At 47.2% G+C, this 59634-nt stretch overlaps 2 protein-coding genes across 2 annotated transcripts; both read left to right on the top strand.

Moving 5' to 3' along the window:
- The first annotated feature begins 32477 nt into the window (after nucleotides 1–32477).
- Nucleotides 32478–35146, top strand: LOC130465162 (uncharacterized). Its single transcript, XM_056834117.1, has 3 exons — nucleotides 32478–34570; nucleotides 34651–34959; nucleotides 35035–35146. The coding sequence occupies exons 1-3, from the start codon at nucleotides 32478–32480 to the stop codon at nucleotides 35144–35146; spliced, it is 2514 nt and encodes an 837-aa protein (XP_056690095.1).
- A 1388-nt stretch (nucleotides 35147–36534) lies between these two features.
- On the top strand, nucleotides 36535–39491 carry LOC130465163 (uncharacterized). Its single transcript, XM_056834118.1, has 8 exons — nucleotides 36535–36538; nucleotides 36644–36763; nucleotides 36903–37417; nucleotides 37496–37708; nucleotides 37793–37888; nucleotides 37980–38078; nucleotides 38178–38447; nucleotides 39065–39491. Exons 1-8 carry the CDS (start codon nucleotides 36535–36537, stop codon nucleotides 39263–39265), a joined length of 1518 nt encoding a protein of 505 aa, XP_056690096.1. The 3' UTR covers nucleotides 39266–39491.
- The last annotated feature ends 20143 nt before the right edge of the window (nucleotides 39492–59634 follow it).

The raw sequence follows: 59634 nt of genomic DNA, 5'->3' as shown, positions 1-59634 counted from the left end.
AGGCATGACCAAGAAAGGTAAGCAGGGCACGACATGGCCCAAGCAAGGTAAGCAGACCCAAGAAAGGCAAGCAAGGGCACGACTTGGCCCAAGCAAGGGCAAGGCATGACCCAAGAAAGGTAAGCAAGGGCACGACATGGCCCAAGCAAGGCAAGGCATGACCAAAGAAAGGTAAGCAAGGGCACGACATGGCCCAAGCAAGGTAAGCATGACCAAGAAAGGCAAGCAAGGGCACGACATGGCCCAAGCAAGGCAGAGCATGACCCAAGAAAGGTAAGCAAAGGCACGACATGGCCAAGCAAGGCAGGCATGACCCAAGAAAGGTAAGCAAGGGCACGACATGGCCAAGCAAGGGAAGCATGACCAAGAAAGGTAAGCAAGGGCACGACATGGCCCAAGCAAGGCAAGCCATGACCCAAGAAAGGTAAGCAAGGGCACGACATGGCCCAAGCAAGGTAAGCATGACCCAAGAAAGGCAAGCAAGGGCACGACTTGGCTCAAGCAAGGCAAGGCATGACCCAAGAAAGGTAAGAAAGGGCACGACATGGCCCAAGCAAGGCAGGCATGACCCAAGAAAGGTAAGCAAGGGCACGACATGGCCCAAGCAAGGGAAGCATGACCCAAGAAAGGTAAGCAAGGTAGCAAGGCCGACATGGCCCAAGCAAGGCAAGGCATGACCCAGAAAGGCAAGCAAGGGCACGACATGGCCCAAGCAAGGCAAGGCATGACCCAAGAAAGGTAAGCAAGGGCACGCCATGGCCCAAGCAAGGCAAGGCATGACCCTAGATAGGTACAGAAGGGCACGACATGGCCAAGCAAGGCAAGGCATGACCAAGAAAGGTAAGCAAGGGCACGACATGGCCCAAACAAGGTAAGCATGACCCAAGAAAGGTAAGCAGGGCACGACATGGCCCAAGCAAGCAAGGCATGACCCAAGAAAGGTAAGCAAGGGCACGACATGTCCCAAGCAAGGCAAGGCATGACCCAAGAAAGGTAAGCAAGGGCACGACATGGCCCAAGCAAGGCAAGGCATGACCCAAGAAAGGTAAGCAAGGGTACGACATGGCCCAAGCAAGGTAAGCATGACCCAAGAAAGGTAAGCAAGGGCACGACATGGCCCAAGCAAGGCAAGCATGACCTAAGAAAGGTAAGCAACGTCACTACATGGCCCAAGCAAAACAAGGCATGACCAAGAAAGGTAAGCAAGGGCACGACATGGCCCAAACAAGGTAAGCATGACCCAAGAAAGGTAAGCAAGGGCACGACATGGCCCAAGCAAGGCAAGGCATGACCCAAGAAAGGTAAGCAAGGGCACGACATGGCCCAAGCAAGGCAAGGCATGACCTAGAAAGGTAAGCAAGGGCACGACATGGCCCAAACAAGGTAAGCATGACCCAAGAAAGGTAAGCAAGGGCACGACATGGCCCAAGCAAGGCAAGGCATGACCCAAGAAATGTAAGCAAGGGCACGACATGGCCCAAGGAAGGCAAGGCATGACCCAAGATAGGTAAGCAAGGGCACGACATGGCCAAGCAAGGCAAGGCATTACCAAGAAAGGTAAGCAAGGGCACGACATGGCCCAAACAAGGTAAGCATGACCCAAGAAAGGTAAGCAAGGGCACGACATGGCCCAAGCAAGGCAAGGCATGACCCAAGAAAGGTAAGCAAGGGCACGACATGTCCCAAGCAAGGCAAGGCATGACCCAAGAAAGGTAAGCAAGGGCACGACATCGCCCAAGCAAGGCAAGGCATGACCCAAGAAAGGTAAGCAAGGGTACGACATGGCCCAAGCAAGGTAAGCATGACCCAAGAAAGGTAAGCAAGGGCACGACATGGCCAAGCAAGGTAAGCATCACCCAAGAAAGGTAAGCAAGGGCACGACATGGCCCAAGCAAGGTAAGCAAGACCCAAGAAAGGTAAGCAAGGGCACGACATGGCCCAAGCAAGGCAAAGCATGACCCAAGAAAGGTAAGCATGACCCAAGCAAGGTAAGGCATGACCCAAGAAAGGTAAGCAAGGGCACAACATGGCCCAAGCAAGGTAAGCATGACCCAAGAAAGGTAAGCAAGGGCACGACATCGCCCAAGCAAGGCAAGGCATGACCCAAGAAAGGTAAGCAAGGGAACGACATGGCCCAAGCAAGGCAAGGCATGACCCAAGAAGGTAAGCAAGGGCACGACATGGCCCAAGCAAGGTAAGCATGACCCAAGAAAGGTAAGCAAGGGCACGACATGGCCCAAGCAAGGTAAGCATGACCCAAGAAAGGTAAGCAAGGCACGACATGGCCCAAACAAGGAAAGGCATGACCCAAGAAAGGTAAGAAAGGGCACGACATGGCCCAAGCAAGGTATGCATGACCCAAGAAAGGTAAGCAAGGCACGACATGGCCCAAGCAAGGCAAGGCATGACCCAAGAAAGGTAAGCAAGGGCACGACATGGCCCAACAAGGTAAGCATGACCCAAGAAAGGTAAGCAAGGGCACGCCATGCCCAAGCAAGGCAAGCAAGGGCAAGTCGTGGCAAAGAAAGGCATGTAAGGGCAAGTCGTGGCAAGGCATGGCCCAAGCAAGGTAAGCAAGGGAAAGTCGTGGCAAAGAAAGGCAAGAGGAAGGCATGGCAAGGCATATCCCAAGCAAGGTAAGCAAAGAAAGGTGTTACGGTTCGATTGACGGAGTATTTCGGGGGATGACGGTTGTGGAATGGCCTGCGACACGGCCATAGTACCGACTTGACCTTGAGTTTTCGTTGTTCAGAAAAAAAATCCAACGATGCATTGAGGGAATTTTCCGGCTCCGTAAAGTCGGGGGATGACGGTGGTGGATTTGGCCCGCAATACGGCTAACATCCCGACTTGACCTCGTTTTTTCGTATGCCGCAATGGTCCCGCAGTCGTCTCTCGGATGGGTTAGCGGAGGGGAGTTTGGGACTTGTCGACCGGATGCGGTCTGTTCTTGCGGGCAGCGGACCGAGCAGCCCACGAGCGCGGACTAAAATCTAGTTGACGTCGTCCTTCGAACAAACCTCGTAGGTATTGTAGGGGAGCTTGGGAATCCATGATCGGATGCGGTGTGTTCTAGTGTGCGGGCAACGGACCAAGAAGCACACAAGAGCATACTAAATCTCGTCGTCGTTCCTTCGAGCAAACCTGGAACGGGTACTATAGTCGAGGGGAGCTTGGGCCTCGATGACCGGATTCGGACTGTTCTTGTGTGCGGGCAGAGGACCAAGCAGCACACTAGAGAGCGGACTAAATCTCGTCGTCGATCTTTGAACAAACCTCTTGTCCCTTTTGGCTTTAGTGTGCTAATGTTTCCGAAACTCGATGCGGACCGTTCCCGGATGCGGGCGATATCAAGCGGCATGTGGGTGCAGTCCAATTCTAGTTGACGTTGTGTTAGCTAACCTTAGCCAGTGTTGTCCCGCCTCGATTTGTTTGTTTCTTTCACGTCAAACGGTGCTAGTCGGGGGACATCTAGCCCATCCTTGCGGCCACTTTGTGGTCGTGGGATGCAAGCTCGTTGTTTCTTGGCCAAGCGGTACGCTACGCGTGTGAGTGGTGTTTGGTTTTTTTAGCTGGCGGGTTCCGTGAACCGCACGCCGATAAACCTCTTCAGTGTTTGCTCCAAGTGCTATACAGGCCTTGGGCGAGTGATGGTTTTCTGTGTTGCATTCCTAACGATCGCATTGACATGGACCAAGGGCATGGCATCCATAAGCACGCAAGGGAAAGGCATGGCCCAAGGCACAACAATCGGACCCAAGGCATGGCCCAAGGCAAAACGATCGGACCACATGCACAATAATGACCACTATGAATGAATTTTCCCGAAAACTTTCCAAAAATAGCAACCCGGGACCACACGGGCACCCCCCGAGGTCCCAAAATAAAAAATTTCAACACCAATGTTTTCTATATATATTTATATGTCTTTTCCTATTTTTTCGGATTTTTTGGGATTTTTTTGAATTTTTTTGGATTTTCCCCGTTTTTATCTCTAAAATAGCAACCCGGGACCACACGGGCACCCCCCTAGGTCCAAAAATAAAAAATTTCAACACCAATAATTTTTTGAGATTTTTTTGAATTTTTTGGGATTTTTTGGGATTTTTTGGGATTTTTTTGAGATTTTTTTGAATTTTTCCCTTATTTTTCCCGTTTTTACCCCTATTTTCCCTATTTTCGGAAAACAAAAATAATTTTTTTGAAAAAAAAAAAATCATGAAAATTAAGCTTAATGCCCATATAAGGTTTTCCAACAAAAAAAACGGGGCATTATTATGACAAAAACTCAAGTTTTGAGCCATTATTATGTTACTGTCACTTGGGTGTTCACTAGGAAAATTTAGCTAATTCAAAATAAACCTCTATAGGGGAAGGGTGAGAGTGGAAGGATGGATGGTCAAGGTTGGCTTAAAACTCTCTTGTGGGCACCGTTGGGCACCGTTGGGCATGGTCGGCCCCCCTACGACACCAAACATGCCCATGACATTAGACGGATTGAAAATTTTGGATCATTCGACGGATTTGACGCATAATTTTTTGTCCGAGACCCGATTTGACGCGAAAAATTATTTTTTTGAAAAAAAAAAAAAAAATCAAAAAAATTCTAAAAAAATTCAAAAAAAATATTAAAAAATTTTTTTTTTTGAAAAAAAATTTGTTGGCTCTAAACAAGGGCACGACATGGCCCAAGCAAGGCAAGCAAGGGCACGACTTGGCCCAAGCAAGGCAAGGCATGACCCAAGAAAGGTAAGCAAGGGCACGACATGGCCCAAGCAAGGCAAGGCATGGCCCAAGAAAGGTAAGCAAGGGCACGACATGGCCCAAGCAAGGGAAGCATGACCCAAGAAAGGTAAGCAAGGGCACAACATGGCCCAAGCAAGGCAAGGCATGACCCAAGAAAGGCAAGCAAGGGCACGACATGGCCCAAGCAAGGCAAGGCATAACCCTAGAAAGGTAAGCAAGGGCACGACATGGCCCAAGCAAGGGAAGCATGACCCAAGAAAGGTAAGCAAGGGCACGACATGGCCCAAGCAAGGCAAGGCATGACCCAAGAAAGGCAAGCAAGGGCACGACATGGCCCAAGCAAGGCAAGGCATGACCCAAGAAAGGTAAGCAAGGGCACGCCATGGCCCAAGCAAGGCAAGGCATGACCCAAGATAGGTAAGCAAGGGCACGACATGGCCAAGCAAGGCAAGGCATGACCAAGAAAGGTAAGCAAGGGCACGACATGGCCCAAACAAGGTAAGCATGACCCAAGAAAGGTAAGCAAGGGCACGACATGGCCCAAGCAAGGCAAGGCATGACCCAAGAAAGGTAAGCAAGGGCACGACATGTCCCAAGCAAGGCAAGGCAAGACCCAAGAAAGGTAAGCAAGGGCACGACATGGCCCAAGCAAAGCAAGGCATGACCCAAGAAAGGTAAGCAAGGGTACGACATGGCCCAAGCAAGGTAAGCATGACCCAAGAAAGGTAAGCAAGGGCACGACATGGCCCAAGCAAGGCAAGCATGACCCAAGAAAGGTAAGCAAGGTCACTACATGGCCCAAGCAAGGCAAGGCATGACCCAAGAAAGGTAAGCAAGGGCACGACATGGCCCAAGCAAGGGAAGCATGACCCAAGAAAGGTAAGCAAGGGCACGACATGGCCCAAGCAAGGCAAGGCATGACCTAAGAAAGGCAAGCAAGGGCACGACATGACCCAAGCAAGGCAAGGCATGACCCAAGAAAGGCAAGCAAGGGCACGACATGGCCCAAGCAAGGCAAGGCATGACCCAAGAAAGGTAAAGGGCACGACATGGCCCAAGCAAGGGAAGCATGACCCAAGAAAGGTAAGCAAGGGCACGACATGGCCCAAGCAAGGTAAGCATGACCCAAGAAAGGCAAGCAAGGGCACGACTTGGCCCAAGCAAGGCAAGGCATGACCCAAGAAAGGTAAGCAAGGGCACGACATGGCCCAAGCAAGGCAAGGCATGACCCAAGAAAGGTAAGCAAGGGCACGACATGGCCCAAGCAAGGGAAGCATGACCCAAGAAAGGTAAGCAAGGGCACGACATGGCCCAAGCAAGGCAAGGCATGACCCAAGAAAGGCAAGCAAGGCAAGGCATGACCAAGAAAGGTAAGCAAGGGCACGACATGGCCCAAACAAGGTAAGCATGACCCAAGTGAAGGAAATAATGCCCTTGGTCCAAGTATGCATTCTATGTTAAGTCTAATAAATGCGGTTCAGTATTAATTAACAAGTTAATAATTCAGTGAGATCAAGTGAGCTGAATGCCTAGCTAGAGGCCGCTTCAGTTCAAGTGGAATTAATGATATTAATCCACAGCTTACTCTTGACTGAACCCGTAGGGTCACACAAATAGTACGTAAACGGATCAAGTATTTAATGGCATTAGATACTCCATCTATGGATATTCGGAATCGACGGATCTTGGTTTCAGTGGGAGCTAAGATCGTCACAGGCAAGAAATGAATACTCCGGAAACGATGATATTGCCGGAAACGGAAATATGGATCGTATCTGAAATATAAATATTATCCAAGTCGTAGATGTTACCGGAAACGGAAACATGGTACGTATCGGAAAATATTATCGGAAATGGAAATATTGCCAGAATCGGAAATATTGCCGGAAACGGAAATATTGTCAGAATCGGAAATATTATCGGAATCGGAAAATAATTCCGGAAACGGAAATATTAAATATTTGTTCGAAACGGAAATTGATTCCGGAATCGGAAATATTAAATATTGTTCGTATCGGAAATGAATTCCGGAATCGGGTATTTAATCGAAAGCGTATCGTACGAATTAGCATCGGACGAGGCCCGCTAGACGAAGGCCCAGCACGAAGCCAGGCCGTCTCCCAGCGAGCCAACGCACACCAGCGCACGCCAAGCCTCGACCAGGCCCGGCGCAAGGCCAGGCCCAGCCAAGGCCTTGCGCGCGCGCGCGCGGAGCGCAGCAATGGGCCGAGCGCTGTGCGCCTAGCGTGGGCCGCAAGGCTTGCGCGGGTGTACGGTGCTCGTGCATTGCTTGTGCGGGAATCCTGAAGCAATCAGGATTCGAAGTGTGATTAAATCCTAAAACTATTAGATAATGATTATTTAATTAGAGTCCTAGAAGGGTTATAATTAAATAAATTAGTATCCTAATAGGATTCCAAAACCCTTTCCATAACTCTATAAATACGTGCCTAGGGTCACATATTTTAAGAGATTATTCAAGTATTCAAAGTGAGTTTTTGAGAGAAAATTCAGACACATTTCTTATCTAAGAGTGCCGAAAATCTTTAGTACCTTAAGGGCGATTCTAGTTGGTCAATCTTAAGGCGGATCCGGACGTGCTGTGGACTATCTACGGAGGGACGACACTTGGAGTCCTAAAGACTTGTTCTTGTTCGGTTCGGGCGCAGCTAGGGAAGGCACGCAACAAAGAGTATGCATCTAAACTATGCTATATGATTATGTGTAAATAATATGTATTCCTGGCTAAATGGTTTTTCCGCATGATTTATGAATTGTCATATGTATCATAACCTAACAGTGGTATCACGAGCCCCTTATTATTTTCATAATCTAAATTGCATGAACATGGTTAAATATTACAAATTTGCATGAATTAAAAGGGGTGATTAATTTTCGTAATTGTTAATTAATTGCAAATTGCGTTTATTTAATTATACGTACGCAGTTTTTCGGCAGTTTCTTCGTTACTCATCCAAATCGAGTGATTTTTGTGTCAATTCCGCATGTAAAAGGCATTCTAAAATTTTGACAAAAATAGTAATTTTCAGCCGAACCCAGAATTCTCAAATTCGAAGCCTAACTATGACTTTTCGAAGGTTTTAGTTTTTCGAATGCAAAATTTCGTAAATTTAAGATGTTAAATTAAATATTTGCGATTCTTGTTGATAAATCTTGAATTTTTGATTGACCTACTGTATATGTTTAACAAGTTTGAATGCCTAGCCTTGTTAATTATGCAATCTAATTTGTAATTATGATTAATTTGTTGAAAATTAGAATAATTTAGAATTAATTTGATTTTCATAATTAATTATAATTTAATTAGAAACCTATGATTAAAAACCACCATAAAAATTGTAAATTTATGATAAATTTTAAATTTTTATGACCTAGGCTTGAATCCATAATAATCGGAAATCAATTGAATAATAAATTTTCGATTTTTCGCCCTAAAATTATGAAATTAATATTATTTATTAATTTGTCATTAATTTAAAATATAAATTTTAAATTTTTTATGCGATTCGTTCATATAACTTGCACGCACAAAGCAATGGACGCTTCGTGTTACCCTTAAGGGGTGTTGTATAGTGCGGGCATGCGACGACGAGCAAGGGAGCTCGTCGCCCGTGCGGCACGAATGCAATGAGCAGGGGCATGGTGCACGAGCATAAGGCAGTAGCCCTGCCTTGTGTCGTGAGCCACGAGCTATGGACGAATGGGCATGGGCGAAGGCAAGGCACGGCAGTCGCGTGTGGGCAGCAAGCGAGCTGCGCCACAACGCGCGCAGCCTCGCGCGCAGCGAGCGCAAGCTCGCGTGCCACGAGCGCTGCGCCCAGCGTCGATCGCGCGCAGCGAGCAATTGCTCGCGCACAGCGAGCGATGGCTCGCGTGCATCGAGCGCTGGAGCGCGCGCAGCGAGCGCTGGCGAGCGCGCACAGCGAGCGATGGCTCGCGTGCATCGAGCGCTGGCGCGCGCGCAGCGAGCACCACTTGTGCGATGGCTTGCGATGGAAGATGCAGCAGCTATGCGACGAGCGCATGGGCTGCGCGCACATGGCCAGCGATGGCTGTGTGCGTGTGGCCCATGGGCGTGCGATGCGTAGGGTGTTTGCGTTGCGATTAGATCGTTTTGAATGTTTAATTTGAAATTTTTCAGTTTACGTAATTTTAATTAATTTTAAAATTAATAATTTAAATTATTTTCTAGGATTTTAATTTTGAATATTGTAATTATAATAAATTTTATTTATTCTAATTATTTTACTAAAATTAAAATCATGAATTAATTTAAATACGACTGAAATTAAATTAAACTTTTTGGATTCAATTATAAATTCATATGAGCTTTAAATTTTAATTAAATTTGTATGTTTCCGGTTAGACTAGAAATACATTTTTATGTTTAAAATTAGTAAAGTATATAAATTTATTGGTTTAAGTGGGAGCTTTAGTCATAAACTTTTGATTAGGTCTACGAATCCTTAAGGTTAAAACAACTTGATTAGAATTAGTAAGGACTGAATAATTGGTAGATTATTGGTGCCCTTGATTAATTGCTGCAAATGTTTACGTGATGCATAATCTGTTTTACTACCAGCTATGTGGGCCATTCATGATAATGAATGGGTGAATGGTATATATTGTATATGTACTGTTTTGCAGGTTATGAAGTGACTAGTATGGCCCAAATAGGATAGAAAATATGGTCTGCGCACCATTAATTTGAATGTAATTGGTCTAAAGTACCAAAGTTATTTTTCAATTCAAATATGGTTTGCGTACCATCAAATAGTTGTAATTAGTTTTAATTATAGCTTATCCTATTTGAAGAAAATGGTGCCTCCCACGGAGATTTTCAAGACGGACTTTGAAGTCAAAGCTTCAAGATGAAGTCGGGCCATACTAGATCACATTTATCTTATGCATGCTTTAAGTTATTTATTGCTTTAAATATGTCTTAATTATGCATGAGATTGTGGCTTGATTATGTTGCATGATTAAGGATTTTAGTTCACTTAAAATCTAACCAACATAGTAAGAGCCTTAAGTTCCAAACTTAAAAATTGAGTTAAAAGGTGCCATGCCAAAATATACACTTGCTTGGATATCCTTTACATCAATCTAGTAATAGTTTTCGCTCAGCGAGGTGTTACTTATTGGTCCTAAAGGGGCAAGGTACACAAATAATTGTGAGTACATGTTAGTTTTGGTGAAACTCAACGATATAAGTAAGGAGTCCTTTTATGTCGTGGCAAAATCGATAGGTTTACCTAATAAGTTCTTAGACGTACCTATCAACCAAGAATAGTTTCTAGACTATTAGCAAAAGGCTTTTGCTTACCTAAGATGTTTTAGGATTAAGTCGACAAACTGTGCTTAGTTCTTCAATGATTTTAGGATCTTGGAATCATTTTATTCACACCTGCCGGAACACATAACTAGAATAAAATGCTTAATAAACATTGAATTATGCATGTATGCTAGAATTTAAGTTTATTAAGAGAAACTGTGAATGGTTATTTATTTGTTTATTCTTTTCAATTGTAGTTTTTAATATGGCAAACACCAATTCATTCAACATTCGATCAATTCTCGAAAAGGAGAAGTTGAACGGGAAAAACTTCCTTGATTGGCAAAGGAACTTGCAAATAGTTCTTATGCAGGAAGAAAAGGAGTATGTCCTAGATGAGGCGATGCCCGAAGCCGCAGGCGACGGGGTCACTCAGGCAGCCCTCAATCGTTGGATTGATGCCAACAAGGATGTTAAATGTCTAATGCTCGCCACCATGAGTGCGGATCTGCAGAAAACGTTCATCAACTCAGATGCTTTCACAATCATCAGTGAGTTGAAGAACATGTTCCAAGATCTGGCTCGAGTCAAAAGATTCGAGACTCATAGGCAAATTCTTGAGACCAAGCTTAAGAAAGGCGAGCCCGTAAGTCCACATGTTCTCAAAATGATTGGACTCATTGAGAATATGAGTCGGCTGGATCAGCAATTTTCTCAGGAAATGGCTATAGACACCATCCTCCATTCTCTTCATAGCGGGTATGATCAGTTCAAACTGAACTACAGTATGAATAGTCTGGACAAAACGCTCACTGAGCTTCACGGTATGCTGAAGACCGCTGAAAAGACGCTCAAAAGTGATAAGCAGGATGTGCTTATGGTGCGTGGAGGCAAGTTCAAGAAATCTGGAAAGAAGAGGAATGCTAAGAAAGGTGGCAACAAGGCCAGCCCAACTAAGCAAACTGGCGCCAAATCTGTAAAGAGGAAGGTCAGTCAACCCACTTCTGAATCCGAATGCTTCTACTGCAAGAAGAAGGGGCATTGGAAGAGAGATTGCTTGAAGCTAAAGGAAGATCAGAAGAACGGAACAATTGTTCCATCTTCAGGTATTTTCGTTATAGACTGTATACTTGCTAATTCAACTTCTTGGGTATTAGATACAGGTTGTGGCTCACACTTATGTTCCAATCCACAGGGACTAAGAAGAAGTAGAAAGTTAAGCAAGGGTGAAGTCGACCTACGAGTGGGAAATGGAGCACGGATTGCTGCATTAGCTGTAGGAACTTACTATTTGTCGTTGCCCTCCGGGCTAGTTTTGGAACTGGAAGAATGTTTCCATGTTCCAAGTCTTACTAAAAACATCATTTCAGTTTCTTGCTTAGATGCTAAGGGATTTTCCTTTTTAATAAAAGACAATAGTTATTCGTTTTATTTTAAAGAGATGTTTTATGGATCTGCTAGATTAGTCAATGGACTTTATTTATTAGATCACGACAAACAAGTATATAACATAAATACCAAAAAGGCCAAAAAGGATGATTCAGATCTCACCTATCTGTGGCATTGTCGATTAGGCCATATAAACTTGAAACGCTTAGAAAGACTTCAAAAGGAAGGAATTCTAGAACCATTTGACTTAGAGGATTATGGTAAATGCGAATCATGTTTACTTGGCAAAATGACAAAGCAACCTTTCTCTAAAGTAGGAGAAAGAGTAAATGAACTATTGGGTTTAATCCATACAGATGTATGTGGACCAATGAGTACAAATGCTAGAGGTGGTTTCAGCTACTTTATCACTTTCACTGATGACTTCAGTAGGTATGGTTATGTCTACCTAATGAAGCATAAGTCTGAATCCTTTGACAAATTCAAGGAATTTCAGAGTGAAGTAGAGAATCAATTAGGCAAGAAGATTAAGGCACTGCGGTCTGATAGAGGCGGTGAATATCTGAGGTATGAATTTGATGACCATCTGAAAGAATGTGGAATTCTATCAGAATTGACTCCTCCCGGAACACCACAATGGAACGGTGTATCGGAACGGAGGAACAGAACCTTGCTAGACATGGTCAGGTCAATGATGGGTCAGGCCGAACTTCCATTAGAATTTTGGGGACATGCACTAAATACAGCTGCACTCACTATAAATAGAGCTCCGTCTAAAGCTGTCGAAAAGACTCCATACGAATTATGGTTTGGAAAGCCTCCAAATGTGTCTTTTCTTAAGATTTGGGGATGTGAAGTATACGTCAAACGATTAATTTCAGACAAACTTCATCCAAAATCTGACAAATGTATCCTTGTGGGCTATCCAAAGGAAACAAAGGGGTATTACTTCTACAATACATCTGAGAACAAGGTGTTTGTTGCTTGAGATGGTGTCTTTTTGGAGAAAGATCACATTTCCAAAATGACAAGTGGGAGAAAAGTAGACCTCGAAGAAATTCGAGTCGAACAACAAACTCTAGAGAATGCTCAAGATGACATTCAGGATGAAACTCAGAGATCTTTAGAAGAATCTGGTGAGAATCATGGTCAAACTAGAAATGTTACCCCGCGTAGATCGCAAAGATATAGATCTCAACCGGAAAGGTACTTAGGTATTTTGACGAACGAGAGCTATGACGTTCTATTACTTGAAAGTGATGAACCTGCGACTTACAAACAAGCTATGACGAGCCCTAGCTCCAAGCAATGGCAAGAAGCCATGCAATCTGAATTAGACTCCATGTCTGAAAACCAAGTATGGGATTTGGTCGATTTGCCAGATGGCTACCAAGCCATTGGAAGCAAATGGGTTTTCAAACTGAAAAAGGACAAGGATGGGAAACTTGAAGTTTTCAAAGCTAGATTGGTTGCAAAAGGTTACAGGCAAGTCCACGGTGTGGATTATGATGAAACCTTTTCACCAGTTGCAATGCTAAAGTCTATTCGGATAATGTTAGCAATCGCTGCATATTACGATTACGAAATATGGCAGATGGATGTCAAAACTGCTTTCTTAAACGGCGTTTTAACAGAAACTGTGTTTATGACACAGCCTGAAGGTTTTGAGGATCCAAAGAATGCTAAAAAGGTATGCAAGCTAAAGAAGTCAATCTACGGATTGAAGCAGGCATCCAGGAGCTGGAATATACGTTTTGATGAAGCAGTCAGTGACTTTGGTTTCATCAAGAACGCGGACGAATCTTGTGTATACAAGAAGGTCAGTGGGAGCAAAATTGCTTTCCTAGTATTATATGTCGACGACATATTACTTATCGGAAATGACATTCCTATGTTGAACTCTGTCAAGATTTGGCTTGGGAAATGTTTTTCGATGAAAGATCTAGGAGAAGCACAGTACATATTGGGCATCAAGATTTATAGAGATAGATCTAAAAGGATGATTGGACTTAGTCAAAGCACTTATATCAATAAGGTGCTTGATAGGTTCAAGATGGCGGACTCCAAGCGAGGCTACCTACCCATGTCTCATGGAATGACTCTAAGCAAGACTCAGTGCCCAAAAACACTTGATGAGCGTAGACGAATGAATGGGATTCCATATGCATCATTGATTGGTTCAATAATGTATGCTATGATATGTACACGCCTGGATGTTGCGTACGCACTCAGTGCTACGAGCAGATACCAGTCAGACCCAGGAGAGGCGCATTGGACTGCTGCCAAGAATATTCTGAAGTACCTGAAAAGGCACAAAGATGACTTCCTGGTCTATGGTGGAGATGATGAATTAATTGTTAAAGGCTATACGGACGCAAGTTTCCAAACCGACAAAGATGATTTCAGATCACAGTCTGGGTTTGTCTTCTGCCTCAACGGAGGAGCAGTAAGCTGGAAAAGTGCTAAGCAAAGCACCATTGCGGATTCTACAACTGAAGCGGAGTACATTGCTGCACATGAAGCAGCAAAGGAATCTATATGGCTAAGGAAGTTCATAGGTGAACTCGGTGTAGTCCCCTCCATTAAAGGACCAATAGCCCTGTATTGTGATAATAACGGAGCTATTGCACAGGCAAAGGAGCCTAGACACCACCAGAGAGTCAAGCATGTACTTCGTAGATTTCACCTTCTACGAGAGTTCGTTGAAAGAAAAGAAGTCGAGATAAGCAAAATTGGAACTGATGACAACATATCAGATCCATTGACTAAACCTCTGCCGCAGGCGAAGCACAACTAGCACACTGCAGCTATGGGAATCAAGCATATTGGAGAATGGCTTTGATGTCTCCGTTTAATGTTTTAAAGTTTTAGAGTTTAAATCTTTGTAAAACATTATTGGTTAATCATTCACAATAAATGAAAAGAATTCATTTTTCCATTTAATTTGTGGTTTATTAAATGATGAGTCCCTTCAATTTGACGATATATTCAAGATAGACTGTCAGGACCAGTCCTGTGACTAAGAAATGTCTATCAAGTGAACTTGAATGTCAAAGGTTGAAAAAGGTCCCTAGTCGGAGTTTTCTATAAAATTGGACGCATAGAAAACGTTAGACGATTAGAATGCAAGATGACTAGTAGTTCTGTTTCTTGAACTATGTGGACATGGCAATGTCATAATCATTTGCATAGATACTTACTTTGGGAAGACTAGTATCGGACAAGACCTATGAAACTTTACTGTAAGAGATGAAAATCTGTCATAAGTAAATTTCATTAAAATTGTTAGACACTAAATCCTCAATACCTGAGTGATTTGAGATTACTTGTTTGAGAACTGGTTGCTTTGACGTTGACCAACAGTCGCACCGTAAAAGGAGGCTATAAAGGCAACGCTCAGGTAATCACCTATCAAACGAAGTCTAATCTCAAGATCACAAGATTGGGATTGTCCTCCCATAAATCGGGATGAGATGCTTAAAAGTTGTACAAGGCCACTCGGAGAGCTAGAAACTGTGAAATGCATGGCCGTGCTCGGATGAATCATAGGCTATGATTATCTGTTTATTTGATCAGTTGAACTCTGAAACCGAGAAACACCTCTGGACATAATAAGGATGACAACTCTTACCTTATGTTCAAGAGCAAGCATCGAGCGATAAAGGAATTAGGAAATGCACACTTGTCCCTAAGGACAAGTGGGAGACTGAAGGAAATAATGCCCTTGGTCCAAGTATGCATTCTATGTTAAGTCTAATAAATGCGGTTTAGTATTAATTAACAAGTTAATAATTCAGTGAGATCAAGTGAGCTGAATGCCTAGCTAGAGGCCGCTTCAGTTCAAGTGGAATTAATGATATTAATCCACAGCTTACTCTTGACTGAACCCGTAGGGTCACACAAATAGTACGTAAACGGATCAAGTATTTAATGGCATTAGATACTCCATCTATGGATATTCGGAATCGACGGATCTTGGTTTCAGTGGGAGCTAAGATCGTCACAGGCAAGAAATGAATACTCCGGAAACGATGATATTGCCGGAAACGGAAATATGGATCGTATCGGAAATATAAATATTATCCAAGTCGTAGATGTTACCGGAAACGGAAACATGGTACGTATCGGAAAATATTATCGGAAATGGAAATATTGCCAGAATCGGAAATATTGCCGGAAACGGAAATATTGTCAGAATCGGAAATATTATCGGAATCGGAAAATAATTCCAGAAACGGAAATATTAAATATTTGTTCGAAACGGAAATTGATTCCGGAATCGGAAATATTAAATATTGTTCGTATCGGAAATGAATTCCGGAATCGGGAATTTAATCGGAACCGTATCGTACGAATTAGCATCGGACGAGGCCCGCTAGACGAAGGCCCAGCACGAAGCCAGGCCGTCGCCCAGCGAGCCAACGCACACCAGCGCACGCCAAGCCTCGACCAGGCCCAGCGCAAGGCCAGGCCCAGCCAAGGCCTTGGGCGCGCGCGCGCGGAGCGCAGCAATGGGCCGAGCGCTGTGCGCCTAGCGTGGGCCGCAAGGCTTGCGCGGGTGTACGGTGCTCGTGCATTGCTTGTGCGGGAATCCTGAAGCAATCAGGATTCGAAGTGTGATTAAATCCTAAAACTATTAGATATTGATTATTTAATTAGAGTCCTAGAAGGGTTATAATTAAATAAATTAGTATCCTAATAGGATTCCAAAACCCTTTCCATAACTCTATAAATACGTGCCTAGGGTCACATATTTTAAGAGATTATTCAAGTATTCAAAGTGAGTTTTTGAGAGAAAATTCAGACACATTTCTTATCTAAGAGTGCCGAAAATCTTTAGTACCTTAAGGGCGATTCTAGTTGGTCAATCTTAAGGCGGATCCGGACGTGCTGTGGACTATCTACGGAGGGACGACACTTGGAGTCCTAAAGACTTGTTCTTGTTCGGTTCGGGCGCAGCTAGGGAAGGCACGCAACAAAGAGTATGCATCTAAACTATGCTATATGATTATGTGTAAATAATATGTATTCCTGGCTAAATGGTTTTTCCGCATGATTTATGAATTGTCATATGTATCATAACCTAACACCAAGAAAGGTAAGCAAGGGCACGACATGGCCCAAGCAAGGCAAGGCATGACCCAAGAAAGGTAAGCAAGGGCACGACATGGCCCAAGCAAGGCAAGGCATGACCCAAGATAGGTAAGCAAGGGCACGACATGGCCAAGCAAGGCAAGGCATGACCAAGAAAGGTAAGCAAGGGCACGACATGGCCCAAACAAGGTAAGCATGACCCAAGAAAGGTAAGCAAGGGCACGACATGGCCCAAGCAAGGCAAGGCATGACCCAAGAAAGGTAAGCAAGGGCACGACATGTCCCAAGCAAGGCAAGGCATGACCCAAGAAAGGTAAGCAAGGGCACGACATGGCCCAAGCAAGGCAAGGCATGACCCAAGAAAGGTAAGCAAGGGTACGACATGGCCCAACCAAGGTAAGCATGACCCAAGAAAGGTAAGCAAGGGCACGACATGGCCCAAGCAAGGTAAGCATCACCCAAGAAAGGTAAGCAAGGGCACGACATGGCCCAAGCAAGGTAAGCAAGACCCAAGAAAGGTAAGCAAGGGCACGACATGGCCCAAGCAAGGCAAAGCATCAGCCAAGAAAGGTAAGCATGACCCAAGCAAGGTAAGGCATGACCCAAGAAAGGTAAGCAAGGGCACGACATGGCCCAAGCAAGGTAAGCATGACCCAAGAAAGGTAAGCAAGGGCACGACATGGCCCAAGCAAGGCAAGGCATGACCCAATAAAGGTAAGCAAGGGCACGACATGCCCCAAGCAAGGTAAGCATGACCCAAGAAAGGTAAGCAAGGGCACGACATGGCCCAAGCAAGGTAAGCATGACCCAAGAAAGATAAGCAAGGGCACGACATGGCCCAAGCAAGGCAAGGCATGACCCAAGAAAGGTAAGCAAGGGCACGACATGCCCCATACAAGGTAAGCAAGACCCAAGAAAGGTAAGCAAGGGCAGGAGATGGCCCAAGCAAGGCAAGGCATGACCCAAGAAAGGTAAGCAAGGGCACGACATGGCCCAAACAAGGTAAGCATGACCCAAGAAAGGTAAGCAAGGGCACGACATGGCCCAAACAAGGTAAGCAAGACCCAAGAAAGGTAAGCAAGGGCACGACATGGCCCAAGCAAGGCAAGGCATGACCCAAGAAAGGTAAGCAAGGGCACGACATGGCCCAAGCAAAGTAAGCATGACCCAAGAAAGGTAAGCAAGGGCACGACATGGCCCAAACAAGGTAAGCAAGACCCAAGAAAGGTAAGCAAGGGCACGACAAGGCCCAAGCAAGGCAAGGCATGACCCAAGAAAGGTAAGCAAGGGCACGACATGGCCCAAGCAAGGTAAGCATGACCCAAGAAAGGTAAGCAAGGGCACGACATTGCCCAAGCAAGGCAAGGCATGACCCAAGAAAGGTAAGCAAGGGAACGACATGGCCCAAGCAAGGCAAGGCATGACCCAAGAAAGGTTAGCAAGGGCACGACATGGCCCAAGCAAGGTAAGCATGACCCAAGAAAGGTAAGCAAGGGCACGACATGGCCCAAGCAAGGTAAGCATGAACCAAGAAAGGTAAGCAAGGGCACGACATGGCCCAAACAAGGCAAGGCATGACCCAAGAAAGGTAAGAAAGGGCACGACATGGCCCAAGCAAGGTAAGCATGACCCAAGAAAGGTAAGCAAGGCACGACATGGCCCAAGCAAGGCAAGGCATGACCCAAGAAAGGTAAGCAAGGGCACGACATGGCCCAAACAAGGTAAACATGACCCAAGAAAGGTAAGCAAGGGCACGCCGTGCCCAAGCAAGGCAAGCAAGGGCAAGTCGTGGCAAAGAAAGGCATGTAAGGGCAAGTCGTGGCAAGGCATGGCCCAAGCAAGGTAAGCAAGGGAAAGTCGTGGCAAAGAAAGGCAAGAGGAAGGCATGGCAAGGCATATCCCAAGCAAGGTAAGCAAAGAAAGATGTTACGGTTCGATTAACGGAGTATTTCGGGGGATGACGGTTGTGGAATTGGCCTGCGACACGGCCATAGTACCGACTTGACCTTGAGTTTTCGTTGTTCAGAAAAAAAAATCCAACGATGCATTGAGGGAATTTTTCGGCTCCGTAAAGTCGGGGGATGACGGTGGTGGATTTGGCCCGCAATACGGCTAACGTCCTGACTTGACCTCGTTTTTTCGTATGCCGCAATGGTCCCGCGGTCGTCTCTCGGATGGGTTAGCGGAGGGGAGTTTGGGACTTGTCGACCGATGAGGTCTGTTCTTGCGGGCAGCGGACCGAGCAGCCCACGAGCGTGGACTAAAATCTAGTTGACGTCGTCCTTCGAACAAACCTCGTAGGTATTGTAGGGGAGCTTGGGAATCCATGATCGGATGCGGTGTGTTCTAGTGTGCGGGCAACGGACCAAGAAGCACACAAGAGCATACTAAATCTCGTCGTCGTTCCTTCGAGCAAACCTGGAACGGGTACTATAGTCGAGGGGATCTTGGGCCTCGATGACCGGATTCGGACTGTTCTTGTGTGCGGGCAGAGGACCAAGCAGCACACTAGAGAGCGGACTAAATCTCGTCGTCGATCTTTGAACAAACCTCTTGTCCCTTTTGGCTTTAGTGTGCTAATGTTTCCGAAACTCGATGCGGACCGTTCCCGGATGCGGGCGATATCAAGCGGCATGTGGGTGCAGTCCAGTTCTAGTTGACGTTGTGTTAGCTAACCTTAGCCAGTGTTGTCCCGCCTCGATTTGTTTGTTTCTTTCACGTCAAACGGTGCTAGTCGGGGGACATCTAGCCCATCCTTCCGGCCACTTTGTGGTCGTGGGATGCAAGCTCGTTGTTTCTTGGTCAAGCGTTACTCTACGTGTGTGAGTGGTGTTTGGTTTTTTTAGCTGGCGGGCTCCGTGAACCGCACGCCGATAAACCTCTTCAGTGTTTGCTCCAAGTGCTATACAGGCCTTGGGCGAGTAATGATTTTCTGTGTTGCATTCCTAACGATCGCATTGACATGGACCAAGGGCATGGCATCCATAAGCACGCAAGGGAAAGGCATGGCCCAAGGCACAACAATCGGACCCAAGGCATGGCCCAAGGCAAAACGATCGGACCACATGCACAATAATGACCACTATGAATGAATTTTCCCGAAAACTTTCCAAAAATAGCAACCCGGGACCACACGGGCACCCCCCAAGGTCCCAAAATAAAAAGTTTCAACACCAATGTTTTCTATATATATTTATATGTCTTTTCCTATTTTTTCGGATTTTTTGGGATTTTTTTGAATTTTTTGGGATTTTCCCCGTTTTTACCCCTAAAATAGCAACCCGGGACCACACGGGCACCCCCCTAGGTCCAAAAATAAAACATTTCAACACCAATAATTTTTTGGGATTTTTTTGAATTTTTTGGGATTTTTTGGGATTTTTTTGAGATTTTTTTGAATTTTTCCCTTATTTTTCCCGTTTTTACCCCTATTTTCCCTATTTTCGGAAAACAAAAATAATTTTTTTGAAAAAAAAAAATCATGAAAATTAAGCTTAATGCCCATATAAGGTTTTCCAACAAAAAAAACGGGGCATTATTATGACAAAAACTCAAGTTTTGAGCCATTATTATGTTACTGTCACTTGGGTGTTTACTAGGAAAATTTAGCTAATTCAAAATAAACCTCTATAGGGGGAGGGTGAGAGTGGAAGGATGGATGGTCAAGGTTGGCTTAAAACTCTCTTGTGGGCACCGTTGGGCACCGTTGGGCATGGTCGGCCCCCCTACGACACCACACATGCCCATGACATTAGACGGATTAAAAATTTTGGATCATTCGACGGATTTGACGCATAATTTTTTGTCCGAGACCCGATTTGACACGAAAAATTATTTTTTTGAAAAAAAAAAAAAATCAAAAAAATTCTAAAAAAATTCAAAAAAAATATTAAAAAAAAATTTTTTTTGAAAAAAAATTTGTTGGCTCTAAGCGAGGGCATGACATGGCCCAAGCAAGGCAAGGTATGACCCAAGAAAGGCAAGCAAGGGCACGACATGGCCCAAGCAAAGCAATGCATGACCCAAGAAAAGCAAGCAAGGGCACGACATGGCCCAAGCAAGGCAATCCATGACCCAAGAAAGGCAAGCAAGGGCACGACATGGCCCAAGCAAGGCAAGACATGACCCAAGAAAGGCAAGCAAGGGCACGACATGGCCCAAGCAAGGCAAAGCATGACCCAAGAAAGGCAAGCAAGGGCACGACATGGCCCAAGAAAGGCAAGCAAGGGCACGACATGGCCCAAGCAAGGCAAGGCATGACCAAAGAAAGGCAAGCAAGGGCACGACATGGCCTAAGCAAGGCAAGGCATGACCCAAGAAAGGCAAGCAAGGGCACGACATGACCCAAGCAAGGCAAGGCATGACCCAAGAAACCCAAGCAAAGGCACGACATGGCCCAAGCAAGGCAAGGCATGACCCAAGAAAGGTAAGCAAGGGCACGACATGGCCCAAGCAAGGCAAGGCATGACCCAAGAAAGGTAAGCAAGGGCACGACATGGCCCAAGCAAGGTAAGCATGACCCAAGAAAGGCAAGCAAGGGCACGACTTGGCCCAAGCAAGGCAAGGCATGACCCAAGAAAGGTAAGCAAGGGCACGACATGGCCCAAGCAAGGGAAGCATGACCCAAGAAAGGTAAGCAAGGGCACGACATGGCCCAAGCAAGGCAAGGCATGACCCAAGAAAGGCAAGCAAAGGCACGACATGGCCCAAGCAAGGCAAGGCATGACCCAAGAAAGGTAAGCAAGGGCACGACATGGCCTAAGCAAGGGAAGCATGACCCAAGAAAGGTAAGCAAGGGCACGACATGGCCCAAGCAAGGCAAGGCATGACCCAAAAAGGTAAGCAAGGGCACGACATGGCCCAAGCAAGGTAAGCATGACCCAAGAAAGGCAAGCAAGGGCACGACTTGGCCCAAGCAAGGCAAGGCATGACCCAAGAAAGGTAAGCAAGGGCACGACATGGCCCAAGCAAGGCAAGGCATGACCCAAGAAAGGTAAGCAAGGGCACGACATGGCCCAAGCAAGGTAAGCATGACCCAAGAAAGGCAAGCAAGGGCACGACAAGGCCCAAGCAAGGCAAGGCATGACCCAAGAAAGGTAAGCAAGGGCACGACATGGCCCAAGCAAGGCAAGGCATGACCCAAGAAAGGTAAGCAAGGGCACGACATGGCCCAAGCAAGGGAAGCATGACCCAAGAAAGGTAAGCAAGGGCACGACATGGCCCAAGCAAGGCAATGCATGACCCAAGAAAGGTAAACAAGGGCACGACATGGCCCAAGCAAGGTAAGCATGACCCAAGAAAGGCAAGCAAGGGCACGACTTGGCCCAAGCAAGGCAAGGCATGACCCAAGAAAGGTAAGCAAGGGCACGACATGGCCCAAGCAAGGCAAGGCATGACCCAAGAAAGGTAAGCAAGGGCACGACATGGCCCAAGCAAGGTAAGCATGACCCAAGAAAGGCAAGCAAGGGCACGACTTGGCCCAAGCAAGGCAAGGCATGACCCAAGAAAGGTAAGCAAGGGCACGACATGGCCCAAGCAAGGCAAGGCATGACCCAAGAAAGGTAAGCAAGGGCACGACATGGCCCAAGCAAGGGAAGCATGACCCAAGAAAGGTAAGCAAGGGCACGACATGGCCCAAGCAAGGCAAGGCATGACCCAAGAAAGGCAAGCAAGGGCACGACATGGCCCAAGCAAGGCAAGGCATGACCCAAGAAAGGTAAGCAAGGGCACGACATAGCCCAAGCAAGGGAAGCATGACCCAAGAAAGGTAAGCAAGGGCACGACATGGCCCAAGCAAGGCAAGGCATGACCCAAGAAAGGTAAGCAAGGGCACGACATGGCCCAAGCAAGGTAAGCATGACCCAAGAAAGGCAAGCAAGGGCACGACTTGGCCCAAGCAAGGCAAGGCATGACCCAAGAAAGGTAAGCAAGGGCACGACATGGCCCAAGCAAGGCAAGGCATGACCAAAGAAAGGTAAGCAAGGGCACGACATGGCCCAAGCAAGGCAAGGCATGACCCAAGAAAGGCAAGCAAGGGCATGACATGGCCCAAGCAAGGCAAGGCATGACCCAAGAAAGGTAAGCAAGGGCACGACATGGCCCAAGCAAGGCAAGGCATGACCCAAGAAAGGTAAGCAAGGGCACGACATGGCCCAAGCAAGGTAAGCATGACCCAAGAAAGGCAAGCAAGGGCACGACTTGGCCCAAGCAAGGCAAGGCATGACCCAAGAAAGGCAAGCAAGGGCACGACTTGGCCCAAGCAAGGCAAGGCATGACCCAAGAAAGGCAAGCAAAGGCACGACATGGCCCAAGCAAGGCAAGGCATGACCCAAGAAAGGTAAGCAAGGGCACGACATGGCCCAAGCAAGGGAAGCATGACCCAAGAAAGGTAAGCAAGGGCACGACATGGCCCAAGCAAGGCAAGGCATGACCCAAAAAGGTAAGCAAGGGCACGACATGGCCCAAGCAAGGTAAGCATGACCCAAGAAAGGCAAGCAAGGGCACGACTTGGCCCAAGCAAGGCAAGGCATGACCCAAGAAAGGTAAGCAAGGGCACGACATGGCCCAAGCAAGGCAAGGCATGACCCAAGAAAGGTAAGCAAGGGCACGACATGGCCCAAGCAAGGTAAGCATGACCCAAGAAAGGTAAGCAAGGGCACGACATGGCCCAAGCAAGGCAAGGCATGACCCAAGAAAGGTAAGCAAGGGCACGACATGGCCCAAGCAAGGTAAGCATGACCCAAGAAAGGCAAGCAAGGGCACGACAAGGCCCAAGCAAGGCAAGGCATGACCCAAGAAAGGTAAGCAAGGGCACGACATGGCCCAAGCAAGGGAAGCATGACCCAAGAAAGGTAAGCAAGGGCACGACATGGCCCAAGCAAGGCAAGGCATGACCCAAGAAAGGTAAACAAGGGCACGACATGGCCCAAGCAAGGTAAGCATGACCCAAGAAAGGCAAGCAAGGGCACGACTTGGCCCAAGCAAGGCAAGGCATGACCCAAGAAAGGTAAGCAAGGGCACGACATAGCCCAAGCAAGGGAAGCATGACCCAAGAAAGGTAAGCAAGGGCACGACATGGCCCAAGCAAGGCAAGGCATGACCCAAGAAAGGTAAGCAAGGGCACGACATGGCCCAAGCAAGGGAAGCATGACCCAAGAAAGGTAAGCAAGGGCACGACATGGCCCAAGCAAGGCAAGGCATGACCCAAGAAAGGTAAACAAGGGCACGACATGGCCCAAGCAAGGTAAGCATGACCCAAGAAAGGCAAGCAAGGGCACGACTTGGCCCAAGCAAGGCAAGGCATGACCCAAGAAAGGCAAGCAAGGGCACGACTTGGCCCAAGCAAGGCAAGGCATGACCCAAGAAAGGCAAGCAAAGGCACGACATGGCCCAAGCAAGGCAAGGCATGACCCAAGAAAGGTAAGCAAGGGCACGACATGGCCCAAGCAAGGGAAGCATGACCCAAGAAAGGTAAGCAAGGGCACGACATGGCCCAAGCAAGGCAAGGCATGACCCAAAAAGGTAAGCAAGGGCACGACATGGCCCAAGCAAGGTAAGCATGACCCAAGAAAGGCAAGCAAGGGCACGACTTGGCCCAAGCAAGGCAAGGCATGACCCAAGAAAGGTAAGCAAGGGCACGACATGGCCCAAGCAAGGCAAGGCATGACCCAAGAAAGGTAAGCAAGGGCACGACATGGCCCAAGCAAGGTAAGCATGACCCAAGAAAGGTAAGCAAGGGCACGACATGGCCCAAGCAAGGCAAGGCATGACCCAAGAAAGGTAAGCAAGGGCACGACATGGCCCAAGCAAGGTAAGCATGACCCAAGAAAGGCAAGCAAGGGCACGACAAGGCCCAAGCAAGGCAAGGCATGACCCAAGAAAGGTAAGCAAGGGCACGACATGGCCCAAGCAAGGGAAGCATGACCCAAGAAAGGTAAGCAAGGGCACGACATGGCCCAAGCAAGGCAAGGCATGACCCAAGAAAGGTAAACAAGGGCACGACATGGCCCAAGCAAGGTAAGCATGACCCAAGAAAGGCAAGCAAGGGCACGACTTGGCCCAAGCAAGGCAAGGCATGACCCAAGAAAGGTAAGCAAGGGCACGACATGGCCCAAGCAAGGCAAGGCATGACCCAAGAAAGGTAAGCAAGGGCACGACATGGCCCAAGCAAGGTAAGCATGACCCAAGAAAGGCAAGCAAGGGCACGACTTGGCCCAAGCAAGGCAAGGCATGACCCAAGAAAGGTAAGCAAGGGCACGACATGGCCCAAGCAAGGCAAGGCATGACCCAAGAAAGGCAAGCAAGGGCATGACATGGCCCAAGCAAGGCAAGGCATGACCCAAGAAAGGTAAGCAAGGGCACGACATGGCCCAAGCAAGGCAAGGCATGACCCAAGAAAGGTAAGCAAGGGCACGACATGGCCCAAGCAAGGTAAGCATGACCCAAGAAAGGCAAGCAAGGGCACGACTTGGCCCAAGCAAGGCAAGGCATGACCCAAGAAAGGCAAGCAAGGGCACGACTTGGCCCAAGCAAGGCAAGGCATGACCCAAGAAAGGCAAGCAAAGGCACGACATGGCCCAAGCAAGGCAAGGCATGACCCAAGAAAGGTAAGCAAGGGCACGACATGGCCCAAGCAAGGGAAGCATGACCCAAGAAAGGTAAGCAAGGGCACGACATGGCCCAAGCAAGGCAAGGCATGACCCAAAAAGGTAAGCAAGGGCACGACATGGCCCAAGCAAGGTAAGCATGACCCAAGAAAGGCAAGCAAGGGCACGACTTGGCCCAAGCAAGGCAAGGCATGACCCAAGAAAGGTAAGCAAGGGCACGACATGGCCCAAGCAAGGCAAGGCATGACCCAAGAAAGGTAAGCAAGGGCACGACATGGCCCAAGCAAGGTAAGCATGACCCAAGAAAGGCAAGCAAGGGCACGACAAGGCCCAAGCAAGGCAAGGCGTGACCCAAGAAAGGTAAGCAAGGGCACGACATGGCCCAAGCAGGGGAAGCATGACCCAAGAAAGGTAAGCAAGGGCACGACATGGCCCAAGCAAGGCAAGGCATGACCCAAGAAAGGTAAACAAGGGCACGACATGGCCCAAGCAAGGTAAGCATGACCCAAGAAAGGCAAGCAAGGGCACGACTTGGCCCAAGCAAGGCAAGGCATGACCCAAGAAAGGTAAGCAAGGGCACGACATGGCCCAAGCAAGGCAAGGCATGACCCAAGAAAGGTAAGCAAGGGCACGACATGGCCCAAGCAAGGTAAGCATGACCCAAGAAAGGCAAGCAAGGGCACGACTTGGCCCAAGCAAGGCAAGGCATGACCCAAGAAAGGTAAGCAAGGGCACGACATGGCCCAAGCAAGGCAAGGCATGACCCAAGAAAGGCAAGCAAGGGCATGACATGGCCCAAGCAAGGCAAGGCATGACCCAAGAAAGGTAAGCAAGGGCACGACATGGCCCAAGCAAGGCAAGGCATGACCCAAGAAAGGTAAGCAAGGGCACGACATGGCCCAAGCAAGGTAAGCATGACCCAAGAAAGGTAAGCAAGGGCACGACATGGCCCAAGCAAGGCAAGGCATGACCCAAGAAAGGCAAGCAAGGGCATGACATGGCCCAAGCAAGGCAAGGCATGACCCAAGAAAGGTAAGCAAGGGCACGACATGGCCCAAGCAAGGCAAGGCATGACCCAAGAAAGGTAAGCAAGGGCACGACATGGCCCAAGCAAGGTAAGCATGACCCAAGAAAGGCAAGCAAGGGCACGACTTGGCCCAAGCAAGGCAAGGCATGACCCAAGAAAGGCAAGCAAGGGCACGACATGGCCCAAGCAAGGCAAGGCATGACCCAAGAAAGGTAAGCAAGGGCACGACATGGCCCAAGCAAGGTAAGCATGACCCAAGAAAGGTAAGCAAGGGCACGACATGGCCCAAGCAAGGCAAGGCATGACCCAAGAAAGGTAAGCAAGGGCACGACATGGCCCAAGCAAGGCAAGGCATGACCCAAGAAAGGTAAGCAAGGGCACGACATGGCCCAAGCAAGGCAAGGCATGACCCAAGAAAGGTAAGCAAGGGCACGACATGGCCCAAGCAAGGTAAGCATGACCCAAGAAAGGCAAGCAAGGGCACGACTTGGCCCAAGCAAGGCAAGGCATGACCCAAGAAAGGCAAGCAAGGGCACGACTTGGCCCAAGCAAGGCAAGGCATGACCCAAGAAAGGCAAGCAAAGGCACGACATGGCCCAAGCAAGGCAAGGCATGACCCAAGAAAGGTAAGCAAGGGCACGACATGGCCCAAGCAAGGGAAGCATGACCCAAGAAAGGTAAGCAAGGGCACGACATGGCCCAAGCAAGGCAAGGCATGACCCAAAAAGGTAAGCAAGGGCACGACATGGCCCAAGCAAGGTAAGCATGACCCAAGAAAGGCAAGCAAGGGCACGACTTGGCCCAAGCAAGGCAAGGCATGACCCAAGAAAGGTAAGCAAGGGCACGACATGGCCCAAGCAAGGCAAGGCATGACCCAAGAAAGGTAAGCAAGGGCACGACATGGCCCAAGCAAGGTAAGCATGACCCAAGAAAGGTAAGCAAGGGCACGACATGGCCCAAGCAAGGCAAGGCATGACCCAAGAAAGGTAAGCAAGGGCACGACATGGCCCAAGCAAGGTAAGCATGACCCAAGAAAGGCAAGCAAGGGCACGACAAGGCCCAAGCAAGGCAAGGCATGACCCAAGAAATGTAAGCAAGGGCACGACATGGCCCAAGCAAGGGAAGCATGACCCAAGAAAGGTAAGCAAGGGCACGACATGGCCCAAGCAAGGCAAGGCATGACCCAAGAAAGGTAAACAAGGGCACGACATGGCCCAAGCAAGGTAAGCATGACCCAAGAAAGGCAAGCAAGGGCACGACTTGGCCCAAGCAAGGCAAGGCATGACCCAAGAAAGGTAAGCAAGGGCACGACATGGCCCAAGCAAGGCAAGGCATGACCCAAGAAAGGTAAGCAAGGGCACGACATGGCCCAAGCAAGGTAAGCATGACCCAAGAAAGGCAAGCAAGGGCACGACAAGGCCCAAGCAAGGCAAGGCATGACCCAAGAAAGGTAAGCAAGGGCACGACATGGCCCAAGCAAGGCAAGGCATGACCCAAGAAAGGTAAGCAAGGGCACGACATGGCCCAAGCAAGGGAAGCATGACCCAAGAAAGGTAAGCAAGGGCACGACATGGCCCAAGCAAGGCAAGGCATGACCCAAGAAAGGTAAACAAGGGCACGACATGGCCCAAGCAAGGCAAGGCATGACCCAAGAAAGGCAAGCAAAGGCACGACATGGCCCAAGGAAGGCAAGGCATGACCCAAGAAAGGTAAGCAAGGGCACGACATGGCCCAAGCAAGGGAAGCATGACCCAAGAAAGGGAAGCAAGGGCACGACATGGCCCAAGCAAGGCAAGGCATGACCCAAGAAAGGTAAACAAGGGCACGACATGGCCCAAGCAAGGTAAGCATGACCCAAGAAAGGCAAGCAAGGGCACGACTTGGCCCAAGCAAGGCAAGGCATGACCCAAGAAAGGTAAGCAAGGGCACGACATGGCCCAAGCAAGGCAAGGCATATACCAAGAAAGGTAAGCAAGGGCACGACATGGCCCAAGCAAGGGAAGCATGACCCAAGAAAGGTAAGCAAGGGCACGACATGGCCCAAGCAAGGCAAGGCATGACCCAAGAAAGGCAAGCAAGGGCACGACATGGCCCAAGCAAGGCAAGGCATGACCCAAGAAAGGTAAGCAAGGGCACGACATGGCCCAAGCAAGGGAAGCATGACCCAAGAAAGGTAAGCAAGGGCACGACATGGCCCAAGCAAGGCAAGGCATGACCCAAGAAAGGTAAGCAAGGGCACGACATGGCCCAAGCAAGGTAAGCATGACCCAAGAAAGGCAAGCAAGGGCACGACTTGGCCCAAGCAAGGCAAGGCATGACCCAAGAAAGGTAAGCAAGGGCACGACATGGCCCAAGCAAGGCAAGGCATGACCCAAGAAAGGTAAACAAGGGCACGACATGGCCCAAGCAAGGTAAGCATGACCCAAGAAAGGCAAGCAAGGGCACGACTTGGCCCAAGCAAGGCAAGGCATGACCCAAGAAAGGTAAGCAAGGGCACGACATGGCCCAAGCAAGGCAAGGCATGACCCAAGAAAGGTAAGCAAGGGCACGACACTACAAGAAACATGACTTATAACAACAGAAATCTACCAATACTTTATATATTCGTTGGTGTTTGTTGGCATTACCAACAGATATTTTATCTGTTGGCTATAATACACGGGCTCCTAAAACCACAATATTTTGCCAACAAATAGTCTTTAATTTGTTGGTAAAAGTTTTTATTACCAACAAAAATTTCACCAACTATATTAAGTATTGGTAAAATATTTCATTGCCCGCTCATTTTTTCACTCTTCCCGCTTTAACACAATTTCCAAAAGTTGAAAAAGAAAAGTATGTATTTTTAATTAAGGTGCAGCAATATCAAGTACTAGGGTAGGAATTAAAAAATAAATTCATTCATAATTTTTTTTTCAAAACGTGAGATTTAGAAATCTAGAACTATCCTTGTTATTTCCATTTTCATCTTCTATGTCTAGAAATCCAACAAAAAACCTTTCCATCTCCATTTTCACCTAGCAAAAAACCTCTATTCCACAGAGAAGACTATGGATTTTACTTGCTCCCTCTTTTGTTGAAATACGTAAACAAAGCTCACACAAGATTCAATTAGCTGCTTTCCGGTAGAAATTACACAAACGGCGCAACCCGATACCCGCTGCCCACCTCTCTACAGTAGAGATCTCGCTCGTTTTTTCTCCTGATCGGTGCTTGACCTGCTTTATCTTAATTTAAAAGGTAAATTTTTAAAATTTATAGTTTAATTTGTTAATTGAAATTTAGTTTTTTCCGCCGGGTTTCATGATATTTCTTGAAAAATTGAAGGGTTTGTATTGTCAATTTCTTGTTAGTTTTGAGAAAAATATCTGATATTCAAGGTGGATGGTTTATGTTCTATTTTCGATTTTTAGGGTTTGGAAAGTTAGGTTGAGAAAGTTGTGTAATTTAATGTTCTGTCCTTTGGCATCTGCGCAAACTAAATTTTTGTAATAAGTAGGGTGATTGAGAAGAGAATAAGAGTGGAGCACTAGCACTCCCCTGTGACTAGATTGTTGAAAAAAAAATCATACTTCTATTACCAAAAGAAAATTAAAATATATTGTGGACTACTTTTACTTTCTAGGATTTTTCTACTTGTAGCTCTAAAGAGATGGGATTCCTTAGACTAACATCGATAATGCAGTATGTTAAGATGCGGAGACCAGATAAGATTATTTTTACTTTGTATTCAATAGCAGCTATTGTTTTGTATGACCAGAATCTTGCTTGATAAGTCAAACTACAAGTAAATAAGGAAGGGGGTACTTTAATTTATTGAAAGTATGAAGAAATTAAAACGAGTACTTAATTAACATTGGTGCCAAATTTAATCTACCTAAGTTTGGGTAGAATTAAAGGTATGTTATAGGTTGATTATATTAGTTTAAAATATTTAAGGAGAAAAGAAGAAAAAGATATCAGTGGAGTAGATTGTGACATTATATATTCATATGAACCATTATATGGTGCTATACATTGCTGTAATTAAGAGGGACTTCGCAAAAGTAGTATTTTCTAATTCTCCATGCTTTATACTTCTGATAAATTATTCCTTAGAAGTCATATCAATCAGACCCCTCGAGTCTTTACATAATCGTGTTTGTTTTTAAAACGGATTATAGGAATCAAGTGTATAGCTTTTGAAAATCAAGTATTGTGTTATTGCTGGGTCTTAATAGGTTAGCAGGCTCTTCTACTCTTCATTTATTTTGGAGTAAATATAGGCTCGAGTGCTAAGTTTGATCTTCAACCTTTTTACTGTTGGTATTGTTATTGCCGGGACAAATATGTATAACAAACAGAGAGACGTTGGACACCAAAACTAAAAGGGGAGGGGGGAATCCTGCAGATTAGAATAGAGATAGTGGCTACCATCTTGAATTTTTTCAAGCAAACACACGCTTCAGTTGAAATGGCGGAAGGACGCCATTAATAGTGCTGCCAGACTGAAGGACATGGATGCCTTCAAGGTGGCCAGTGGAGACCTCACTCTGGTATCAAACTATCATGTACATCTTTTAAATTGTTCCAATACAAGTAATAGCTTGAAAAGTAAACATTTATGTGAGCTTTTGATTCAATGATATTTCGTCTCAAATTTGGAGTTCTTTGTCCTCTGACTTGGTTGTGTTTTGTGTTCAATTGTGGGTCTTTTAGCAACGTCTTAGCTAGTCTTTGTTCATTAGAGATAAATTTGTTTGTATTTCAACACCTTAACTTTGACCTTCAAGGGAATTAAAATGTGGTTGTAGTTGGCCCTCATCACTGTTGTCTTCTCAGCCTCTCATTGTGATATATTTTTCATTTCAGGAACCAGTGAACCTTGTTGGGGTCATATCAAACTGTGGAACTGATTGAGACCTTCATGAATTACTAGGTAATTTCTTTTGTCTTGTTACTTTGGATAGTTGTCCGGCCTTGTTGTACTAGTATGTTGCAAGCAAGCAATGGAATTTCCCTATTTTGTGAATCATGCTATTGCTTCCTTGAAATCAAGTATGTGCTAAGTGGGCAATAAAATTTCCATTTAATTATAAGTTTTGTACTTTTGTCTTACTATGTTATTGACGTCTTACTAATTTCATTTTTTTTTTGTGGGTTTCATTTTGACGTGTATTCTCTCGATTGTACTCTGGTCTTTTCTAGTTTAATATTACATCAAGTTGAGTACTTTTTCTTCTTTTTTGTACTTCAAATTGTAGCAGGTTTGTAAGTACTAACAAAACACTTTGATGATATTAATTTGTCTTACTAACAAAACATAGATCACTAAATATAATACTGCCTTATTTAACTAGTTTACCCACTTAATGGCTACCAGAGATCTCTGAACTCCAAACTCTTTGTGATTATACTAAGCCATTCATTATACCCTAGAAGAATTCAATTCACTAAGGCCTCAAAGATAAGGGGTTACATAAGGGGTCAAGGTGTTTGATCCATAGAAATGTCTGATTACAACAGACGACTTACTGAATTAAAAGCATACATCATAGTTCTTGTCCTACCAAAATAACTTTCTTGTGACCATCTTTTAGCTAGATAATACGGAGTACTACTACAAATCATTAGATAGGCTTTGATTAACAACTAACTATAGCTAAAGTGTGAAACAACTTCAATTTTCTTGTGACTGACATACTCAACCGAAGAATTATAAGCATAACTCCGTCTTTAACTAGGAATGTAATATGTAATTTTTAGGTGAATTTAGAGGAAGAAGATTTTCACCTAATATGTCATGTAGTTGGCGATTCTAGTAAGATCTAGATTATATTTGTTTTCCTTGAATTTAATTATATATTTACTTACACATTCCCTCCTTTGTTTTAATTAAATTGTAGGGTGATCTTCATAAGGACTTTATTCTTCGTTGCTTTGAAAGATTTGGACATAAAGGTATAATTTCTTCTACCTTAATCTTTTTTAACCATCCTCTACTTATATTATATTCTTATAATTTGACATTTTACGTAACCTCTGTATTAACTTACTATAGTACGCTTTACATGTATTCTAGCTTTTTTTTATATAAACTATGTACTTCATTTGGTGGTGTGTTTAATAACTTAAAAAATTTAAAAATATATGTAGGTTTGTCCTCATGGACGTATTTGTCGACAAAAGTTGGGTAAAATTTAACAGAACACATGATCAGTATCGAAGGTCATTAACATCATTTTTAGATCATGCATTTGCAACCAACGCAAATCAAAACAAGATTGCTTGTCCGTGTGGTATTTGTGCTAATCGTGCTTATCACGAAAGACAAACGGTAATGAAGCACATGATAATTAAAGGAATGGATGTTGATTATCAAAAGTGTATTTGGATTTTTCACGGAGAATCAAACGTTGTTGATAATGATGACATCTTTGAGGATAATTTTGATGATGTCATTGATAATACCAGTGAAGATGGTATTTTTAAGATGGTAGGAGATGCTTTTGACTTTCATGAATCTACAACTAGTCCATCTGCAATAAATATTGAAGCTGAAGCATTTTTTAAGTTACTTGAAGATGCTGGGCAACCTTTATATAGTGGTTGTGAAGAATTTACCAAACTGTCATTCATTGTTGAGATGTACCATTTAAAATGTCTATATGGTGTAAAAGATGTGGCATTTGATGCACTAGTGAAATTATTTAAAAAAGCTCTTCCAAAAGATTCTACATTGCCAAATTCTTTTAAAAAGATAAAAACAATCATTAAAAAACTTGGGTTGGATTATAAAAAGATTGATGTATGTCCAAATGATTGTGTGCTTTTCTGGAAGGATAAAATTAAACTAGATAATTGTCCAATTTGTGATGAATTGAGGTGGAAAACGGCAGATGATGGTACAATCATAGAATTGGTTAATGGTAAAAAAGTCCCAAAAAAAGTATTGCGTCATTTTCCATTGATACCTAGGCTAAAAAGGCTATTTATGTCATCTAAAACATCTCATCTCATGCGTTGGCATGTTGATCAAGAAAAAGATGACAAAATGAGGCACCCTTCTGATTCATGTGCGTGGAAAGAATTTGATGTGAGGTATCCTGATTTCGCTAGGGATCCTCGAAATGTCAGGCTTGGTTTAAGTAGTGATGGTTTCAATCCTTTTGGAATGATGAGTACTCAATATAGTATATGGCCGGTTGTTTTAATGACTTATAATTTACCTCCATGGCTATGTATGAAACAACCGTATTTCATTCTTTCTTTGCTTATACCAGGCCCTAAGGGTCCAGGAAACGATATTGATGTGTTCTTGGAACCTCTAGTTGATGAGTTAGAACTATTGTGGAAGGTAGGTGTAGAAACTTATGATGCCTCAAAATGTGAAACATTCACATTACATGCAGCCTTAATGTACACCATCAACGACTTCCCTGCCTATGGCAATCTCTCTGGTTGGCCAACAAAAGGTAAACGTGCATGCCCGTATTGTAATGTTGATACATGTTGCATGTATCTTAAAGGAAGCAAAAAACAGTGTTACATGAGGTATCGTTGTCTCTTAGAAGAAAATCATGAGTTGCGCCAAAATAAGAAAGCATTTGATGGGAAAGTTGAGTTGGCACCTCCTCCTAGATCTTGGACCGGATCAGAATTGTTAGAGCAAATGAAAGATGTTGATGTCATATTTGGAAAGCATCCTGAGACAAAAAAATTGAACCAGCTAAACAAGCGGAAAAGGGGGGTTGAAAAAGTACCATGGAAGAAGATAAGCTCGTTTTTCAGGTTGGAGTATTGGGAACATCATCCTGTCCGTCATAATTTGGATGTTATGCATATAGAGAAAAATGTTTCGGAGAGCATCATTGGCACACTTTTTGGCATTGAAGGTAAATCAAAAGATACTACTCAATCACGTATTGATCTAGTACATTTGAACATAAGGCAAAATCTTCATCCTCAAGAAGTTAGTGGGAAGAAGACATATTTACCTCCAGCAAGTTTTACATTGAGTAAGAAAGAAAAAGAAGAGATGCTAGGTGTGTTAGCTTCTGTTCGAGTTCCAGATGGGTATGCAGCTAATATTAAAAGGCGGTTTATAGATGGTAAACTTTATGGCTTGAAAAGCCATGACCATCATATACTCATGCAACAGTTGCTTCCATTGGCTTTAAGAAAAATGCAAAATAAAGACGTTAGTCGTGTTTTAATCGACATTTGCAACTTTTTCAAGGAGTTGTGTTCTAAGGCTGCAACACCAGAAGACTTTGAGAAGTTAGAGAAACGCATTGTTGTGATACTTTGCCATATGGAGCGTATCTTTTTACCTGCTTTTTTTGATGTTATGGTACACTTACTTGTGCATTTGCCATATGAGGCAAAGATACTTGGTCCTGTTTTTCAGCGTTGGATGTATCCCATAGAAAGGTATGTAACTTGATATTAAATAATTTATCATACAATTTTTTACAAACTTTAAATATCTTATTTAAATGTTTATTTGTTAGGTATTTGAACACATTGCAGTCATATGTTAGAAATAAAAGTTGTCCAGAAGCATCTATTGCCAATGGAGCCCTTGCTGTAGAGTGTCTTGGTTTTTGTGCTCGGTATTTACAAGATGTGGAAACAAGAGAAAATAGATGTTCGAGGAATGATGAGGGGCATGGCGATGATGTTGTAAAAGGATTGTCTATTTTTTCCTTAAAATGTCGTGCAATGTCCAAAAGAAGAAACTACAAGCCAGATTATTTTGTAATTGAACAGGCCCATAGCTATGTATTAGCTAATTGTGAAGAGGTTCAAGTATATGCAAGGTATGTAAAATGTCAATTTTTTTAAATATTATCAGCCACATTATTCTTTAAACTTATATTTGTTTTGAATCTTAGGGAGTATTATGGCATTATTTGTGATCAATATCAGAATACGCCTGACATCGTTGATGATATATATAGAAAACAATTTTCACAATGGTTTTCAGTTAATGTAAGTTCCAAATAATTTTTATACCATATTCAATTATGATATTGCACTTACATTCAAAGTAATATTCTGGCTAAATCGACCTCATAAATTCTTTCAGGTTTCAATGCATCTACCTAATGACACTTGTGTAGCAGATGATTTAAGACATCTTAGTTGTTTTCCTAGCATGTGGGTTAATACGATGACAAAAGTCACTTGTAGTGGTTATCGGTGGCGTGTGAAGAAAATTGATAAAGGATGTGTCACACAAAATTCTGGGGTAGTCGTGAATGCTGAGACAGATATTGGGAACGTGTCATACTATGGAGTTTTGACTGAAATTTTGGAACTAATTTATCCTCATGGACGATGTGTTTTATTGTTTCGTTGTGATTGGGTAGATCCCATTAAAGGTGTTAAAAAGGATGATGAATTTACCCTTGTTAATCTGAAAAGAATTTGGAAAACAGATGAACCTTTTATTCTTGCTTCACAAGCAATGCAAGTATTCTATGTGCCAGAGTCTAAAGAAAACAATTGGCATGCAGTTGTCGTAACAAAACCTAGAGATTTATATGAAATGGAGGAGGATATTATACCTGAAGTGGATCATATGCATGTAGCTGAAGATATCTCTAATGATATAAATGTAGACACATTCAACGAAATTCGACAAAATGTTGCTGGGGCCACAATTGATGAAATGTTAAGCAGCTTGCTTGAGGATGATGGAATAGGAGAGGATGAATGCAGTAGTGAGAGCGATGAAGAGGACGATACCTTATATGATTATTAATATATTATGAAACAATTTTTTGCATATACTATTTTTGGCTGCCTGTGTATTGGTACTTTTATGATTTTGATATTAGTTATTCATGTTTATGTATTTACGCTATTGTACATAATCTATGTAAATATATTTTTTATTAGCAGGTTATAATGTCGTCTTTGAAGAGAAAGGTGATAACCCGAAATCAATTAGTGGTATGCTTCAAATATTATCTTTTATTGTGTTTAATCATTTTGTATGAGTTCTTACTCTTTGTTTTGTTTGTGCAGCAAATGAGTGCTAAAAATATGAATGGAACTAAATTGTTAAGACGTAGTCCCAGGGGCACTACCTCTACCACACCCACTACATTGCCGCCTCCAAGTGCTCGGCGATCTCTCTTCACAACAAATGCAGGAACCTCTATTCCCTCAAAAGAAAGAACTATTACACAAACATCACTTGATGGTATCTAATTATGCATTGTTTTTGTTGAGTTTATGATATTGAAGAAATAAATGTTAAGCATACATGATGTTTTCCAGTAAGCACAATATATGTTTTGTGTTTAAATGGAGTATGCTAAACTATAAAAATTAACAAAATTTCAGAAAAACTGGCACTCAAGAGGTGGTCCATGCTGCTTAACAGCATGGGTAAGTAAATGATTATCGTGTGTGAAAATATTGGATTTATAAGTAACAATGATCTTTTTTCCATTTGGTATCATGTCATTTAATTAAATTTTCTTATCTTAATAGCTCGACGCCGAGAAGACCAAAATTCACAATGTCGTAATGCTTACAATAATCCACAAAGGGATAATCGTTTGCAGCAAAATGTTAACCAAGATAAAATTGTTCCTTCAAGCGTTCCTTCGGGTAAAGGATATTTTCTCTCCCTCTTTCCCTGTCTATATATATATATATATATACATTTCATCCTTTTTTTTCTTTTCTTTATATATTGTTTGGATATGTATTTTCTTTTAACATTATGTATGCATGTTTTTTGTGTAAGGATTACGACGTAGTCCTAGACACATCAATTCTAGAGGTCTCAACTCAGGTCTTAGTTCAGGAGGTCTCAACTCAGGTCTCAGTTCAGGAGGTCTCAACTCACAGCTCCATTTAGGAGGTTTCAACCCAGGAGATCTGAATTCACGAGGTCTGAATCCAAGAGGTCTAGAATCTGATACATTTGCAAACTTAAGTCAACCAACGCAAGAACATGAAGCAGAGGATATAAGTCACACGATGTCCACACAAGGTGGTTATAATACCACAAACAGAAGGAGAATTCAAGCAACTCAACCAAGGAATGAGAAGGGTCGTGGGGCTAATAAGACCAAGATTTCAAAGCAACGTGTATTTGTTGAGGTAAATGAATATGGACAACCCATTAGTGATAGTGAGAGGCAGCTATCCTCACTACTTGGTTGTCTAGCTAGAGATCCTAGAAGATTGCAACTAGATTGTTGGGACTGGAGGTTTTTAAGTCAAAAGAAAAAAGATGATGTGTGGGAGGAAGCAAAGGTATATGTAAAATGGTAAATCAATATTTTTTATGTCCTTGCACAAAAAATATATCTTAAGTCTTTATTTATTTTACAGCAATCATTTGAGTTTACTGAGGGGCGAGAGCCCTATGATTGGGCAATGAAGACTATGAATGCTGCGTGGAGACTCCAAAAATGTGAGTTAAAGATAAAACATTTTGATGGAAGAACTCATGAAGAAGCTATAGATCAAAGGTTACAAGTACCTCATATACCTGAAGACATGTGGAAGAAATTGGTGGAGTTTTGGGAATCTCCTAAAGGCCAGGTAAACCTTACTGAATAAAAATATAAATATATACAGTTGTTTCCATTTATTTTAAGAATTAATTATATGTTCATTAAAATTTAGGAAAGGAGCAAAAGAAATATTGAAAACAAAAGAAAGTCAATGATGTGTCACTATGCTGGTTCCAAGAGTTTTGCACGTAAACGAGCAGAAATAAAGGTATATCTACTAATTTGGTTTAACTTTTATGTTACTTTATGTGTCTGTGGTTTAATCATATTATCATGAATTTGTATTGGACTTAAATTAGGCAAAAGACGGAAAAGAGCCTGATCCCCTTGATGTATGGCTTGATACCCATGTACCTAAAAGGGGTTCTCGACTTGATGATGCTTCGGCGGCTGCAAAGGTGTATTTCTTCTACATTCATTTTAACTTATTATGACACTGAATTTCAAGCTGGTATAATTTATAATTTGTAGTGTTTGTTCTTTGTCACAATTTATAGAAAGCAATTGAAGAGGATTTGGCTCGCCTGCCTCAAGGTTCTTGTAGTGGTGATGATCGCATATCTATTTTTAAAAAGCATGTTGGGGAAGATAAAAATGGTTATGCAAAAACTTTTGGTCTAGGGGTTAAGGTTCCCCGTTCTCGCACAAAGAGATGTGCTTTGGAGGAGGAGCGTGCCAAAAGAATTAAAGTTGAGACAGAAGCTCAAAATATGGTTAAGAAGTTTGATAAGATGTCTAATTTGGTGATAAAACTCTTGGAGCTCCAGGTAAAACTTTTTTTTTTACACCTTTTCCTTTTGTTAAATTTATTAGTGTTGTGGTTATTGATCTAGTTCTGGTTACCTGTAAAGTGGTAGTGGATTATCTACTGATATTTTTTGTTGTTGAACCCATTGTATTTAGGTCGACAATAGACCAATAGTGGGGTTGTGATTATGGTGATAGTGTTGATTTCACATTTTAATGCTACTGTGGTCATTGATTATTTTACAGTTGGTTGCTCATTGCTAAATTTGGCCTAGTAAACATGATTGTTTTTATTTGTTCCTCTATTTCCAAGTTGCATTCCATTGAGTTTCTGTATTAACTGGTGATGGTTGTCTTTAATTGTATGAAAGTTGGTAGGTTATTTTTGGTTGGTAGTTTGGTTTATATCACTTTCTACAGATGTAGTCTTTAAGATTGGTGCTTGAACTTTCTTTCACAAAGTGCTTAAGCGTTTGGTATAAATATACAACAAGTGTCTTGGGCTTTGATTCTTACTGGTTTTTAAGGATTCCATCATTGTAGGTGGATTTTGTTTACATGGTGGAAAATCTAGTGGAATTTGTTTAAGGGTGGAAAATCTTTTTAGTTTGTTTTATTGATGATTGGATATTTCCAGGGTATGTCCAAAGAAGAAATTCTTACTCTTCTATCAGATAGTGAGGATGTTGATAATAGTGATGGTGAAAACAATGATGCAAATGAGAACGAAAATTTTGAAGAGGCTAACGATGATGTAGGAGAGGAAGATGACTACAGGGCACAAGATGACTACCAAGCACAAGATGAAGAAGGCGAGGAATACTATGATTATGAATAGTAAGCAAAACATATGCATCCCAATCCTAACATTCGTTTTTGGATGGAATGAAAGTTTGTTCCTATCATGTTTTATAATCACGAGAAAATCGTTTTAGACCATGAGGTCTTTTTTGAATCGAACTTACTAGGATGTTGTTTATTGTATTGGATCTTACTATAGTGGATGGGTTCTAGTAACGTATAATGTACAAAGTTTTGCGTGGTTGGTGAGGCCATATGTGTAATGAACAAGTACATATTCTATATATGGAACTTGCTTTCATATATTTTGTGTAAGTAATTTTTAATTTGTGTACACGATTATGAAATATATAATGTAATGCATACATTACCAACAGTTTTAGGTGTGCAAATAAACTAATTTTTTTAAGGTAAAATTTTACCAATAGATTTGGATGTTGGTAAAACTATTACCAATATTTAATAATTTTGTTGGTGAACGTGTTTACAACACTAGAAACCGTTGGCAAAACATAATTACCAACAATAACTTTACCGTTGTTACAAATAATACACGCCAACAGATCATCGTTATCTGTTGGTAATACTTTTAGCAACGGACTTTTTCCCAACAGATGGCCAACAGATGAATATCTGTTGGCAAAAAATTTTACCAACAGAAAAGTGCCCTCTCCCAACAAATAAGGCCATGTTGTTAAAAGTTAGTTTTCTTGTAGTGCGACATGGCCCAAGCAAGGTAAGCATGACCCAAGAAAGGCAAGCAAGGGCACGACTTGGCCCAAGCAAGGCAAGGCATGACCCAAGAAAGGTAAGCAAGGGCACGACATGGCCCAAGCAAGGCAAGGCATGACCCAAGAAAGGTAAGCAAGGGCACGACATGGCCCAAGCAAGGGAAGCATGACCCAAGAAAGGTAAGCAAGGGCACGACATGACCCAAGCAAGGCAAGGCATGACCCAAGAAAGGCAAGCAAGGGCACGACATGGCCCAAGCAAGGCAAGGCATGACCCAAGAAAGGTAAGCAAGGGCACGACATAGCCCAAGCAAGGGAAGCATGACCCAAGAAAGGTAAGCAAGGGCACGACATGGCCCAAGCAAGGCAAGGCATGACCCAAAAAAGGTAAGCAAGGGCACGACATGGCCCAAGCAAGGTAAGCATGACCCAAGAAAGGCAAGCAAGGGCACGACTTGGCCCAAGCAAGGCAAGGCATGACCCAAGAAAGGTAAGCAAGGGCACGACATGGCCCAAGCAAGGCAAGGCATGACCAAAGAAAGGTAAGCAAGGGCACGACATTGCCCAAGCAAGGGAAGCATGACCCAAGAAAGGTAAGCAAGGGCACGACATGGCCCAAGCAAGGCAAGGCATGACCCAAGAAAGGCAAGCAAGGGCATGACATGGCCCAAGCAAGGCAAGGCATGACCCAAGAAAGGTAAGCAAGGGCACGACATGGCCCAAGCAAGGCAAGGCATGACCCAAGAAAGGTAAGCAAGGGCACGACATGGCCCAAGCAAGGTAAGCATGACCCAAGAAAGGCAAGCAAGGGCACGACTTGGCCCAAGCAAGGCAAGGCATGACCCAAGAAAGGCAAGCAAGGGCACGACTTGGCCCAAGCAAGGCAAGGCATGACCCAAGAAAGGCAAGCAAAGGCACGACATGGCCCAAGCAAGGCAAGGCATGACCCAAGAAAGGTAAGCAAGGGCACGACATGGCCCAAGCAAGGGAAGCATGACCCAAGAAAGGTAAGCAAGGGCACGACATGGCCCTAGCAAGGCAAGGCATGACCCAAAAAGGTAAGCAAGGGCACGACATGGCCCAAGCAAGGTAAGCATGACCCAAGAAAGGCAAGCAAGGGCACGACTTGGCCCAAGCAAGGCAAGGCATGACCCAAGAAAGGTAAGCAAGGGCACGACATGGCCCAAGCAAGGCAAGGCATGACCCAAGAAAGGTAAGCAAGGGCACGACATGGCCCAAGCAAGGTAAGCATGACCCAAGAAAGGCAAGCAAGGGCACGACAAGGCCCAAGCAAGGCAAGGCATGACCCAAGAAAGGTAAGCAAGGGCACGACATGGCCCAAGCAAGGCAAGGCATGACCCAAGAAAGGTAAGCAAGGGCACGACATGGCCCAAGCAAGGGAAGCATGACCCAAGAAAGGTAAGCAAGGGCACGACATGGCCCAAGCAAGGCAAGGCATGACCCAAGAAAGGTAAACAAGGGCACGACATGGCCCAAGCAAGGTAAGCATGACCCAAGAAAGGCAAGCAAGGGCACGACTTGGCCCAAGCAAGGCAAGGCATGACCCAAGAAAGGTAAGCAAGGGCACGACATGGCCCAAGCAAGGCAAGGCATGACCCAAGAAAGGTAAGCAAGGGCACGACATGGCCCAAGCAAGGTAAGCATGACCCAAGAAAGGCAAGCAAGGGCACGACTTGGCCCAAGCAAGGCAAGGCATGACCCAAGAAAGGTAAGCAAGGGCACGACATGGCCCAAGCAAGGCAAGGCATGACCCAAGAAAGGTAAGCAAGGGCACGACATGGCCCAAGCAAGGTAAGCATGACCCAAGAAAGGCAAGCAAGGGCACGACTTGGCCCAAGCAAGGCAAGGCATGACCCAAGAAAGGTAAGCAAGGGCACGACATGGCCCAAGCAAGGCAAGGCATGACCCAAGAAAGGTAAGCAAGGGCACGACATGGCCCAAGCAAGGGAAGCATGACCCAAGAAAGGTAAGCAAGGGCACGACATGGCCCAAGCAAGGCAAGGCATGACCCAAGAAAGGCAAGCAAGGGCACGACATGGCCCAAGCAAGGCAAGGCATGACCCAAGAAAGGTAAGCAAGGGCACGACATAGCCCAAGCAAGGGAAGCATGACCCAAGAAAGGTAAGCAAGGGCACGACATGGCCCAAGCAAGGCAAGGCATGACCCAAGAAAGGTAAGCAAGGGCACGACATGGCCCAAGCAAGGTAAGCATGACCCAAGAAAGGCAAGCAAGGGCACGACTTGGCCCAAGCAAGGCAAGGCATGACCCAAGAAAGGTAAGCAAGGGCACGACATGGCCCAAGCAAGGCAAGGCATGACCCAAGAAAGGTAAGCAAGGGCACGACATGGCCCAAGCAAGGTAAGCATGACCCAAGAAAGGCAAGCAAGGGCACGACTTGGCCCAAGCAAGGCAAGGCATGACCCAAGAAAGGTAAGCAAGGGCACGACATGGCCCAAGCAAGGCAAGGCATGACCCAAGAAAGGTAAGCAAGGGCACGACATGGCCCAAGCAAGGGAAGCATGACCCAAGAAAGGTAAGCAAGGGCACGACATGACCCAAGCAAGGCAAGGCATGACCCAAGAAAGGCAAGCAAGGGCACGACATGGCCCAAGCAAGGCAAGGCATGACCCAAGAAAGGTAAGCAAGGGCACGACATAGCCCAAGCAAGGGAAGCATGACCCAAGAAAGGTAAGCAAGGGCACGACATGGCCCAAGCAAGGCAAGGCATGACCCAAGAAAGGTAAGCAAGGGCACGACATGGCCCAAGCAAGGTAAGCATGACCCAAGAAAGGCAAGCAAGGGCACGACTTGGCCCAAGCAAGGCAAGGCATGACCCAAGAAAGGTAAGCAAGGGCACGACATGGCCCAAGCAAGGCAAGGCATGACCAAAGAAAGGTAAGCAAGGGCACGACATTGCCCAAGCAAGGGAAGCATGACCCAAGAAAGGTAAGCAAGGGCACGACATGGCCCAAGCAAGGCAAGGCATGACCCAAGAAAGGCAAGCAAGGGCATGACATGGCCCAAGCAAGGCAAGGCATGACCCAAGAAAGGTAAGCAAGGGCACGACATGGCCCAAGCAAGGCAAGGCATGACCCAAGAAAGGTAAGCAAGGGCACGACATGGCCCAAGCAAGGTAAGCATGACCCAAGAAAGGCAAGCAAGGGCACGACTTGGCCCAAGCAAGGCAAGGCATGACCCAAGAAAGGCAAGCAAGGGCACGACTTGGCCCAAGCAAGGCAAGGCATGACCCAAGAAAGGCAAGCAAAGGCACGACATGGCCCAAGCAAGGCAAGGCATGACCCAAGAAAGGTAAGCAAGGGCACGACATGGCCCAAGCAAGGGAAGCATGACCCAAGAAAGGTAAGCAAGGGCACGACATGGCCCTAGCAAGGCAAGGCATGACCCAAAAAGGTAAGCAAGGGCACGACATGGCCCAAGCAAGGTAAGCATGACCCAAGAAAGGCAAGCAAGGGCACGACTTGGCCCAAGCAAGGCAAGGCATGACCCAAGAAAGGTAAGCAAGGGCACGACATGGCCCAAGCAAGGCAAGGCATGACCCAAGAAAGGTAAGCAAGGGCACGACATGGCCCAAGCAAGGTAAGCATGACCCAAGAAAGGCAAGCAAGGGCACGACAAGGCCCAAGCAAGGCAAGGCATGACCCAAGAAAGGTAAGCAAGGGCACAACATGGCCCAAGCAAGGCAAGGCATGACCCAAGAAAGGTAAGCAAGGGCACGACATGGCCCAAGCAAGGGAAGCATGACCCAAGAAAGGTAAGCAAGGGCACGACATGGCCCAAGCAAGGCAAGGCATGACCCAAGAAAGGTAAACAAGGGCACGACATGGCCCAAGCAAGGTAAGCATGACCCAAGAAAGGCAAGCAAGGGCACGACTTGGCCCAAGCAAGGCAAGGCATGACCCAAGAAAGGTAAGCAAGGGCACGACATGGCCCAAGCAAGGCAAGGCATGACCCAAGAAAGGTAAGCAAGGGCACGACATGGCCCAAGCAAGGTAAGCATGACCCAAGAAAGGCAAGCAAGGGCACGACTTGGCCCAAGCAAGGCAAGGCATGACCCAAGAAAGGTAAGCAAGGGCACGACATGGCCCAAGCAAGGCAAGGCATGACCCAAGAAAGGTAAGCAAGGGCACGACATGGCCCAAGCAAGGTAAGCATGACCCAAGAAAGGCAAGCAAGGGCACGACTTGGCCCAAGCAAGGCAAGGCATGACCCAAGAAAGGTAAGCAAGGGCACGACATGGCCCAAGCAATGCAAGGCATGACCCAAGAAAGGTAAGCAAGGGCACGACATGGCCCAAGCAAGGGAAGCATGACCCAAGAAAGGTAAGCAAGGGCACGACATGGCCCAAGCAAGGCAAGGCATGACCCAAGAAAGGCAAGCAAGGGCACGACATGGCCCAAGCAAGGCAAGGCATGACCCAAGAAAGGTAAGCAAGGGCACGACATAGCCCAAGCAAGGGAAGCATGACCCAAGAAAGGTAAGCAAGGGCACGACATGGCCCAAGCAAGGCAAGGCATGACCCAAGAAAGGTAAGCAAGGGCACGACATGGCCCAAGCAAGGTAAGCATGACCCAAGAAAGGCAAGCAAGGGCACGACTTGGCCCAAGCAAGGCAAGGCATGACCCAAGAAAGGTAAGCAAGGGCACGACATGGCCCAAGCAAGGCAAGGCATGACCAAAGAAAGGTAAGCAAGGGCACGACATTGCCCAAGCAAGGGAAGCATGACCCAAGAAAGGTAAGCAAGGGCACGACATGGCCCAAGCAAGGCAAGGCATGACCCAAGAAAGGCAAGCAAGGGCATGACATGGCCCAAGCAAGGCAAGGCATGACCCAAGAAAGGTAAGCAAGGGCACGACATGGCCCAAGCAAGGCAAGGCATGACCCAAGAAAGGTAAGCAAGGGCACGACATGGCCCAAGCAAGGTAAGCATGACCCAAGAAAGGCAAGCAAGGGCACGACTTGGCCCAAGCAAGGCAAGGCATGACCCAAGAAAGGCAAGCAAGGGCACGACTTGGCCCAAGCAAGGCAAGGCATGACCCAAGAAAGGCAAGCAAAGGCACGACATGGCCCAAGCAAGGCAAGGCATGACCCAAGAAAGGTAAGCAAGGGCACGACATGGCCCAAGCAAGGGAAGCATGACCCAAGAAAGGTAAGCAAGGGCACGACATGGCCCTAGCAAGGCAAGGCATGACCCAAAAAGGTAAGCAAGGGCACGACATGGCCCAAGCAAGGTAAGCATGACCCAAGAAAGGCAAGCAAGGGCACGACTTGGCCCAAGCAAGGCAAGGCATGACCCAAGAAAGGTAAGCAAGGGCACGACATGGCCCAAGCAAGGCAAGGCATGACCCAAGAAAGGTAAGCAAGGGCACGACATGGCCCAAGCAAGGTAAGCATGACCCAAGAAAGGCAAGCAAGGGCACGACAAGGCCCAAGCAAGGCAAGGCATGACCCAAGAAAGGTAAGCAAGGGCACAACATGGCCCAAGCAAGGCAAGGCATGACCCAAGAAAGGTAAGCAAGGGCACGACATGGCCCAAGCAAGGGAAGCATGACCCAAGAAAGGTAAGCAAGGGCACGACATGGCCCAAGCAAGGCAAGGCATGACCCAAGAAAGGTAAACAAGGGCACGACATGGCCCAAGCAAGGTAAGCATGACCCAAGAAAGGCAAGCAAGGGCACGACTTGGCCCAAGCAAGGCAAGGCATGACCCAAGAAAGGTAAGCAAGGGCACGACATGGCCCAAGCAAGGCAAGGCATGACCCAAGAAAGGTAAGCAAGGGCACGACATGGCCCAAGCAAGGTAAGCATGACCCAAGAAAGGCAAGCAAGGGCACGACTTGGCCCAAGCAAGGCAAGGCATGACCCAAGAAAGGTAAGCAAGGGCACGACATGGCCCAAGCAAGGCAAGGCATGACCCAAGAAAGGTAAGCAAGGGCACGACATGGCCCAAGCAAGGGAAGCATGACCCAAGAAAGGTAAGCAAGGGCACGACATGGCCCAAGCAAGGCAAGGCATGACCCAAGAAAGGCAAGCAAGGGCACGACATGGCCCAAGCAAGGCAAGGCATGACCCAAGAAAGGTAAGCAAGGGCACGACATGGCCCAAGCAAGGTAAGCATGACCCAAGAAAGGCAAGCAAGGGCACGACTTGGCCCAAGCAAGGCAAGGCATGACCCAAGAAAGGTAAGCAAGGGCACGACATGGCCCAAGCAAGGCAAGGCATGACCCAAGAAAGGTAAGCAAGGGCACGACATGGCCCAAGCAAGGTAAGCATGACCCAAGAAAGGCAAGCAAGGGCACGACTTGGCCCAAGCAAGGCAAGGCATGACCCAAGAAAGGTAAGCAAGGGCACGACATGGCCCAAGCAAGGCAAGGCATGACCCAAGAAAGGTAAGCAAGGGCACGACATGGCCCAAGCAAGGGAAGCATGACCCAAGAAAGGTAAGCAAGGGCACGACATGGCCCAAGCAAGGCAAGGCATGACCCAAGAAAGGCAAGCAAGGGCACGACATGGCCCAAGCAAGGCAAGGCATGACCCAAGAAAGGTAAGCAAGGGCACGACATAGCCCAAGCAAGGGAAGCATGACCCAAGAAAGGTAAGCAAGGGCACGACATGGCCCAAGCAAGGCAAGGCATGACCCAAGAAAGGTAAGCAAGGGCACGACATGGCCCAAGCAAGGTAAGCATGACCCAAGAAAGGCAAGCAAGGGCACGACTTGGCCCAAGCAAGGCAAGGCATGACCCAAGAAAGGTAAGCAAGGGCACGACATGGCCCAAGCAAGGCAAGGCATGACCAAAGAAAGGTAAGCAAGGGCACGACATTGCCCAAGCAAGGGAAGCATGACCCAAGAAAGGTAAGCAAGGGCACGACATGGCCCAAGCAAGGCAAGGCATGACCCAAGAAAGGCAAGCAAGGGCATGACATGGCCCAAGCAAGGCAAGGCATGACCCAAGAAAGGTAAGTAAGGGCACGACATGGCCCAAGCAAGGCAAGGCATGACCCAAGAAAGGTAAGCAAGGGCACGACATGGCCCAAGCAAGGTAAGCATGACCCAAGAAAGGCAAGCAAGGGCACGACTTGGCCCAAGCAAGGCAAGGCATGACCCAAGAAAGGCAAGCAAGGGCACGACTTGGCCCAAGCAAGGCAAGGCATGACCCAAGAAAGGCAAGCAAAGGCACGACATGGCCCAAGCAAGGCAAGGCATGACCCAAGAAAGGTAAGCAAGGGCACGACATGGCCCAAGCAAGGGAAGCATGACCCAAGAAAGGTAAGCAAGGGCACGACATGGCCCAAGCAAGGCAAGGCATGACCTAAAAAGGTAAGCAAGGGCACGACATGGCCCAAGCAAGGTAAGCATGACCCAAGAAAGGCAAGCAAGGGCACGACTTGGCCCAAGCAAGGCAAGGCATGACCCAAGAAAGGTAAGCAAGGGCACGACATGGCCCAAGCAAGGCAAGGCATGACCTAAGAAAGGTAAGCAAGGGCACGACATGGCCCAAGCAAGGTAAGCATGACCCAAGAAAGGCAAGCAAGGGCACGACAAGGCCCAAGCAAGGCAAGGCATGACCCAAGAAAGGTAAGCAAGGGCACAACATGGCCCAAGCAAGGCAAGGCATGACCCAAGAAAGGTAAGCAAGGGCACGACATGGCCCAAGCAAGGGAAGCATGACCCAAGAAAGGTAAGCAAGGGCACGACATGGCCCAAGCAAGGCAAGGCATGACCCAAGAAAGGTAAACAAGGGCACGACATGGCCCAAGCAAGGTAAGCATGACCCAAGAAAGGCAAGCAAGGGCACGACTTGGCCCAAGCAAGGCAAGGCATGACCCAAGAAAGGTAAGCAAGGGCACGACATGGCCCAAGCAAGGCAAGGCATGACCCAAGAAAGGTAAGCAAGGGCACGACATGGCCCAAGCAAGGTAAGCATGACCCAAGAAAGGCAAGCAAGGGCACGACTTGGCCCAAGCAAGGCAAGGCATGACCCAAGAAAGGTAAGCAAGGGCACGACATGGCCCAAGCAAGGCAAGGCATGACCCAAGAAAGGTAAGCAAGGGCACGACATGGCCCAAGCAAGGTAAGCATGACCCAAGAAAGGCAAGCAAGGGCACGACAAGGCCCAAGCAAGGCAAGGCATGACCCAAGAAAGGGTAAGCAAGGGCACGACATGGCCCAAGCAAGGCAAGGCATGACCCAAGAAAGGTAAGCAAGGGCACGACATGGCCCAAGCAAGGGAAGCATGACCCAAGAAAGGTAAGCAAGGGCACGACATGGCCCAAGCAAGGCAAGGCATGACCCAAGAAAGGTAAACAAGGGCACGACATGGCCCAAGCAAGGCAAGGCATGACCCAAGAAAGGCAAGCAAAGGCACGACATGGCCCAAGCAAGGCAAGGCATGACCCAAGAAAGGTAAGCAAGGGCACGACATGGCCCAAGCAAGGGAAGCATGACCCAAGAAAGGTAAGCAAGGGCACGACATGGCCCAAGCAAGGCAAGGCATGACCCAAGAAAGGTAAACAAGGGCACGACATGGCCCAAGCAAGGTAAGCATGACCCAAGAAAGGCAAGCAAGGGCACGACTTGGCCCAAGCAAGGCAAGGCATGACCCAAGAAAGGTAAGCAAGGGCACGACATGGCCCAAGCAAGGCAAGGCATGACCCAAGAAAGGTAAGCAAGGGCACGACATGGCCCAAGCAAGGGAAGCATGACCCAAGAAAGGTAAGCAAGGGCACGACATGGCCCAAGCAAGGCAAGGCATGACCCAAGAAAGGCAAGCAAGGGCACGACATGGCCCAAGCAAGGCAAGGCATGACCCAAGAAAGGTAAGCAAGGGCACGACATGGCCCAAGCAAGGGAAGCATGACCCAAGAAAGGTAAGCAAGGGCACGACATGGCCCAAGCAAGGCAAGGCATGACCCAAGAAAGGTAAGCAAGGGCACGACATGGTCCAAGCAAGGTAAGCATGACCCAAGAAAGGCAAGCAAGGGCACGACTTGGCCCAAGCAAGGCAAGGCATGACCCAAGAAAGGTAAGCAAGGGCACGACATGGCCCAAGCAAGGCAAGGCATGACCAAAGAAAGGTAAGCAAGGGCACGACATTGCCCAAACAAGGGAAGCATGACCCAAGAAAGGTAAGCAAGGGCACGACATGGCCCAAGCAAGGCAAGGCATGACCCAAGAAAGGCAAGCAAGGGCATGACATGGCCCAAGCAAGGCAAGGCATGACCCAAGAAAGGTAAGCAAGGGCACGACATGGCCCAAGCAAGGCAAGGCATGACCCAAGAAAGGTAAGCAAGGGCACGACATGGCCCAAGCAAGGTAAGCATGACCCAAGAAAGGCAAGCAAGGGCACGACTTGGCCCAAGCAAGGCAAGGCATGACCCAAGAAAGGCAAGCAAGGGCACGACTTGGCCCAAGCAAGGCAAGGCATGACCCAAGAAAGGCAAGCAAAGGCACGACATGGCCCAAGCAAGGCAAGGCATGACCCAAGAAAGGTAAGCAAGGGCACGACATGGCCAAGCAAGGGAAGCATGACCCAAGAAAGGTAAGCAAGGGCACGACATGGCCCAAGCAAGGCAAGGCATGACCCAAAAAGGTAAGCAAGGGCACGACATGGCCCAAGCAAGGTAAGCATGACCCAAGAAAGGCAAGCAAGGGCACGACTTGGCCCAAGCAAGGCAAGGCATGACCCAAGAAAGGTAAGCAAGGGCACGACATGGCCCAAGCAAGGCAAGGCATGACCCAAGAAAGGTAAGCAAGGGCACGACATGGCCCAAGCAAGGTAAGCATGACCCAAGAAAGGCAAGCAAGGGCACGACAAGGCCCAAGCAAGGCAAGGCATGACCCAAGAAAGGTAAGCAAGGGCACGACATGGCCCAAGCAAGGCAAGGCATGACCCAAGAAAGGTAAGCAAGGGCACGACATGGCCCAAGCAAGGGAAGCATGACCCAAGAAAGGTAAGCAAGGGCACGACATGGCCCAAGCAAGGCAAGGCATGACCCAAGAAAGGTAAACAAGGGCACGACATGGCCCAAGCAAGGTAAGCATGACCCAAGAAAGGCAAGCAAGGGCACGACTTGGCCCAAGCAAGGCAAGGCATGACCCAAGAAAGGTAAGCAAGGGCACGACATGGCCCAAGCAAGGCAAGGCATGACCCAAGAAAGGTAAGCAAGGGCACGACATGGCCCAAGCAAGGTAAGCATGACCCAAGAAAGGCAAGCAAGGGCACGACTTGGCCCAAGCAAGGCAAGGCATGACCCAAGAAAGGTAAGCAAGGGCACGACATGGCCCAAGCAAGGCAAGGCATGACCCAAGAAAGGTAAGCAAGGGCACGACATGGCCCAAGCAAGGGAAGCATGACCCAAGAAAGGTAAGCAAGGGCACGACATGGCCCAAGCAAGGCAAGGCATGACCCAAGAAAGGCAAGCAAGGGCACGACATGGCCCAAGCAAGGCAAGGCATGACCCAAGAAAGGTAAGCAAGGGCACGACATGGCCCAAGCAAGGGAAGCATGACCCAAGAAAGGTAAGCAAGGGCACGACATGGCCCAAGCAAGGCAAGGCATGACCCAAGAAAGGTAAGCAAGGGCACGACATGGCCCAAGCAAGGTAAGCATGACCCAAGAAAGGCAAGCAAGGGCACGACTTGGCCCAAGCAAGGCAAGGCATGACCCAAGAAAGGTAAGCAAGGGCACGACATGGCCCAAGCAAGGCAAGGCATGACCAAAGAAAGGTAAGCAAGGGCACGACATTGCCCAAGCAAGGGAAGCATGACCCAAGAAAGGTAAGCAAGGGCACGACATGGCCCAAGCAAGGCAAGGCATGACCCAAGAAAGGCAAGCAAGGGCATGACATGGCCCAAGCAAGGCAAGGCATGACCCAAGAAAGGTAAGCAAGGCCACGACATGGCCCAAGCAAGGCAAGGCATGACCCAAGATAGGTAAGCAAGGGCACGACATGGCCAAGCAAGGCAAGGCATGACCAAGAAAGGTAAGCAAGGGCACGACATGGCCCAAGCAAGGCAAGGCATGACCCAAGAAAGGTAAGCAAGGGCACGACATGGCCCAAGCAAGGGAAGCATGACCCAAGAAGGTAAGCAAGGGCACGACATGGCCCAAGCAAGGCAAGGCATGACCCAAGAAAGGTAAGCAAGGGCACGACATGGCCCAAGCAAGGTAAGCATGACCCAAGAAAGGCAAGCAAGGGCACGACTTGGCCCAAGCAAGGCAAGGCATGACCCAAGAAAGGTAAGCAAGGGCACGACATGGCCCAAGCAAGGCAAGGCATGACCCAAGAAAGGTAAGCAAGGGCACGACATTGCCCAAGCAAGGGAAGCATGACCCAAGAAAGGTAAGCAAGGGCACGACATGGCCCAAGCAAGGCAAGGCATGACCCAAGAAAGGCAAGCAAGGGCATGACATGGCCCAAGCAAGGCAAGGCATGACCCAAGAAAGGTAAGCAAGGGCACGACATGGCCCAAGCAAGGCACGGCATGACCCAAGATAGGTAAGCAAGGGCACGACATGGCCAAGCAAGGCAAGGCATGACCAAGAAAGGTAAGCAAGGGCACGACATGGCCCAAACAAGGTAAGCATGACCCATGAAAGGTAAGCAAGGGCACGACATGGCCCAAGCAAGGCAAGGCATGACCCAAGAAAGGTAAGCAAGGGCACGACATGTCCCAAGCAAGGCAAGGCATGGCCCAAGAAAGGTAAGCAAGGGCACGACATGGCCCAAGCAAGGCAAGGCATGACCCAAGAAAGGTAAGCAAGGGTACGACATTGCCCAAGCAAGGTAAGCATGACCCAAGAAAGGTAAGCAAGGGCACGACATGGCCCAAGCAAGGCAAGCATGACCCAAGAATGGTAAGCAAGGGCACGACATGGCCCAAGCAAGGCAAGGCATGACCAAGAAAGGTAAGCAACGGCACGACATGGCCCAAACAAGGTAAGCATGACCCAAGAAAGGTAAGCAAGGGCACGACATGACCCAAGCAAGGCAAGGCATGACCCAAGAAAGGTAAGCAAGGGCACGACATGGCCCAAGCAAGGTAAGCATGACCCAAGAAAGGCAAGCAAGGGCACGACATGGCCCAAGCAAGGCAAAGCATGACCCAAGAAAGGCAAGCAAGGGCACGACATGGCCCAAGAAAGGCAAGCAAGGGCACGACATGGCCCAAGCAAGGCAAGGCATGACCAAAGAAAGGCAAGCAAGGGCACGACATGGCCTAAGCAAGGCAAGGCATGACCCAAGAAAGGCAAGCAAGGGCTCGACATGACCCAAGCAAGGCAAGGCATGACCCAAGAATGCCAAGCAAGGGCACGACATGGCCCAAGCAAGGCAAGGCATGACCCAAGAAAGGTAAGCAAGGGCACGACATGGCCCAAGCAAGGCAAGGCATGACCCAAGAAAGGTAAGCAAGGGCACGACATGGCCCAAGCAAGGTAAGCATGACCCAAGAAAGGCAAGCAAGGGCACGACTTGGCCCAAGCAAGGCAAGGCATGACCCAAGAAAGGTAAGGCATGGGCACGACATGGCCCAAGCAAGGCAAGGCATGACCCAAGAAAGGTAAGCAAGGGCACGACATTGCCCAAGCAAGGGAAGCATGACCCAAGAAAGGTAAGCAAGGGCACGACATGGCCCAAGCAAGGCAAGGCATGACCCAAGAAAGGCAAGCAAGGGCATGACATGGCCCAAGCAAGGCAAGGCATGACCCAAGAAAGGTAAGCAAGGGCACGACATGGCCCAAGCAAGGCAAGGCATGACCCAAGATAGGTAAGCAAGGGCACGACATGGCCAAGCAAGGCAAGGCATGACCAAGAAAGGTAAGCAAGGGCACGACATGGCCCAAACAAGGTAAGCATGACCCATGAAAGGTAAGCAAGGGCACGACATGGCCCAAGCAAGGCAAGGCATGACCCAAGAAAGGTAAGCAAGGGCACGACATGTCCCAAGCAAGGCAAGGCATGGCCCAAGAAAGGTAAGCAAGGGCACGACATGGCCCAAGCAAGGCAAGGCATGACCCAAGAAAGGTAAGCAAGGGTACGACATTGCCCAAGCAAGGTAAGCATGACCCAAGAAAGGTAAGCAAGGGCACGACATGGCCCAAGCAAGGCAAGCATGACCCAAGAAAGGTAAGCAAGGGCACGGCATGGCCCAAGCAAGGCAAGGCATGACCAAGAAAGGTAAGCAACGGCACGACATGGCCCAAACAAGGTAAGCATGACCCAAGAAAGGTAAGCAAGGGCACGACATGACCCAAGCAAGGCAAGGCATGACCCAAGAAAGGTAAGCAAGGGCACGACATGGCCCAAGCAAGGTAAGCATGACCCAAGAAAGGCAAGCAAGGGCACGACATGGCCCAAGCAAGGCAAAGCATGACCCAAGAAAGGCAAGCAAGGGCACGACATGGCCCAAGAAAGGCAATCAAGGGCACGACATGGCCCAAGCAAGGCAAGGCATGACCAAAGAAAGGCAAGCAAGGGCACGACATGGCCTAAGCAAGGCAAGGCATGACCCAAGAAAGGCAAGCAAGGGCACGACATGACCCAAGCAAGGCAAGGCATGACCCAAGAATGCCAAGCAAGGGCACGACATGGCCCAAGCAAGGCAAGGCATGACCCAAGAAAGGTAAGCAAGGGCACGACATGGCCCAAGCAAGGCAAGGCATGACCCAAGAAAGGTAAGCAAGGGCACGACATGGCCCAAGCAAGGTAAGCATGACCCAAGAAAGGCAAGCAAGGGCACGACTTGGCCCAAGCAAGGCAAGGCATGACCCAAGAAAGGTAAGCAAGGGCACGACATGGCCCAAGTAAGGCAAGGCATGACCCAAGAAAGGTAAGCAAGGGCACGACATGGCCCAAGCAAGGGAAGCATGACCCAAGAAAGGTAAGCAAGGGCACGACATGGCCCAAGCAAGGCAAGGCATGACCCAAGAAAGGTAAGCAAGGGCACGACATGGCCCAAGCAAGGTAAGCATGACCCAAGAAAGGCAAGCAAGGGCACGACTTGGCCCAAGCAAGGCAAGGCATGACCCAACAAAGGTAAGCAAGGGCACGACATGGCCCAAGCAAGGTAAGCATGACCCAAGAAGGCAAGCAAGGGCACGACATGGCCCAAGCAAGGCAAGGCATGACCCAAGAAAGGTAAGCAAGGGCACGACATGGCCCAAGCAAGGCAAGGCATGACCCAAGAAAGGTAAGCAAGGGCACGACATGGCCCAAGCAAGGGAAGCATGACCCAAGAAAGGTAAGCAAGGGCACGACATGGCCCAAGCAAGGCAAGGCATGACCCAAGAAAGGTAAGCAAGGGCACGACATGGCCCAAGCAAGGTAAGCATGACCCAAGAAAGGCAAGCAAGGGCACGACATGGCCCAAGCAAGGCAAAGCATGACCCAAGAAAGGCAAGCAAGGGCACGACATGGCCCAAGAAAGGCAATCAAGGGCAGGACATGGCCCAAGCAAGGCAAGGCATGACCCAAGAAAGGTAAGCAAGGGCACGACATGGCCCAAACAAGGTAAGCATGACCCAAGAAAGGTAAGCAAGGGCACGACATGGCCCAAACAAGGTAAGCAAGACCTAAGAAAGCTAAGCAAGGGCACGACATGGCCCAAGCAAGGCAAGGCATGACCCAAGAAAGGTAAGCAAGGGCACGACATGGCCCAAGCAAGGTAAGCATGACCCAAGAAAGGTAAGCAAGGGCACGACAATGGCCCAAACAAGGTAAGCAAGACCCAAGAAAGGTAAGCAAGGGCACGACATGGCCCAAGCAAGGCAAGGCATAACCCAAGAAAGGTAAGCAAGGGCACGACATGGCCCAAGCAAGGTAAGCATGACCCAAGAAAGGTAAGCAAGGGCACGACATCGCCCAAGCAAGGCAAGGCATGACCCAAGAAAGCGAAGCAAGGGCACGACATGGCCCAAGCAAGGTAAGCATGACCCAAGAAAGGCAAGCAAGGGCACGACATGGCCAAGCAAGGCAAGGCATGACCCAAGAAAGGTAAGCAAGGGCACGACATTGCCCAAGCAAGGCAAGGCATGACCCAAGAAAGGTAAGCAAGGGCACGACATGGCCCAAGCAAGGGAAGCATGACCCAAGAAAGGTAAGCAAGGGCACGACATGGCCCAAGCAAGGCAAGGCATGAACCCAAGAAAGGTAAGCAAGGGCACGACATGGCCCAAGCAAGGTAAGCATGACCCAAGAAAAGGCAAGCAGGGCACGACAGGCCCAAGCAAGGCAAAGCATGACCCAAGAAAGGCAAGCAAGGGCACGACATGGCCCAAGAAAGGCAAGCAAGGGCAGGACATGGCCCAAGCAAGGCAAGGCATGACCCAAGAAAGGTAAGCAAGGGCACGACATGGCCCAAACAAGGTAAACATGACCCAAGAAAGGTAAGCAAGGGCACGACATGCCCAAACAAGGTAAGCAAGACCCAAGAAAGGTAAGCAAGGGCACGACATGGCCCCAGCAAGGCAAGGCATGACCCAAGAAAGGTAAGCAAGGGCACGACATGGCCCAAGCAAGGTAAGCATGACCCAAAGAAAGGTAAGCAAGGGCACGACATCGCCCAAGCAAGGCAAGGCATGACCCAAGAAAGGTAAGCAAGGGAACGACATGGCCCAAGCAAGGCAAGGCATGACCAAGAAAAAGGTAAGCAAGGGCACGACATGGCCCAAGCAAGGTAAGCATGACCCAAGAAAGGTAAGCAAGGGCACGATAGGCCCAAACAAGGCAAGGCATGACTAAAGAAAGTAAGAAAGGGCACGACATGGCCCAAGCAAGGTAAGCATGACCCAAGAAAGGTAAGCAAGGCACGACATGGCCCAAGCAAGGCAAGGCATGACCCAAGAAAGGTATGCAAGGGCACGACATGTCCCAAGCAAGGCAAGGCATGACCCAAGAAAGGTAAGCATGGGCACGACATGGCCCAAGCAAGGCAAGGCATGACCTAAGAAAGGTAAGCAAGGGTACGACATGGCCCAAGCAAGGTAGCATGACCCAAGAAAGGTAAGCAAGGGCACGACATGGCCCAAGCAAGGTAAGCATCACCCAAGAAAGGTAAGCAAGGGCACGACATGGCCCAAGCAAGGTAAGCAAGACCCGAGAAAGGTAAGCAAGGGCACAACATGGCCCAAGCAAGGCAAAGCATGACCCAAGAAAGGTAAGCATGACCCAAGCAAGGTAAGGCATGACCCAAGAAAGGTAAGCAAGGGCACGACATGGCCCAAGCAAGGTACGCATGACCCAAGAAAGGTAAGCAAGGGCACGACATGGCCCAAGCAAGGCAAGGCATGACCCAAGAAAGGTAAGCAAGGGCACGACATGGCTCAAGCAAGGTAAGCATGACCCAAGAAAGGTAAGCAAGGGCACGACATGGCCCAAGCAGGTAAGCATGACCCAAGAAAGGTAAGCAAGGGCACGACATGGCCCAAGCAAGGCAGGCATGACCCAAGAAAGGTAAGCAAGGGCACGACATGCCCCATACAAGGTAAGCAAGACCCAAGAAAGGTAAGCAAGGGCAGGACATGGCCCAAGCAAGGCAAGGCATGACCCAAGAAAGGTAAGCAAGGGCACGACATGGCCCAAACAAGGTAAGCATGACCCAAGAAAGGTAAGCAAGGGCACGACATGGCCCAAAACAGGTAAGCAAGACCCAAAGAAGGTAAGCAAGGGCACGACATGGCCCAAGCAAGGCAAGGCATGACCCAAGAAAGGTAAGCAAGGGCACGACATGGCCAAGCAAGGTAAGCATGACCAAGAAAGGTAAGCAAGGGCACGACATGGCCCAAACAAGGTAAGCAAGACCCAAGAAAGGTAAGCAAGGGCACGACATGGCCCCAAGCAAGGCAAGGCCTGACCCAAGAAAGGTAAGCAAGGGCACGACATGGACCAAGCAAGGTAAGCATGACCCAAGAAAGGTAAGCAAGGGCACGACATCGCCCAAGCAAGGCAAGGCATGACCCAAGAAAGGTAAGCAAGGGAACGACATGGCCCAAGCAAGGCAAGGCAGACCCAAGAAAGGTAAGCAAGGCACGACATGGCCCAAGCAGGTAAGCAGACCCAAGAAAGGTAAGCAAGGGCACGACATGGCCCAAGCAAGGTAAGCATGACCCAAGAAAGGTAAGCAAGGGCACGACATGGCCCAAACAAGGCAAGGCATGACCCAAGAAAGGTAAGAAAGGGCACGACATGGCCCAAGCAAGGTAAGCATGACCAAGAAAGGTAAGCAAGGCACGACATGGCCCAAGCAAGGCAAGGCATGACCCAAGAAAGGTAGCAAGGGCACGACATGGCCCAAACAAGGTAAGCATGACCCAAGAAAGGTAAGCAAGGGCACGCCATGCCCAAGCAAGGCAAGAAAGGGCAAGTCGTGGCAAAGAAAGGCATGTAAGGGCAAGTCGTGGCAAGGCATGGCCCAAGCAAGGTAAGCAAGGGAAAGTCGTGGCAAAGAAGGCAAGAGGAAGGCATGGCAAGGCATATCCCAAGCAAGGTAAGCAAAGAAAGGTGTTACGGTTCGATTGACGAAGTATTTCGGGGGATGACGGTTGTGGAATTGGCCTGCGACACGGCCATAGTACCGACTTGACCTTGAGTTTTCGTTGTTCAGAAAAAAAAATCCAACGATGCATTGAGGGAATTTTTCGGCTCCGTAAAGTCGGGGGATGACGGTGGTGGATTTGGCCCGCAATACGGCTAACGTCCCGACTTGACCTCGTTTTTTTCGTATGCCGCAATGGTCCCGCGGTCGTCTCTCGGATGGGTTAGCGGAGGGGAGTTTGGGACTTGTCGAACGGATGGGGTCTGTTCTTGCGGGCAGCGGACCGAGCAGCCCACGAGCGCGGACTAAAATCTAGTTGACGTCGTCCTTCGAACAAACCTCGTAGGTATTGTAGGGGAGCTTGGGAATCCATGATCGGATGCGGTGTGTTCTAGTGTGCGGGCAACGGACCAAGAAGCACACAAGAGCATACTAAATCTCGTCGTCGTTCCTTCGAGCAAACCTGGAACGGGTAATATAGTCGAGGGGAGCTTGGGCCTCGATGACCGGATTCGGACTGTTCTTGTGTGCGGGCAGAGGACCAAGCAGCACACTAGAGAGCGGACTAAATCTCGTCGTCGATCTTTGAACAAACCTCTTGTCCCTTTTGGCTTTAGTGTGCTAATGTTTCCGAAACTCGATGCGGACCGTTCCCGGATGCGGGCGATATCAAGCGGCATGTGGGTGCAGTCCAATTCTAGTTGACGTTGTGTTAGCTAACCTTAGCCAGTGTTGTCCCGCCTCGATTTGTTTGTTTCTTTCACGTCAAACGGTGCTAGTCGGGGGACATCTAGCCCATCCTTGCGGCCACTTTGTGGTCGTGGGATGCAAGCTCGTTGTTTCTTGGCCAAGCGGTACGCTACGCGTGTGAGTGGTGTTTGGTTTTTTTAGCTGGCGGGCTCCGTGAACCGCACGCCGATAAACCTCTTCAGTGTTTGCTCCAAGTGCTATACAGGCCTTGGGCGAGTGATGGTTTTCTGTGTTGCATTCCTAACGATCGCATTGACATGGACCAAGGGCATGGCATCCATAAGCACGCAAGGGAAAGGCATGGCCCAAGGCACAACAATCGGACCCAAGGCATGGCCCAAGGCAAACGATCGGACCACATGCACATAATGACCACTATGAATGAATTTTCCCGAAAACTTTCCAAAAATAGCAACCCGGGACCACACGGGCACCCCCCGAGGTCCCAAAATAAAAAATTTCAACACCAATGTTTTCTATATATATTTATATGTCTTTTCCTATTTTTTCGGATTTTTTGGGATTTTTTTGAATTTTTTGGGATTTTCCCCGTTTTTACCCCTAAAATAGCAACCCGGGACCACACGGGCACCCCCCTAGGTCCAAAAATAAAAAATTTCAACACCAATAATTTTTTGGGATTTTTTTGAATTTTTTGGGATTTTTTGGGATTTTTTGGGATTTTTTTGAGATTTTTTTGAATTTTTTCCCTTATTTTCCAGTTTTTAACCCCTATTTTCCCTATTTTCGGAAAACAAAAATAATTTTTTTGAAAAAAAAAATCATGAAAATTAAGCTTAATGCCATATAGGTTTTCCAACAAAAAAAAACGGGGCTTATTATGACAAAAACACAAGTTTTGAGCCATTATATTTACTGTCACTTTGGTGTTCACTAGGAAAATTTAGCTAATTCAAATAAACCTCTATAGAGGGGGAGGGGTGAGAGTGGAAGGATGGATGGTCAAGGTGGCTTAAAACTCTCTTGTGGGCACCGTTGGGCACCGTTGGCATGGTCGGCCCCCCTACGACACTACACATGCCCATGACATTAAAGGATTGAAAATTTTGGATCATTCGACGGATTGAACGGCATATATTTTGTCCGAGACCCGATTTGACGCGAAAAATATTTTTTTGAAAAAAAAAAAAAATCAAAAAAATTCTAAAAAAATTCAAAAAAAATTAAAAAAAAATTTTTTGAAAAAAAAATTTGTTGGCTCTAAGCAAGGGCACGACATGGCCCAAGCAAGGCAGGTATGACCCAAGAAAGGCAAGCATAGGGCCTGTTACATGGCCCAAGCAAAGCAATGCATGACCCAAGAAAGGCAAGCAAGGCACGACATGGCCCAAG

Source organism: Spinacia oleracea, unplaced genomic scaffold (assembly GCF_020520425.1).
Source record: "Spinacia oleracea cultivar Varoflay unplaced genomic scaffold, BTI_SOV_V1 SOVchr0_078, whole genome shotgun sequence".
NCBI classification, from domain to species: domain Eukaryota; kingdom Viridiplantae; phylum Streptophyta; class Magnoliopsida; order Caryophyllales; family Amaranthaceae; genus Spinacia; species Spinacia oleracea.
Note: the sequence above shows the minus strand (reverse complement) of the source record. Positions and strands in the feature narration are given on the sequence as shown.

Coding starts and splice junctions, on each gene's coding strand:
- LOC130465162 (XM_056834117.1), top strand. CDS start 32,478: ATGAAGCACATGATAATTAAAGGAATGGATGTTGATTATCAAAAGTGT. Junction 34,571..34,650: donor TGGATGTATCCCATAGAAAG/GTATGTAACTTG, acceptor TTTATTTGTTAG/GTATTTGAACACATTGCAGT. Junction 34,960..35,034: donor GAGGTTCAAGTATATGCAAG/GTATGTAAAATG, acceptor TTTGAATCTTAG/GGAGTATTATGGCATTATTT.
- LOC130465163 (XM_056834118.1), top strand. Junction 37,889..37,979: donor GTAAACGAGCAGAAATAAAG/GTATATCTACTA, acceptor GACTTAAATTAG/GCAAAAGACGGAAAAGAGCC. Junction 38,448..39,064: donor TAAAACTCTTGGAGCTCCAG/GTAAAACTTTTT, acceptor GGATATTTCCAG/GGTATGTCCAAAGAAGAAAT.